At 40.0% G+C, this 64,911-nt stretch overlaps 3 protein-coding genes across 5 annotated transcripts; 1 reads left to right on the top strand and 2 right to left on the bottom strand.

The window, feature by feature from the left end:
- Positions 1–202: 202 nt before the first annotated feature.
- LOC108673285 (tetratricopeptide repeat protein 30A) lies at positions 203–10,564 on the bottom strand. Its single transcript, XM_018161085.2, has 15 exons — positions 10,288–10,564; positions 9,761–9,826; positions 9,317–9,460; positions 7,921–8,112; positions 7,546–7,681; positions 7,173–7,337; positions 6,465–6,544; positions 6,114–6,302; positions 5,186–5,382; positions 4,418–4,478; positions 3,530–3,679; positions 2,713–2,888; positions 2,320–2,415; positions 1,110–1,222; positions 203–794 (listed from the first exon to the last, which is right to left on the bottom strand). The coding sequence occupies exons 1-15, from the start codon at positions 10,363–10,365 to the stop codon at positions 664–666; spliced, it is 1,974 nt and encodes a 657-aa protein (XP_018016574.1). The 5' UTR covers positions 10,366–10,564; the 3' UTR covers positions 203–663.
- Positions 10,565–10,754: 190 nt separating this feature from the next.
- On the top strand, positions 10,755–19,038 carry LOC108673286 (cholinesterase 1). The gene is made up of 12 exons (XM_018161086.2): positions 10,755–11,102; positions 11,343–11,465; positions 11,915–12,068; positions 12,721–12,835; positions 13,178–13,248; positions 13,537–13,633; positions 14,768–14,861; positions 15,495–15,645; positions 16,241–16,413; positions 16,911–17,070; positions 17,452–17,572; positions 18,777–19,038. Exons 1-12 carry the CDS (start codon positions 10,806–10,808, stop codon positions 18,964–18,966), a joined length of 1,746 nt encoding a protein of 581 aa, XP_018016575.1. The 5' UTR covers positions 10,755–10,805; the 3' UTR covers positions 18,967–19,038.
- A 9,720-nt stretch (positions 19,039–28,758) lies between these two features.
- On the bottom strand, positions 28,759–59,594 carry LOC108673294 (polyamine-transporting ATPase 13A3). 3 transcript variants are annotated; one of them, XM_047882990.1, is made up of 26 exons: positions 59,565–59,594; positions 50,814–50,937; positions 47,551–47,659; positions 44,685–44,852; positions 44,171–44,349; positions 43,793–43,940; positions 43,245–43,379; positions 42,738–42,804; positions 42,009–42,163; positions 40,912–41,047; positions 40,261–40,418; positions 39,597–39,791; positions 39,122–39,352; positions 38,622–38,862; positions 38,359–38,456; positions 37,982–38,123; positions 37,443–37,528; positions 36,089–36,154; positions 35,262–35,446; positions 34,672–34,921; positions 33,966–34,189; positions 33,313–33,464; positions 32,669–32,841; positions 32,225–32,360; positions 30,087–30,415; positions 28,759–29,606 (listed from the first exon to the last, which is right to left on the bottom strand). In XM_047882990.1, exons 3-26 carry the CDS (start codon positions 47,626–47,628, stop codon positions 29,454–29,456), a joined length of 3,885 nt encoding a protein of 1,294 aa, XP_047738946.1. In that variant the 5' UTR covers positions 47,629–47,659; positions 50,814–50,937; positions 59,565–59,594; the 3' UTR covers positions 28,759–29,453. The 3 variants fall into 3 exon arrangements, with proteins under 3 accessions (XP_047738946.1, XP_018016584.1, XP_018016585.1); XM_018161095.2 differs by lacking the exons at positions 50,814–50,937; positions 59,565–59,594 and adding an exon at positions 48,196–48,325; XM_018161096.2 differs by lacking the exons at positions 28,759–29,606; positions 30,087–30,415; positions 32,225–32,360; ... (2 more) ...; positions 50,814–50,937; positions 59,565–59,594 and adding exons at positions 33,585–33,656; positions 48,196–48,325.
- Positions 59,595–64,911: the final 5,317 nt, after the last annotated feature.

Raw genomic sequence — 64,911 nt, 5'->3', positions numbered from 1 at the left:
GAGCTAGACAAGTTTGAACAGAAAAAATATGCTCATACAAGGCTGTTCTGGAACGACAGAGCGTATCCAACAATGGCATGGTAAAGCCTATGGGCGCTGCACGCGCGTGGGTCGCTCCGCTCCGTGCCCCCGAACCAGATATGATGACACTAAAAAATCAAAGGAATTTACCATGTACAAGGATAATAAATAGATGGGACTGTGAATATATCCCACTAATTGTTTTATTACAGTAGTCCAGATATGAAGTTATGCGAAATAAACTAACGAAACAAATCGTCGCTGGCAAAATCACACAAAAAGTAGGGATACTGAACTATGCAATGCGGACGCAAGAAATGCTCAATTGTACGGAAATATTAGTGGGAAATTTCTAAATTGAACAAGTATGCACTTAAGCGTACTTTCCCTTTCAAGCAGGACGCCTCATTTATCCATTTTAATTCATGCTAACTTTATGGTGCATTGATTTTGTCTTTGAAGCCCTCAAGGCGATTAAAAATCTCGATTATGCAAAATATTATTAACAAATTCCTCTAATATATGTTAAACTAATTTTCATGTACATATCTTAGCTTTTAAGGTAGTGTTACCCCAATTAACGCATTCGACTCAAGGCCTTATATTGGATATAAATAATAAATAACGGTTTAATTGCCTGAATTAAATTCTATCAAGCTGCAAGAGAAGTGCCTTCAGCATGCGTGCCTCGTAGGTGACAGTGTTGCGTCCAGGATGCGGAGACGTCTCCTCCAGGGGCTGCTCGATCTGAGTCTTCACGTCACGGCCGTACGCTGAGAAAAAAAGTTTCAAGGAATATTAACAGAGTATGAATAGGAGAATAAAATAAGTAATATAAGTTGGAATAATTCCCTAGAAAAAAAGTAAAATTAGGAACATTATACATTCTCAATTACCTCCCACAGCAAAGACAGTGACTTGAATTTTATTTTCGTAATCTTCAGAAAATTTACGGTATTTATTAATATTGAAAATTTGGCATCATTACAGCAGTGAGAGTAAATCATAATTATGAATAGAAACAAGTTAGTATATTTTGCGACAGTAATTAAAATAAAAATAAGTCATTCTTCAATCGTTATTCTTACCTTCACAGTGTTCGAGGAACTGCTTACAATCCTGCAGAACTGAATCCTTGACGGTGATCATTTGCTTGCACAAATTCTCGATGAGCGATAAGAAGCAGCGCTTAGCGTAGTACCTGAAGAAAAAAAAGTATTACTCAGTACTCACAGCAGTGAGTGACAGAGAGCTCATTTTCTCGTCGACCAAAACTTGAGGTCACGGACGGACGGACAGGCGGACGGACAGACAGACGGACGGACAGACAGATGGACGGACAGACAGACGGACATGGCGAGCACAATAGTGCATTTTTTCCGTAAATGAGAAAATGCGCTAAAAAGTATTGTACTCATTTGGACGAAGTATTATTGTACGACGAAGTGCGTGCTCGTCGAGCACCGGGCTCCACCTACCTACTACAGCTACCTACACCTAGGTACCTTGTGTCTATACCTAATTTTACTCGGACCGTCATCACCCTGACCACCCAGTGTAACCTTTCCCTTGATGTACTCCTAATTTTACTAAGACCGCCATCACCCTGACTTCCACCGCGTAAACTTTCTCCTGAAGTACACAAGATTTGATAAGCACATCTTTAATTCAATGGACTTTAATTCAATTCCTCTGCAACGACGGTGTCTGGTCTGACAACCCTCCAGCTCGGCAGCATCTTTTCGTCCGTATAGTTCAATGAAGTTGATAATATGTTAAGCAAGATGAATCGAACACTATATGCTCTCAAAATGCCGATAGTCGTAATGAAACGATCCAATAACTACCAATAAAAATGTTTCTGCATATTAGCCTCTCAAGTTACATTGAACTGCAACGGAAGACGCTTCTTTGTCGCCTTGCCCGCGAGCTTTGATGACAGACCAAGTGTAACCGTCGAGCAGAAGAGGAGGGGACCGCTGGTGCGAAAAGTTTAACATTCAGTGTTGGAATAAGTGCTCGATTGCTTTTTCCGTACAACGAATGACATTTTTGTAATGGAAGTCAATTTCTTTTTCGGTGTCAAAAATATTGTACAACATATAACTGTTTCAATTTCTTCGTGAACGTTACAATTGTAACGCCAAAAAGATTGTACAACAACTATTTCAACTTCTTCTTGATTGTTACAATGATTGAGCGCAGTAAAACAATACATAGGTAAAACAATTGAGCACATTAATCATTGTACACGTATACGAGATATTATTTTAAGTGCGATATTTAGGCTTTACTTACCATGTATCAGGACCAAGCTTCTTATTGTACGGTTCTAGGCTTTTGATAACCCTGGATATGCCAAATTCATAGTTGCCTTTCGCGCAATACAATGTCCTGCAAGAGAGATCAAACAAGGTGTCAAAGCGACGCAATTCTTTGGGACTGGGCATTTAAACGCGGTAATTAAGAAAATGTTGTGTATTAACCTATTATCATACCAACACTTGAAGTTCACTCTTCTATTATAGTTTGTACCTATATAGCTGCAAGTAGTGAAACTGTCAGTTGAATAAGAGAATAAAAAAAAAGAAACTTCTGATCATCAAGGCCATTTACAAGGTGTTCCCCCATTCAATTTCCGCGACAATTTCCCCCTATTTTTGTACATGAGCTACAAGGATTGATGCTCACCCGATCACGAGGTTGACGATGCACAGATGGTAAATTTTCTTGTCCTGATCTTCATACGCGAGCTGCTCTTCTTCTTTCTCGATTTTGCGCATGAGTTCCTCGGCCTCCTCGTTCTGACTCGTCATGATGTACGACACGCACAAATTGGCCAGCACGATGGCGCTCACACTCAAGATCTGGCCCCACAACACACAAATTGCTGAACATTTATCAGTATCTGACACCTGGACACTTAACAATAACGTCAGAAGGATTGCGATCGATTTGTTCTCCAGAGAATTGAATTTCGATGTAAAATATTCAGAGGCGTGCTGAAAGTGTCGTATGATATTCTGGTATACGAAATATGAATTACTTTACATTCAATACAAATGCGGATTTTTGAGGTAGTTTTTAACCACGCACATTCGATTATACATTGCGCTAAATTTTTAATAGGAAATGCATAGCACCCTCTGCATGACTGTTTTAATAAGATTTAGTAGTAACTTGGAGCTGTATGGTTCAGCAATAACGCTGAGCGGTATCATTGAGCAGCAAGAATCTGCAGTCACATTGATCTATAAAAATCAGCAGTAACATAAAGCTATGACATTTAACAATTACATTGAGCAGTATCATTGAACCGCAACAATTAGCAGTAGCATCGAGCTGTAGCAATCAGTAGTAACATTGAGCTATGACATTTAGCAATAACATTGAGCTGTATCGTTGAGCCGCAACAATCAGCAGTAGCATTGAGCTATAACAATCAACAGTAACATTTAGCTATGACATTCATCAATAACATTAAGCTGTAACATGATCTATAACTCACGTTATCATAATGCTTCTTGACGATGGGTTCATAGAAGCCCGTGGCCTCCTTGAACTTGGTCTCCTGCATGAAGAGCACGTGTGCCACGTTCAGCTTCCACACGTCGCTCTCGTTGCAGAACTCCACGCTCTTGCGAAAAATTTTCTCAACCTTTAAAGGATATAAAATTGTTGTGGATTAGTGGTTTAGTGTACTAAAATTGGCGACAATGATAACTGACATTTGTAGGAAGAAGGTTTAATGTTAGAAAGGTAGGTAATCGGGGAAAAAGTTGGTCGAGGTCTCTGTCGAACGCAAGCTGCCGCTCACTAGCGGTCACGAACTTTAGTACCGAGCTAAAAAAAAAATGCAGCGTTGGCATTCATGCAAATGTTCATTTTTACGAAAGTGACAATCGAACATGCGGAGAGTCTATCATAACAGAGCATCTTCGAATGTCATTTAAGTTAAAATATAAAAAATCGTATAAGAGCCAATCCCTAATTGAATAGCCCGATGCCCAATTTTAATTATACTGATGTTCTAATGTAACAAAATCAACTGTCAGAAATCGGAAAATAGTTGTTGTAGATAGTTCTGAAAACTTTGCATATCAATGTGTCGAAGATATATATTGTTTTAGAGAAATTTGTTCGTAAAGAGGTAATTTTATAATTTTATTCGGATATCATTTAAAAGTGGCCTAATTGAATCACATTCGAGTTAAGAGAATAGTGGTAAATTCAATTAATTCTAAAATAGTAGCATCAAAACTATTCCCCATGATAGCAAAAATTTACAATCATTGACCAACTTAGAAATTGATCCTCATAAATCAGCAATAACAAACGTGAAGTGAACATTTTTGAGTTCCTCTACTGGAAAATAGGCCGCAACTCCAGCACGGACCTGAGGGTAGTTCTCCAGCTCCCAGTAGAGCCTCGCCTGAGCCATCAGCACCGGGATATACCTGCAAAATCAACAAAAAATACAAATTATTATGGTTTCATCTCACGCTAAACGAATGTCTGAAATAATTCTGGCGAATAAAGAATTGAGAATGCGGACTTATCAACTGCGAAAAGAAATGGAGCCAGAGGGGCTTCGTTTCTTAATTTAACTTTTTTTCTGCAGTGTATGTCTTTTAAGCACAATTAAGGATTGACCTGTCACATCACGAACCTATCAAGCACGGACCTGTCACACCACGAACTTGTCACACCACGAACCTGTCACACCACGAACTTGTCACACCACGAACCTGTCACATCACGAACCTGTCACACCACGAACCTGTCACATCACGAACCTGTCACACCACGAACCTGTCACACCACGAACTTGTCACACCACGAACCTGTCACACCACGAACCTGTCACACCACGAACATGTCACACCACAAACCTGTCACATCACGAACCTGTCACACCACGAACCTGTCACACCACGAACCTGTCACATCACGAACCTGTCATACCACGAACCTGTCACACCACGAACCCTTCACATCACGAACCTGTCACACCACGAACCTGTCACACCACTAACCTGTCAGACCACAAACCTGTCACACCACGAACCTGTCACTCCACGAACCTGTCACACGATGAACCTGCCACACCACGAACCTGTCACACCACGAACCTGTCACACCACGAACCTGTCACATCACGAACCTGTCCAGCACCTCCTCGTATTCGTTGACTGCGTTCTTGACCTGCTCGTCGTCGTGGTTCTGGCGCGCCTCCTGTACAGTTTTCGTGAGCTTCCTCAGCAGTTCGATGTGCCGGGACCCGAGCTCGTCGAACTTACGGTAGGCTTCCGGCGGCGACGTTTGTTGCGTTATCAGCGCGTCCAGGAAATCGAACAAATACTGTCACAAGAGGGAACAAATACAGAACTGTTGTTCTTCCTTTCATAATAACAAAATTTGAAACTTCTAAATTTGTGTATTTATCTCTCCCGTCTTCCACTTTTCAGTGGCTCGACTTTCACAAATAAAAATAAAATTTATTCACATTTAAGATCCCGAAACGAAAATCATCGTGGATAGACACGGGAAAAGTGCTTTTATATTTCTAGCGCTACGCTCTAAACAGTCCACTTTTATATTAATATTATATAATGCTGAAGTGCTTGCGTGGTTCGAAATAAATAAAGTAAGAATCAATAGATATGAAATGTGCCTACTGATTTCCTTCGACTTTGGTCTTCGGGAACATTTATTCGGCCCCGGGACTTATTTTCTTTATTGTACTTCTTGAAATTGTAGAATAACGTAAAGCAAGATGACATGTGGTTCACCTTGTCTATCTTATGACTGTGGCCTAACGACAGGCAGAAGGTCATGTGGTTCTAACGAATGATACACAATGAGTTTTTACACTATACTAACTAATTAGCAGGTCTAATCAGGAAAAAAATAGTCCAATTTGTGTTCGTGTTGCCACATACAGCGGTAATTACTTGCATCCAGAACTCAAAAGTTGCTTCAAACATGGCGAGCTTTTAGCTCATTGATAATCTGAGCTTCAAGTCTTTGTGCGTTCAAATTTCACTAATATGTACCCACAAGATGTTTTTAAGCTTGTACACAACACTCACGGGTGTCAAGTATTTGTAAGTGAGATGTGCGTTCTCAGCGAGCACATCAGCAGCGAGGTGGTAGTACTCGTACTTGCAGTACAACAGCAGCAGGTTACCAAACGTCTCAGGAGGAAAGGGATTCTGGCCCAGCAGGAATTGCAGCTTCTCGAAACCCTCAGTTGGTTTAGCATCCATGTTCATTAATGCCTACAAGAGAAAATAATAGCTTACACCAACATTTCTTACCTACTTAAAACGACACAAACAAGATTTTAAAAATAATTTTCGCTAATAATCGGAAAATAGTAGGTTAGAATATCAGCATTGATTATTTGGTAAGCTGTAAGATGAAGCTCACAATTCACGCACCTGATTGTGCAGAGTCACGGCGTCGAGTTCTTCTTCGGAACGCGGGGGCATATCAGTGAGGGCCTCACGGGCGGCATCCACTGCCAGACAACACATGTTGACAGTCATTACAATAATTGAATTGTCAGGAGTCAATACAATAGCACAACTGTCAAGAGACAATGCGATAAATAAATTATCAGGAGTCAATACAATAACTTAACTGTCAAGGGACAATACAGTAAATAAATTGTCAGGAGTCAATACAATAGCTCAACTGTCAAGGGACAATACAATTAGTAAATTTTCAGGAGTCAGTACAATAGCTCGATGGTCACGTAGCATTACAATAGCTAAACTATCCACAAATAGCGTGGAGAATTGTACAGCACTAGGTTTGAATGTTGATGTAATAAATTACAAGACATAGCAGAATTTGCCATGATAAAAATTGGCACAACCGTAAAGCTACTCACCACTGACAGTGGGTGTGGGTCCATCTTTGCAATTATTTGATCTTCTATGCACCATTGAGCTCATATAATTACAAATATGTTCTATTGCTCTCATACATAATGATCTGTTCTGTTTGAAAACGTCTTGAGTTTGATTAAATCGTGATTCAACTAAGTTTAATGATGTTGATCTTTACCGATGTTTAAAATGAATTCTCCCAGCTTGAACGCTGTATTTAATAGTTTTTAATAAAATTAAACATTTGGTCCTCACTGTTTTTGAGCTGATATTCGATGGCAGCCTTGAGGTTGAAGGCCTCGATGAGCGCGGTCTCGTGCAACGTCAGCGTGTTGCCCACACTCCGAACCTCGATCCCTTCCGTGGTCATGCCTACCCCCAGTTCAGGGTGGTCGCGGATGCCCTTCTCAATGATGTCCGCTGTACGAAGGAATATTTGTTTAGGCAAATTTGATTATGGTCTTCGTTCTTCAGTTGTCCAGAACCATATTAAAAATCGAATGCTTATAATGCTCTTTAGAAGATACGTTTCTCCAGACATTCAGGCACACACTTAATAAAAATATAACTTTAAACTGTAGGAAGAGAGAGGTTCAGAAGATTTTTTGGTAATTACTGAAAACTCTACCGATGTATTTGAGTGCCTGAGCGAACTGCTTGAGGCGGTAGTGGCACAAGGCAACGTTGTACGAGAGATGTGGGTGCCCAGTGACGACCTGGAGTGCAGCGCTGAACTTCTGACAGGCTTCATCGAAGCGACCTTCCTGCTCAGTGGTCGTTGCGAAAAATTATATATTTGGCATCGCTTTGATTAATAAATCATTTTTTTCGTTTTAATTTTTTTTGGTATCGATAACCAGAGTATTTGTGGCAGCAATCACTTGTTGATGAATTTGCTAAGGTCTTACTTTGCACGCACTCTGAGGTTGACGATTTTGTGACTCCAATCCAAACAAAATACTCGCTCACCGAAGAGTAATAGGAATGTCACGAGTTTGCTGACCTTGTACAACAGACAGGCTCTGTTGACCTCAGCATCTGGGTCGTCGTCAGGACTCTGGTCGACGAGGCTCTTGGCCCCTGGCAGGTCCTCCTCGCCGTACTTGATGGCGGCTTGCAGCTTCACGATGCTGCCCGCGTACTTCTCGCCCTCGATCTGGCATGTCACTTTCATCGCCTCTTCGTACAGACAGGCCTGGGTGATGATCAAAGTTTAGGTTATACATAAAACTTGAACAAAAATATCTTTGGCAATGCTCCTTTATCTTATGCGTTACATTACTTGGCTTGTCATAGCAGGTTATTAAGCCACGTATGCCTGATAATAAATGTATGGCAAAATTTCAAAATCTTCTTCCAATGTACACAAATTTCACATTAAGTTTATCTTTGCATCATTACTGAATTATTTTATAATTCGGAACCACGAGATTCGGAAGCTCCTGCAGACACCATATCCTCGCATCGTCTTCTCCGCTGAATGGATGCGCTTCGTTATAGTATTCCAGGTTAATAATTCATATCCATGTCAGTACTGAAATTTAACCTCAATCCGTTATAAAAATCTTCAACTTATTATGACGGAAATCTCCATTAAAGCAATGATGTTTAACATATGTCAGCTACTAGCTCCACTGGGCTGGATCAGTATAGTATAGTCGCTCATATTAGTCATGAAAGTGTTTGGCATCCGCAGTAATGTGACGCATGGACATCGCTTACAGGGAAAAGTCCTTCAGATCACAATAATTTTAGATAAATCATTACCAACACAACAAATGTTATCGCGAAGGAGATTGTCACATGTCATCAAGCATGGGAAGTAAAGGTCTGTTGCATACCAGCGAAAGTGATCTTTATCTGTACTTTTCACTGACGATGCCATCATCGCGGAGTAAGGGTGTCTTTGATTTTAATAATATAATTTAGTGTATATTTGATATTTGCCCCATCATTAATCCTGCTCAAACGAGGTTGTATGAATGATATGATTTTTTCGGAGCTGTTAAACAAAATTTGAATTTATAATGTTAATCAAGTTATTTATATATAGATGAGATGGCATCACTTGGAAGTTGGAACAAAGCTGGTGGTGAAACTTTTGTAGATAAATCGGTCAGTTAGACATTCTAATGCGAGATTCAAGCTGTGTTTTGTGCGTAAGCACGAATGAAGTAATTAAAATACCTAAAATACAGTTCTGGGATGTGGATATAAAATTATTCCAGTTATACGAATAGGGACCTACTAGAGCAACTAGGCACCGAATAGGGGCCTAGTCGAGCGACTGGGCACCGAATAGAGACCTAGTCGGGTGGCTGTACACCGAGTAGTGACCTGGTAGAGCGACTGTACAGCGAGTAATGACCTGGTAGACAGACTGTGCACATAGTAGTGACCTGGTAGAGCGACTGGGCGTAGTAGAGGTTGTAGTCCTCGACGTCGGGGTAGAGGAGGGTGAGCTGCTCGAAGCAGTCGGCAGCGTTAGCGAAGTCCTGCATGTAGAAGTAGGAGTACGCCAGCAGCGACAGCGCCGCCCGTGACTGCGGCAAAATTTAGTAAGCATTTATTTATCGTCATTAATTAAATAATTAAATGCAGGAACTCAACAGTTTGGTATGGATTGATGCAGGTTTATTAACGCTTGGTGTTGATATATGAAATTAAATGTTGTGAAAATGTGTGCACGTCACTATATTAAAGACGCTAAAGAGGAAAACTTTACCAAACTCTTACCCTAATGGTATTTTTTTAAATTTAAAGCTGAACGAAATAGCTACCTATTTTGAAACATAATAATCCGTGATAATTTTCAATACCGTTAAATATAGAGCGTATCTCACCGTCGGGTAAGATTCGAGAATGTGGTTCAGGACCTGAACACATTCGCTGTATTTCTGCTCCTTTATCTGGAACAAAACATTGAATAGTTATAAACAAATTTATTCGACATTATGTAGTTTTAATGTTGCCAATTTAAATATTTTCAACGCTTTGGTGAATAGAATCTTGAAGTCGTTCAACTTACTTACGCTTACTCATGAGTGGTACAGGAGTGATTTAAAAAACGATTTCTAAATTAGATAATTGACTGCAGGAACTATATACTTGTCAGCGCCGATTGAATGTTTAATAATAATAGTCATACTGACATTGTATTGCAAATTATTTCTTAACATCGTGTAAATAGCAAGCATTATTTTACTATCTTATATATATTTAACAAACTATTTCTTATCAACGTGTTGATAGTAAACTATGTCTTGTCAACGTGTAAATAATAAATTATGTTTTATCACCGTATAAAATATAAATTATTTAAAAATAATTTTATAATATTAAAAATTTGTAATATTAAACTGTTTCTTACCATTGTGTAAATAGTATTAGTATATTCGCCATCGCGTATTTGGATGTTCTGTAGCATAATCTTTGTTGAAGCGGACATCTTGATGTGTTTTTCGAACAATTTATTGATTGCAATTTTAGATTCAAAGCACTAATGTGCAATTCCAGAAGCTACAATAATGCGCTACTTCATGTAGCCTTCATCTAATATATCTTATTCGGGATATCACAACATTGACGGTGCGATTGCAAAAAAACTACTTGAAATATTGAGTCACATGTTCACGTACATGTCTTGAGGCCAGTGTGGAACTGGAGCCACAACAAATGGTTGCTATGGCGACGGTGAACCTTTCGTTAAAGGCTCACGACAAATCTGCGTGTCGTACGCATTCATCCCGGTTAGCGCAGGAAGACACCATGACAGCAAAAATAGAATGCCGCAGATTGGGTCTCTTTGATAATGACTTCTGTTTTTGGGCAGATAACCGTTTGGATAAAATTTGGAGGATTCATAGGAATTTTGCTTCAGTGAGTAAAATGGGCACTTCTGAATTTAACTTCCTGCCTCTGGCAATCTTGGTCCTTAGTTGTGTATTTGCTGCGGAGACTTCTGTAGTCCAATCAAGTGTACAATCACCGCATGATGGAAAAGCCTTGCCCACGGACCATACGACGAGATTGGGACTTCGAATGACAGTACGAGATTCAGAGCCCTTGGTCCAGACGACCCTTGGGCTTGTGCAGGGGGTTAAGGAAATCCAGGGAGAGGTCGCGGTGTTCGCTTTCAGAGGCATCCCTTTTGCTGAGGCGCCTCTTGACAAGCTCAGGTTCATGGTTAGTATTCTTGCTTCAAAAGTAATTGATTTTTGTTGGTCTAAAATTTAACTATAATATAACATTGTTGTGCCAGCTAGAAGGTGATGCGATGAAGTTTCACACGGTGCAACAAGATATTTGATTAATTTCATGTCACTTTCTATTCCAGCATCTTTTCCAATAACAAAATTTCTGTTATAACGTTCCAAAAATTCTTGAAAGTTTATTAATTAATTAATTATTTTTGTTGGAGCGCAGCCTCCAGTCCCAGCTTCGCCTTGGAACTCAACGCTGATAGCTAACGAATCGCGGAGCGAGTGCGTTCAATGGTTCGGCGCCGGGGAGGAAGATTGTCTCTTCCTCGACATCTATGTACCGCAGGTCCGTTGCTCTTCCTTGATATCTATGTACCGCAGGTCTGTTACTCTTCCTCGACATCTATGTACCACAGGTCTGTTACTCTTCCTCGACATCTATGTACCGCAGGTCTGTTACTCTTCCTCGACATCTATGTTCCGCAGGTCCGTTGCTCTTCCTTGATATCTTTAATTGTTCTGCAGAATTGTTACTTTACTTCCAAAAGCTGACTTTTGAGCCCAGGACGAAGTCCATTACTACGTAAATAGCAGTTGTTCCTGTCATGGGTTACTGCATCAAATTTTCACTAAAAAGTATACTTTTTATCAGAGTTTTGACAACCATTGATTGCGTATCAATCGAACGGAAGTGATTAATTACGAGTTTCAAGAATCTTAGAAGCTAAATTTGGTTTTAAAGTAGCGAAAAAATGCTTCATTTTCTGCGTTAAGAGAATAAAATACTTTTTTCAGACTGTGTTGGACGTAAACTCTTCGTTGGCCAGCATTGTGTTCATCCACGGCGGTGGCTTCATGTTCGGGAGCACCACGCCCTATGGGGAAGCATTTCCACTGCTGCGTCATGACGTCATCGTGGCCATGCCCCAGTACCGTCTGGGTGTTCTCGGTGAGTGCATCGGAATTAAACAATTCATTTGCAAAAGAGAATGATTTTCTAAGGGTATATTTCTGTCAGAATTCATTTGAAAGGAAGTCGTCATGGAACCCAATATTCAATCAAAGCTTTTATTCAATATGAAGGAACAGAACACTATATAGGCTCTTACATCGTGGAAATTCGAGTACTCGCATCAAGCCGTTAACACGTTGACTACGTATTGGTACATATGCGTACCACGAAATGTATTCTTCTAGAAGGTAGTGGTACATAATTCAGGTTGCCTAAAATCGGCCAAATCCGAGAACAAAAAAGGCCAAAAATGGTCGATAATTCAATGAATACTAGTTTATTTGTAGGTTCCGCTAAAAAAAATCCATTCATTTTCTTTTTGCAGTATTTAAAATTTAATTAGGAAGTACTCCTATCATAAATTTTAGCCGGCCAACGCAATTGAGAAAAACTAAATCACGGAATTTGTCCGGAAAAAAATGACCGTCTGGTAACCCTGCTTAAAAAAGTACAAAAAATGAAATAATAATACAAGATGAAGCAATCGTAGTCAACGTGTTAAATCAAATGCAGTAATTTTACGAATCCAGTCCACTATAAGAAATTGGAACCCGCTTAGCATCTTTTAATTTCCCTCATAAATGGCCAGGATTCTTTTCCACTGACGACGAAGTTGCGCCGGGCAACCAAGGTCTTCAGGACCAAACCCTCGCCCTCAAGTTCCTCCACGACAACATAGCAAATTTCGGGGGAGATCCGCAGCGGTGAGATCAAATTTAATTAATTATTCGAGGAAATATTCTGCAGCTGCGGGAACGTAAGATGGTATTTATAGGTAGGCCATCTGCCAGGCAAACCCTCATATATCGCATATAATTATTTCTTTTGACGAACCGTCTGTATATCAGCTTTTAACAGACGAATTATCAATGGAACAATAATTAAAACATAATTGAAAAAATCCGATCTGGAATGGGACTTCAAGATTATGATTATTTCCAGAATCTGTAAAAAAATCCTCCATGTTAAATTATTAGTTATACAATTTAATTTTTAAAAGTTTTTGGAGCTTTCAAAAGCTAATGCGTTTGTTTTTGACGTAACAGTGTCACTATCATGGGCTCCAGCGCCGGATCTGTTTCGGCTCATTTCCAAATGGTTACACCAGCAGCTCAAGGTGCATCAAATAGAGATCGTAAAAATTCTTTTAACATAAAGTTTGAAAAGAAATATTATCTATTATATATTTTTTTTCTTTATAGATTACCATGAATTAGGTAATTTCTCGACACCTGAAACAGCTCGCTATAATTTCAGCCATAATGACAATATTGATCAATTGACGAAGGTTCCATCGGTTCATAAAGCCCTCAGGACATCACACAACTTCACAATTTCCGTAAAATGCACACATTTGATCAAGCTTATTGTTTGAATTATTAATTACTTCATGTGTTTGGCGAAGGTCTGTTCAGCGGCGTGTTGCTGCACAGTGGCTCGATCACAGCGCCATGGGCCCTCGGCCGCGACTTCAACAAGAACGCCCACACCATAGCACGCGAGTAAGGCGAGACAATATATCATATATATTAATATATGTTAACTCAAACACGTCCCGCGTGATAACATTATAGGCCTTCTTGTGCGTTTTAAGAATAGGCATTAAAATTTGCGCGTTGACCTATCGTAATGTGTGTCATTCTTACATTATGAATATTACACGACGCGTGTACAATACAGCTTTTAGAAGCGCTTTTATCCGTCTTGAAAATTGTTAAATGACACCAGAATGCATTCACGCCCCAGCTTTCACATCAAAAAGTTCATCTAACCTAAATCACCAGCTAATGATTATACAGGTAGGAAGCGGTTACAAAATTTCTCTGGTATTATGTTGAATAATTTCTGAACAAAAAGTTAACCTCTCACGAAGAACAAATTGTTGTTCTGGCTAGAATTCCATGGGTCACTTAATGATAGCCAGGCACGAACAATTAAATCTTGCGAAATCTCTATTTAAATCTTCTTTATTTCAGGTTTGTTAAACTGCGGGACAGAAAACGCCGCAACTAAATAGAAAGTCAAATATATAAAAAAATATGTGTTTCAATTAATCATGGATTCAGGGTTAACTACAATTAAATCATAATGTTGCCAGATATATCACTATGAGTCGCTTATGACCGCAGGTTATTGAACTTACGGGAATGGCAGCCCTAGCCTGAATTGTAAATTAAGGTGGAATTTGGTTGCTTTACCCTAGCCCTGATAGATTGACAAATTACGTTTTACTGGTGATTAATTTACATACAGAGCATGACTCACTAAGAATTGAGATACAAGATCAACGGAAGAGATAAGATTCACAAATCACAATAAATTAACAAAACATGTATAACACTTATACTAATTCGCCTATGGAGTAGCGCAGGGTAGCGCTACTCCCAGCAGAAGCTATCAACAATGTGCGGGCGGGGCGGCCGTGAATTTGAATACTGTGACGTTCGCGCTCTTAAACAGCAGTAGATTATTCTACAGCATTAAAGTACTTGATAAAGCCAATATTAACATTCGAATAGTGTTCAATGCTTGATAATTTCTAAAGTGCCATTAAATGAGTATTATATTTCACAAAGTAGCAATGTCCTATGCGTCGTTTCTGGTAAGAAAAATAACATGAATTCTAAATTCGTCAGGTTTCAGTGCCGAGCAAACTCATCTGAGGAAATTGTGGACTGCCTGCAGCAAGTGAACGCCCACTTGCTCGAAGACACCCTCTACCTCACCATGGTGCGTTCAAATATAAATATATTTATTTTCTCTGGGGTAAGAGTTCAGAAGCATCAGTCCAAGGCTGCGCTGGAACGCTGCCTTTGTCTTTCACCGACCCCGCACCCAACCGAAGTCGCTCGGTCTTCTTCGCCGGCAAGACCGCGGGGCAGTGGACCGTTGCTACCACACATCTGCCCTAAGCTGGGCCAAAGCTGGGCCAGCTGATGCACTATACTGTTACTTGCTTCTTGCTAGTGGTAGAGGGGCAGAGGCGGACTAGAAAGAATGATGCTCATTGCCCATAGCAAAATATTTGACAAAGGAGGAAAAATTTGTATAAATATCGGTCAGTTGAATGACTTTTTAGATTCATTTATTTAATTAGTCAAAGCAAAACCATAGTAAAGAAAATCATTCCATTAAAGAACCAAGTGTGCCATTGCGAGCTAAACTCTGTAAAATTATATTTAAATCTAGATTGTCCAGTCTGCATAATAAATAGGAACATCTTTCGCATTGGAATGTGAATTTTCACGTGATATGTAGTACTTTTTTGTCCCTGCGAAGCATTTGCTTTTTGTTGCTTGAAATTCTTCGTATGTCGATTCTTCCATATACATACAGTATTATCAATGGTGATTTGCTTGTAAGGAATGGAACGGTCAGCCCTTCTGTTTCGCGCCGCGCGTCGACGGCCAGTATATTCCCGCTGAACCCGCCCGCCTGCTGCTGGACGGGGACTTTACTCACGTGCCTGTCATGATGGGCACCGTCAGGGACGAAGGCGCCATCGAGGCCACCGGTAACTCGCACAGATATTAGGCGATCGAGGTTTAAACATTAAAATTACTCAATATTACAATGCATTCAATTCCCTCGTATTTACGAAAGTTTTTTTTTGTGGTCTGAAGCAATGGTAACTTTTGAATACAAGCTTCTCAGTTTGTGCAGGCATCTAATCTGAATTTTCTTTTAGGCTTCATTCATGAATATTCCATAAGCGATATAATTTTTCCGAAGATCATCCACCTCTTAATAGAAACTAGTGAGACTTATCGGTAGAACAGTTATATAGGCTCGATTCTCTTTGAAATTTTCCAACGTCGGTTCTATTAAGAAAAATACTGGAATTTGCTTTTTCTGCAGTGACTACTTAGAATTTGGTGCAGTTTTTGTCTATCACAGGAAAAATAAAGACAGATGAGCCTCGTCACAGTAGGTTGAAATTTACTGATGGGATTTGAGGTTAAGTGTAGGCGGCAGGATTTTTCTATAAATTAAAAGCATAGAATCATCCGCAGAAGTATCGGACAAATGAGAGAGAGCAAGTCCATCTTAACGATTTATTCTTATTAAACTACCATAAATATTTCGATTCGGGACTTTTCGCTATACAGAATTGTTCTACCTGCCGCACTTTATCCAATCCCTGGAGGAAAACTTCGAGACGAACGGTCCTATCAGCCTGATGTTATATCCTGACGAAGATCCTGTCAACACTGCCTACACCGTTTATGACTACTACATTGATGGCAACATTACCAGCGACCAGGCTGATAACCTTACAAGGGTGAGAAAGATATCTTTTACATAGAAGCCGCAATTAACACCCATGCTTCTGGTTGGAGACGCTGCATAAGCGACTGAGGAATAATATATCTCCTTGCGCACTCGATTGAAATCAGCGAATGGTAAGAATCTTATTTCCAGCTTCAAACGACTAGTGTCTCGGGAGGATGAAAAAGATTGGCTTTACCTAGTCATACCGAGCATGAACCCTGACCAGCCTGGCAAATAAAAGTGATCAAACAAAAATCAACCAAGCATATGTCACCAACATTTAAATAAGTGTTTATTAGACACAAGTCTCACAAGTACTTATTAAAGTACGATTCATTTTCAGGTGTAAATTTTTTTCATAATGACCTCCAATTTATGTCAGGAGACCAATTAGCTCTCACAAATTTATAGCCTATGCTCTGATTTCGCAAGTCGATATTTGTCTGCCAACGTAGCACACACACTCCTTAATTGACTTATTATTTAAGATTTCATTTTGCCCAGCAGTTGTACACGGATTTGTTCTTCCACGTACCTCTCGATTGGGCGGTGGAGATGATGGCAGAACAGGTGCCCGTGTACCTACACGAGCTGCACCACAGGGGCGTTAACGGGTATACCAACTTCTACCTCGAACACGGCCTCAACCTGTCCCAAGCCGCGAACTGTGAGTCGTATCAACCTCGAAATTAATGGTCTAACTCGTTCCTAGCCACTGTCTTCGACTCATTTGGATTATAAATGTCGTAAATGACAGCAATCACATTAATCTAAAAGGACCATACCTTAGAGTGACAATATCTATATCCTAACATAAAACCGTACGCACAGAAAATAACTCTTTATGAAATCGAAATGCCAAGCTATCTCATTTTTTATCCCAAATAAAAATGCTACTCATACGAGTTCGTGGCAAGGCAGCACTGCAGTTCACCATTATATAGTCAGAAGATTTTTTTAATATTAATTTTTCAAATTTTTTTGCCAGTAAAAAAATATTTGCACTGTTAATTTTACAAATTTCACAATGTCGGATAATTCGACTCAGGGATTGCCCATGGCGACGATCTTCAATACATATTAAGGACGCCCAGCGAACTGACCACAGCTGACGACATCGCCGTGAGCGACCTCTACGGCGAACTGTGGGCCAACTTTGCCAAATATGGGTACGTTAAGAATGGGACCAATATGGGTACGTTAAGAATGGGACAAATATGGGTGCGTTAAGAATGGGACCAATATGGGTACGTTAAGAACGGGACCAATATGGGTACGTTAAGAACGGGACAAATATGGGTACGTTAAGAATGGGACCAATATGGGTACGTTAAGAATGGGACAAATATGGATACGCTGGGACAAATATGGCTAAGATTTGAATGGAATAAATATGGGTTCACTTTGAATGGAATAAATATTACGCTAAGAATGTAACATATATGGGTGCGCTAAGAATGGGACCAATATGAATACGCTAAGAATGGAATAAATATGGGTACGTTCTGAACGGAACAAATATGGGCCATCAGGGTTATGACAAATTGTATGTATATATACGATCGAAGGCTGCAGAGCCTAAACCGTTCAAATTTCGGGTACGCAATAACACCACACAACAAAACCGTTTGCACATGGGTAAAGTCACGTACCACAGATCAAAACTTGCTGAAACATCCAAGTGAGATCCGAGAAGGTAGATTTTTTACATTTTTTGAGCTTTGGACGAAGGCGGTTGACGAATATTTTTGTAACGAAGACATTTACTAAATGATGAATCCCAGTATGTGATCATCGAGTTGCATCGACAGCGGTGGGTGTGGGAAAGCTTTGTTAAGTATTAGACCACACATATTTTTGCTCGTATTCGAACAATTATAGCTAAAAAATCATCTCATTTATTTTGAAACTCTAGCATTAAATGTCTCTTATTCCTTATATTGGAAACACAATAGGTCAAAACTTTTTACTTCTATCCCACAGACGATAACTGCAAGCTGTTCCAAGTTTTGCAAGACCTGCTACTTACATTGCCTTATGAGTCTTATCAGAGAAAATCAATGTTTGCATCACTAATGTTACCACTTGTTGCAGCAACCCCATGTCTAACCTGCTACTTAATTAACTTACCAGATGAGTCTTCTAAGAGAACATCAATGTTTGCATCACTAATGTTGACACTTGCTGATGCAACCCATGTCTAACATGCTGCTTAAATTACCAAGCGAGTTTTCTCAGAGAACAGCAATGTTGACATCACTAATATATCTACATGTTGCAGCTGCGCCATGTCAGATCTGCTCCTTACATTGTCTTATGAGTCTTCCAAGAGAAGAGTAACGTTAACATCACTAATGTTGCTCCGTGTTGCAGTAACCCCACGCCCACGGCGGACAGTTCCTCGCTAGGCTTCGTGTGGCCGACCGCCACTGCGGACGACTCACGCCAGTTCCTTCGCGTGACTCCTGCGCCGGGCCTCTACCCCTACTACAGGAGCGCCTCCAGGGACTTCTGGGCCACGCTCCCTCTCAGGATTAATGCAATTATAGCTGGAGGCCGATGAATGTAGGTTCTTATGTTGAGCTCTAAATAATTCTTTGGAAAATAAATACAAAGAGTGCTGTGCAATTGTAATTCGTGAAAAAATTTGTTTTTCTTTCATTGCAAAGTTCATCAGTATATAAAATGAGAAAATGTAATTAGGTATCAAATGAATTCCAATAGTACGCGATTCGTATAGCTGAAACATTGGATTTTTAAGTACAACTGAAATTGATAATTTTACAGCATCAACTGATTGACGAGTTCAAAAACTTTCATTAAACGATTCAAAGAAATAGGATTCTAACAATAATTTCAGGCTTCAGCTGATCATTGAATTATAAAAATATTCCTGATGTTGTGGAAATTTTTTGTCCTTCATTTTACCAAAATGACGCAGTTATTCCAAGAATGCAATTCGCGATATAATGAGGGTTTGTTATTGCAACTTCGTCAGCGAAATCAGAATTTCTTCAATCTTTGATTAATTGGAATGACCGTGACTTCTGTGCCAAAAATGGCAGCGACCCACGTAGGTGCTGGAGCCAGGAGGTCCCTGTTCTTGAAAGTATTCACCACTGCTGTGCTCAGTAAATTGCTCCAATGGAAGTGCAAACTCTGCAGAGCACCCAACATCAGGATTGTTTTAGCAACTTTTATTAGAAGATTGGTTATCTTCTACTTTAGTGCCTGTTGGCATCCATCCTGGAAGATCGTGGCTTAAATGAGCTTCTTGCCCAGCTCATGCAGTGCCGGGTTTTGCTTCATCATCTAGACGCTTCCCAGGTCGTGAAAGGGGCAAGGCATGAGGGCTGCATGGTTACAGCAACTTGCAGGAACTTGCTTCAGAACGTTGCTTGAACTTTCTAGAATACCTGCCCAATCTGAATAGTTTTTCTAGCCACAACATTCCAGTTCACTTTGAGTTCTGTCAATGAAATTCATACTACGGTCGACGGTTAAATAATTATTTGTGTGATGAAGAAGTCCCTCGTTAGCCAATTTCTTTACATCAAAATCGGGGTTGTAGAAGCTGTAGCAAACGTAAAGAATCCACAAGGTGAGAGCGCCGTTTGCGTAAACCGTGTAAGGTGACAAGCATTTACTGAAGAAACCGAATACGGAAAATCGTTGATAATAACTGCCCACTTTTGCGTACAACCAAATAGCGTATAAATGGAAAGCGGCAACTATAAATGGCAGAGTCCGCACAATACGACTTGCTTGCCAACCATTCCCTGGTACATTTTAAACAATTTCACTTAATTCAAACTCCAGTTATCCAATCTCGTACCACAGAACGATGCAGACCAAAAGAATAGTTTTGGATGTGAAAACCGAATTGCGGCTAAGCATATACCGCCCAGGTTCGGAGACATTGACAACACCGAAAACCATCGTGAATAAATTTCATGAGTAGAGCTGCATTAATGCTTATTGCCAACACTCGTAACGGTGATACGGAACGCGTTCCAGAAAGAAAACAGCTCTCGTTTAAACCATTACAAAATTGACTCCAAACTTTTATTTATTATTTTTCTTTTGATAATTTAAACTTCATTCATGCGTTTGTCGTTTTTTTATTTTAAGGAATAAAAAGTAAGGAAAAAAAATTATTAAGGAATAAAAAAAAATAAACATCTTAAGGAATAAAATACTAATAAAGCTTCAATATATTTACTGGAATTTGATGCAAATATTTCTCAAAGTGAATAATATAGTAGATAATTGGATACCAGCATAAGTCATCGAATTAAATTATTATTACCTTTTATTACCGGATAAAAATATCTTGCTTTCAAAGCAGATTCGAGATTTTAGTTTTGCAAGAGTCGTGTGAAATAATTAGCTTACCAAGATTCCTCGCGTTCTTATTATTCATGCTTCATGATAAATTAAAATTCAATTCCCAAGGAGCAAGGACCATAAAATATATCTACTTATTAATACCTCCATTTTAACGGAATCGAGAATTCTAACAGCATAAACTGTTCTATACGGCGGATTGCACGGATATACGTCATTCTAGAATTGCAGCTTCACATCCGCGTAAATTATCCTCCTGTCCTTCATTGGTTTATCAAATTTTCAAGTTCTGGCGCGCTTCCGTGCAGTTAAATTCATCATGGGGAACTTGAGAGCAGTCATTTCTACGAAGAGAACAAGCGAGGCTACGACGTAGCCCAACACGAGGATGTAGAAAGAGGCTTGAAGATGACCGAGACCCAAGACTACGAGATCATTGCTAGCGCCCTGCGGGTCGTAAGAATTTGATGGAGAGAAGTTAAGAACCGACATCGAAATTAAGAGTATAGTGCAATACGAATTGCCCAGGGTAAAGCACTCTGTTTAAGCAAAGATACTGTCACATTATATTATGTACAGTTTAAGCGCTTCTCGATGAACTCGGTTGTTGTTATATGTATGTCATAATTAAAATTTATTACTTTACGTCTACCTTAAATTTATCCTTATTTCTGTCATAAAAAAGCAGATAAAATCAAAACACGGACTAATAACCAGTATCTTATTTATACGTCACAGAAACCAACATCATTTTCCGACGACTGGGAGCTACCATCATCCTTCGCTGGAGTCGCAATGCCGTTTTTTGCTCTGAGTTGAGTTAGGTCGTCGAGCCATTTCCTGATGAGGCCCGCCTCGACCAACCTCTGAATCCCGGTGTCCATCCGACGTCTGAAAGGTGCTCCGCGTCTGAGATGGAGCGACCATATGAGAAATAAGTAAGTAAAATTATACAATTATAATTCAATACTTAGTCTACTTTACAATCCTTTCGCGTATACATTCAGTGTGTAAAATAATGCAGAAATGTGAACGTAAAACGTTAAGTAAAAACTCAGCTGTAGGAAAAGTATAAACACAAGAATAAATTAGCTAATACTGAGCAACAATTATTCGTGTTGTACTAGCTAAGTTGTGTAGTGGATTGACCATCTGGTCATGCAAGAGCGCAATTAATGAAAGTGAATATAGATTATATATGATGCAATACACAAATTTCTTATAATTCCATACCGGAACCCCCATCCGTATCCGCCGAAGTTGTACTCTCGTTTCGACATATGGAAGGGAGTGTGGCCACGGCTGTCAGTGTACTTGTCCTGCAGTATCACGGATACGTAGTACTTCCACGTCAGAAACATGTGATTGCCCTTCAGCACGGCGGCTATGTTCTTCTCTAGGTCCATCACCTGTCGGCATCATGTGGGGGGTATATAAGGGTGATGAGTAATGTATGGGATCTATGCAGTTCGAAGGCTCGGTAACTGTTACAGCCTTTTCGATGTGGTGAGTAGCAATGATTCATATGTGGTGAGTAGCAATGATCCATATGTGGGGAGTAGCAATGATCCATATGTGGTGAGTAGCAATGATCCATATGTGGTGAGTAGCAATGATCCATATGTGGTAAGTGGCAATGTTCATGCAATAAGAGTAAAACATATTTTTAAATTTATAAGATTACGTCTCGAAGTGACGGCTTTCATCAGTGATGTCGGAATTTTACTTTAAAATATTTGAGCTCGGTAATACCTGAGAGTAATATGGAATGCGGAAAATATATTAAATTTATAACTAATCGATTCTAAAACTATTTCGTTAATCATATCTATATCTTTTTACGATTAGGCACTCAATCTTTCCTTTCGTTACTATTACTACAATCACTCGTAATATTATTACAATATAACTAAAAAATACTGAATTAAATTTGTCGGGTTCATATATAATGACCAGAATTTATCGATTTACGTATCTCTTATCCACTTGAATTTATATTGTCTTATTTTAAAAACGAATTTTTGCTATGCTATAACTGAGCCGACCTTGACTTTGGCTGCTGCTCTCATTATTTCAGGATTTTTGTTCTGCGTGAGCCACCACCAGCCAGACTCGGAGGTGGTCTCGTATCCTAGCGTCCAGCTGTCGGCCAGTCCAACCTGCTCGAGGGTGTCGATGGGGCGGTCCGCACCTGGCACCGACAAGTGGGCGATCAAGGATGACTTGTACGCGATGGTCACCAGCAGGCTGAACAGCCACCACGACAACACAAGAATCTGTTGAATTGAGGCAGAGAAAACATCCACTTTCAATGACTCTCAATGTCCCCATATTTGTGGATGTTTCATGATGATCCCTAAGATTACGCGTTACCTTAATGAAGAATGTCATAAACTGATAACCATACATTAAACCGAAAAATAATGTCAAACGCTTCAGATGAAGAAATGTTATTGGATGCACATTAATATGAATGCAGATTTCGACGAATTAAAAAGTAAGGTTAGTGTGAGAAGAAACAGGCAAATCGTTGCATATCTGCACCCTGATGGTGGTGTTCCTAGGACGGAGGGTTATGTTCACTTGGAAGAACATCTGCCACGATATTAGTGTCGCTGTTGCCAGAGTCTGTAGAGTTTCTTGGTCTGAAGCCGAGCAAGATGCAAGAGTTCGGTAGGCGAGGTACAGGACGAGGCCGAAAAGGAAAACACTTGGGACCACCAAAAGCCAAAGCGTACCTTAGAAAATGGATAAATGTACATTTCACTATATGATCCAGCGTTGCAATGCATGGTTCAGAACTCATTTGTTTCCCATTCAGTGAAGTTTATTGGATCAAAATATATTGATGAGCTATTACATTTTTCTTATCAATCCATAACATGAATCTGTTTGATATTCCCATAATCTCGGTTATAGCACAGCGTTACCTGAAAAGGGTCGAGATAAAGACATGATCTCAGGTAGGACCTGAGCTTTGAGCGTGATGGTCACTAAAGGCTCCGTGACGTAAACCCTCGTGAAGTCGACGACCTCGAACCTCTCCCGCAGCCACGTCAGCAGCATGGAGAAGTCCGCCGCGTCGTGCTGCAGAGTGCCCATAGTACCCGTCCAGTTGCCAGATGCCTCCATGATGCCCCAGGTCAGGTCCCATGGAGTTCGCATCACGTAACTGCAGCAACAGATATGCTTATTTATTTAAATCTTAATGTCCTCTTGATTTGACGCATTACTTTGGGGCAAAGACCGCCGAGCCAAGAACTGCTGAGACTTCTATGCTGAACACTTCGACATAAAATTTTGGAGTTTGAATTCATTATTTTATTTTAAATCATATGTGAAATTTATAGGTAATACTATTTATTTTTGAGTTTCACCTTGCTGTTGTCATTAATATTTCTCCATGAATTACACTGTTGGTTGGACTTTGTCTCGAATTAGCATAATATTTTCCGTCAGTGGCTTTTTTCAAAGAAAAGTGACATACATCCAGAGACAGAATGCGAATATTGGTTCGAAATCAAAAGAAGATACAGCAAGTTTAATTTTAACGCTTTGCTTTCCGTTTCGAGTGTGAATGTGTTGATCTGAAAAGGAACACATCATTAAATTTGGTTCACGTATATTCATTTTAATTTTGCGATGTTCGTGAAGAATGATCAATGTTGTCGCTAAGTGCATGCATGCATGAAGAGGTTTATTTGGTGCTGACTCCAGTGCAAGTGACAGGCTTTTATATTAGGTCCTGCATCCTGGCCTACATGCGAGGAGACAGGTTTGTATAATACCGGCCGCAACGAGTTAGATTAGTCATGTTGTTAGCGATACTGCTCGTATGCTCGTAAATTCCGAATTCACTTGAGCCGATATCAGGAAAAATATAGAAAAAATTCAATCAAAAAAGGCTTTTAGAAAGAATTTAAGAAAAAGGACGAAATTACTATCAGAATTCTCTGTTTTAGATACGAGTGTTGAAGATGTTCCCAAATCCAATATTTCTTTGGATGTTCAAGCCACTGGTCAAGCTTGCCAAAAACTTTACTTGGAGCTCCGGTGACCCTTCAAAACACGAGCCTCAACTAAACTAGAAAATTATTGCACAAAATCTCACGTAAAGTTGAAGTTGCGGGCGAAGAGAGTGAGAATCCTGTAGTCGAGAGAGTCGTCGGGCGTCACCACGGCCCCGGGAACTTTGGAGGAGTTTTTCGTGAAGGTTATCAGCGGGAACCAGTCCATGGTGACGATGTTGAACTGGTGGCCGCGGAAATTCTTTGTCTCATCTGAGCGTAAGAACGGTAGTACGTAGATTTGATGCTAAAGAAAATGTCGCTTTGCAATTGTGGCCGTGAATCAGGACCCAAGAATAATTTAGATGTTAATGAAGTTCAGGAAATGATCAGAAAGTGAGAACGAGAAGTGAGAGTCTACATGCAATTGTTGTTACTTTATGCGGATCAAAAAATTAATCATACATGTAAAGATGCATAGTAGTTGAACTTATCTAAATACACAAATAATGATGTTGAATTATTCAAGGACTTTTTATTGAAATTTCTGCATTCAAGGACAAAAGAACTTCCTCGAAAGCCTGCTGGAAATACTGGATTTTGAACATGATTGAACTCGATCATTGTAAGGTCCGTTGAAGAAAGTAGATTTATTTCTGATTGAACTTTTTGATCGATCATAACACAGAAAAAGATGGAAGATCGCAGAACAATGTTATTGTCAGTGACTTCGTGAATTTAATTAAACTATTACGTTACTACTTCCAATAATTCAGGTCCTAGGCTGTGCGGGATACTTTCCCTCCTTGAGAGTGTTGTTATCATGAGCATTAATATCAGATATTTTGATTAGCAGTCTAATGTGATTAGCACAACTTTGTGAGTTGTGAATGCATTTCTCACCGGGAAAAATGTCAGCATGCTGCTGTAGTTTGCCGTGCTGGAAGACTCCAACCATGAGCACATCGCGCCCAGCTCTGCAGTAGTGGCAGAGGCGGTACACTGACGCTTCAGTTACTGGTCCAACATCACTTGAGTTTGTCCCCGCTGAATTTCAGAGCATCACTTCAGACGTTATGACTTTAAAAAAGTGAAATTCTTACCAAAGTAGCAATAAAATATATATCAAAATTGTTTTCGTCAAAATAGAGAGTATAAAGAACTTCACATTACTGAGAGATACAAGTATGAGCTCGACGTAGACTCACCGCAGTACAGAGCATGAATGGTGTTGCCCAGGATCGGAATCATTAAGAAGTTTCGAGCTCGGCTTGCGCTTCCACCGAAGGCGATGACTACCAGCTCAGGGTGGCGAAAAACATTTTCTTTCTCCAATATGCTGGTCAAAACACGAACTAACTCGTAAAACACGTAAAAATATAAAGATAAAAATTGCTTGTTCTGACGGTTAAAGCTTGAATTACATGGAAATTTTTCTCTTTGTTGGATTCGAAACCACTAACTGATGGCATACAAAAATCTCGAATTAAATTCCTAAAGAAATAAAGTTTTGAATCCTTACGTGTCCATAGAGCCAAGTAAATAAATTCCAAGTTCCCCCTTTTGTAGTACTTTGCTTACAAATTAGAGGGCTAAAATGAACAATGTGGTAATTAAATTACCATCCTGTATAAAGTCTACAACGGTAATCAAGTTTAAAATCGTTATACCTGAGAGCGAGCAGCTCGAGCGCGACAGTCGAAGCGTCCACGAGCAGGACGCGGCACACGTGATGCTCGGTGTAGGACCTGACGCTGGATGTCGCTGCCGACCTCAACAATATGTATGGTACCTCGCCTTGTAGCTCACTGTTATGGTATATTACTTTGGTTAGTAGTTGTTTTAACAAGAATTTAAATGCTCATTGATAGAACGATTTTTTAAAATAGTTTTTAACAACTTTTTCGACGGAGATTTAAACTTTTTGAAGTTATAGATATCGTGAGTCATTAGCATTAGTTTATATTGGTTACCATCGACGCGGCAAAGTTTTTGGGTGGACAATTTATACAAGTCATACATCATGTTTTTCCAAGAAGCATTTTACTGATCTATGTGTAATTTTCAAACCATATATACGTAGCTATGACTTGGGTCAATCTATTTAAATTTACATGTTTCACCGAAGCTTCGAGCTTAATCCCTTTAAACCTCAAACTATTTCAACTATCTACTCTTATTTAAAAGCTTTAAAGCGAAAAACTATCTTGAAATATTTTAATTACAGCCCTCCTTTGCCTTATGATCGGCGATGGGTCCCGCCCAGCGTCCACGACAGTCAAGACGCAGTGAGATCTGCTGCCGGCCACCAAGATGGCGTCCAGCACCAGCCTCCACCCTGGCGTTGGCCGCTTTTCTTTCGTATTTTGAAGCTCTTGTCTCGGCAAATTTCGTGTTAGGAGAGGCAAGGCGAATTCTTCTTCTGATGCTCTATGATTCGTCAACGTGTCGCTTGCGGATTTATCCAACGATGCAAGGAGTTTGGATGGATGTCTTAAGCTCAAAGTGAAGTATGAAAAGTTGCTGGAATTTTTGTGGAGTTGAATTCTTGAAGACCAACTAGACTTTGAAAAGAATAAAAATAAGTAGACAATACTCAAACATGTTGCAATTTTTGTTGGCGTCATTATCGCTCATGAGAGAACGCGTTGAATCGAACAAGGGTCACTAGTATCCACCGCTGTGTTCTACGTTCACCCATTAATTCTGTTTTCTCAGATTTGACCACAAAATTAATATTGTGATAACCACAATATTACGAACGCAAGTAGCGATGGCCGTCAATTACATGGACTATAGCTAGAAACAGAAAGAGGAACCCAAACATTAAAAGTTGTTATTTTATTGCGCTATGTCCGCCATATTTTTCCAGTAAACGTCAAAAATTACTCGTGGCATCTCGGTATTTCATTCCGTGCAAGGCTTCGTGTTCCTCCAAAGAGGCCGTGACGATGACTTGAGAATTTGGCGTTCTGAACCATTTCTTTTGTATAAATTTTGTGAAAAAATAATTTAGAGCCTATAAGTAACATACCAGGCTCGGAAATAGCTAATGCACGCATCATTGCTTGATTCATGCCGACCTTACAATCTCTACATTTTGCATTAGGAGGTTGAACGTCTTAATCTCGACTTTTTTAGTTTTATCTGGTTAGTTGGAAGTCGTAATGCGATATATAGCGGAGAAAGAACTCGGTTTCTTATAAATAATATGAGCTTTCAAAGGTTAATTTTAAAAGTTGAGCGATAAGCCGATAACTGTGATTCTTACGATCAGAAGGTGTGTGATAAATGTTCTCTGGGTAAGAAGTGCTAGCTGGGTGTCTAAAATACGCGGTGGCACGATTAAAAATTTACGTGACCGCCGGAGATGTAAAATCTTTCTGATGCGATAGACTATTCCACTATTGCACTATGATACGCTAATGCATTCTCTGCTGAGATCTCCAAGAACTCAATTCTTTAAGAAATAAATTGAATATTAAGACATGTCTTACTTATTTACAACCTGTCTTTATTCAGACCGCAGCGAACCAAAAAGCGTTGAGAAAACTGCGCACAAATGTTTAGTTCGTCGATGAATTCTTATTCAAATGTTCAGAAAAGTGCTGTATTATATGAGCGCCGGAAAGGCAGCAGATTAAATAAATGCTTTCGTATTTTTGTTCGCAATTCATTTCAACGTTTCCTTTTTCGACGAAGTTGGAACTGTGTTTAACATCTTATTATTTGAGAACGTCAACTACATTCTTGGACCAAGAGTGTGTAAGAGTTGCTAATATAGTTATAGTATGATCAACTGTGGTACTGTTACCAAGTTTTGGCACTGCCAAGCTGTGGTACTGCCGCTTATTTGTGGTAATGGCTGAGGTCAAGCTAGGTTACGTCAAGAGTCTTTTAGTTTCGTTCAACTACGAACTTACGGTCCAAGCTCTCATTGAAGCGATAAATTTATCGTCATTTGAGAAGAACTTCAAAGGATTAAATACAATGAAACTAGGTTTAAAAATACAGAAAAATTTCTTTGGAATCATGACGGAGAGTACTCACAACGATAAATGAGTGGTATTTTCAAATGTTGAAACGTTGATAGATTCTTTATTACTATACACTTTTATGTGAGTAGGATATTTGGAGACAAACATATAATTGATCAAAAATCATTCATGAAAATTAAAAAAAGTACATTTAATGTCAATGTGCACTATTGAAATGTGAATAAATTTTACTACTTTTCAATTCTTAAATGCTTTAACGCGTATGCTCTTTTCCAGTTAGCAAATGAGGAGTTTACACCAATGACTGATGAGCCTAACAAAACTGTCCTTCTAAGTTGTCCTTCAAACATTCATTGGTTCAGACGTGGGGTACAAAAAATGCATTGAGCTGAAGAAAAAAAACACACTCCAAAAGCTTAACAATTATGTTCAGACATAATTACCTAGCAGGAAAATAAAGAAATAAATCCCTCGGGAAATGTATCGGCCATGTTTCGGGACCGATTTAGTGAGTGGAAATTGGATTGAAACCAATTGGGCAGTTACTCAACATTGTCGTGTTGAATTAAAAATGAATTTCTTTAAATACATTTTCGATTCGTAAAATTTCGAAAAATGAATTTTTTTCGATTAAAGCATATCTAAAAGGCACATATTGACTTCGAATATGACAATAATCGTCAGTGAAGTGGCAAAAGTTAGGCCTGTTGGTCGGGATCGATGGTGACATAGTGGCTCTCAGGAGGAGGACGAGCGGCAGCGACCGCTGCAGGCTTGGGGGAGAAGTCGAGCGTCTGGTAGCCTCCGTCAGCCTCTGAGGTGGGGACGGCCGGGTATGGGGCACTGGCACCCTGAAGGGAGGGTCCAATAGGAAATAATCAATGACTTCAGCGAGGAAACGTTTATAGCGTCCTGTGTGGGGTCAAATAGGAAATAATCAATGACTTCTGTGAATAAATGCTTCAGTTTTGAAAGAAATTTATGATTTTTTTGTGCCTAAGTCAAGTCGAAAAATAATTTGGCAGATGAGAGGTTACAGATTAATGCGTGTCCGTCGAGGAGAATAATTTGTCACAGTTTGCTGTAATTAATGCTGTGAAACTTAAGCAAACCTGAGTAATTTAATCCCTAGATTGGTCAAAGAGTGCCTAATGCGAGAAATTGTAGCATGATTTAATAATAACTCATGTTTTGGAGCGTTGCTTGTCTCTTCCCTGTGAAGTTTCAATAACCAGTTGTTATGGTTTTATTTAAATCCTCCAAAATATAAAAGTATAACTGGATGATATTTTTTTGCTGATTTCTTTAATGTCGATTATTTGTTCATTCACCTGGTAATTCTGTGGCGAAAAAGTACTCTTCGGCAGCTCTTGGTCTCCGGCCCGTGCGCCGTTTTCTGTACGAGACAGCGGAACAGAAAACGAAGATACGACGTCGCTGCCTTTCCTTCCCAGCAGGGGATAGTCGACGGAATCTTGCATCTGCAGTCGTGGCCCTTTCAATTGTGTATAGTGGTCTTCTGGAGCTGGCTGGCAGTCTGTGGTGAAGTCTCGAGTTGTGTCGAGTTTTTTCATCATAAGCACCTGGTTGTTGCTTTCATTGTCTTCTTGGTACAACGCGAGGGGCTGGATAAGACTTAACACAGCTTCTCGTTTCGTGTCTGAAATGAAAAGTAATTTAATATATTTTTAAAATTTTATTTTTTATAGCCGTGTTGCAAAATGCAGGAAATATAGCATTTAGAAAATTAAATATATAAGCGAAAGAACGAGCACCTTCAATGTTCTGATCAAGATTTCACATGCTATGATGAGTCGCATCATATTTTAGCGTTTTCTTTTAGTCTAACAGCTTATTATTAAGATAGATTCACCACAATAAGCATGAATCTGAAAAAAACAAACGGATAATAAGGTATTAAGGCCAAGAAGGTCTTTATTGTCGACTTCGCTGGCTTCAATTAAGACGGCACGACGGCTGCAACTGAGATCTTTATTATGCAACATTAGAGCCGAGTGATTAATTGCATTGGAAACAATGATAAATAAACATGCGCGAGTGTTCCAGTGCCCTAAGTAGATTTAGAGACGCAAAGCTGTTCAAGTTTGTTTGTTTTGCATTTTAGACAGAAAATGTTTACTTTTTTATGAAATACATTGACATTCAGACTCTAAAACACATTACCTACCTGGAGGATTTACCAAACTAAAAACAAAATGTCAGTTCTTTTTATGATTTTCGGAATTTTAGAATGTCAAAGTGATCAGGGAGAAACCTACAGTGAATTTTCAAGTCAAATGGTTCCCAAAAAAGTCAATTTAGCCGTATCATAGTTATGACAATGCTGAAGATTCGGCCAGGACCGGGAATAATCTTCATCTAATGCTAATAGCCAGCTGGAGTTCTACCCCGCTACTCAATTTTGATGTTCTTATACATTCCGCAATCTTGTCGATGTTGAACAGTAGATATATAAGATCTTTACAGCTAGCTGGAGCTCGAACTGGCTACTCGCTGCTCTTCATTGGTGCTTTTACCGAAACTCACAGAAGCTTTTAACGTGATTCCGGCTGCAGCTTCTTAGTTTAATGTAAGCTATCACGAATAAAAATACTTTAATGATACTTTGAACAGTTACGAGATTTCCCAGTGTCCGAACACGTTCAAGTAACAGCATCTTCTGTGTCATGTTTATACTGATTATGTCTCAGAAAAAACGTCGAATAATTAACCGCAAATGCACATTTCTCTGAGAGTTTAAGAAGAGAAAAATCATCCAGCTGCTGCATTTTCAGATGATGTTTTGAGTTTTGATGTTTTGGCCTAGCGAATAATTATAGTTCTAAAGAAGCAATATTAATGTTATGTGAACTGCTGAAATGATTGCATGACACAAAAATTATCAAAGAGGCACTCATAACTGATCAAAGTCTCACATCAAGCTACTAGTTACAAATTGTTCTGTTACTCTTTACTTCCATTTCACTTTGATTCAGTTGAAATTAATAACATTTGTTTTAAGCCTAGGGTCATCCTCAATGAAGCTGTTAATTCTTGCGCTCGGCGTGCGACGTTCTTAGCGTTTTTTATTATCTTGAACAACTAGACAAAAGAGGCAGTGCGTTTGCAAGCCTCAATCAATAGACACGAATATAGTCTAGGTCCGTTTATAGGTGCTTAGTTGTTTCTTCTTAGTGTTTAGAGTTATATAATATAATTGACTTTCAACTTTGCCGTGTATTTTCGAATTTATTGTTTTTTTTTCTCACATCACCTGCATTAGAAATTTATCGACAACAAATACAATGGCTTTCGCTATCTTGATTCGAATATCGAGTATGCATTTCTTGTATTTGTCTCTTAAATAATATAGACGAAGGTTTGGAAGGTAATGACCATCTATCAATGCATATATCATTTCAGCTTAATTTAGCAAATTATTTTAATTATTTCATAAGCAAGCACTGACTTGGATCAGTTATAACTGGCCAGGTGTTGTCGCTCTGTATTTTTTTCTCGAGTTTTTGGTAGGGAAGTCGCGGTGGCAGGACGCGGTCCAGCCACGGCATCAGGCCCTCAGCGATAGCGCCGTACAAGAACAGCCTCTGATTTGCAATTTGTATTAGTGCTTAAAAAATACAGATTTCCTGCTCAAATTTGTGGTAAATCTGAGGTCAAAATGGGTTATTTGGCGCCAGCGAGTTCTGTCCCATTATCAATGAAGTCGAAAATTACAAAAGTATGAATCGGTCGGTAAAACATTTCTTCTATTCACTTTAACGAAAGAGTACAGGTAAAAAATGGTATAACGTTTCAAGTTCCATAGCATTCCTGGTAAAGTAAACCTTCAAATTACATGCATGACATTTTCTGTTATTAAATGAAGAGAATCAACTTCAAGTTGCACCCTCACCTCCCATACAAGGCACACAAGCAGGTTTATCAGCGCGCCCAGGAAGAGCACCCATCTGAAGCCAGCGTCGGGGATGTCGATGAAGTTCATAAACTTGAGGAAATTTTCACCCGAAAAGAAGGTGAAGAAAATCACGGTCGAGGTTGCCAGCAGCAGATAGGCAGTTAGAATGTCTACAAACGGGGGATTAGGGGCAATTTAATACAATAATAATAAAAAACGCAGAAAATATACCCATTCCGTTGAAGGTTGCATTTCATGGCATGAATTTCAACCTTGGTCTGATCTACCGTCAATGACACACGAGTCTCCATTCGACAGAAATTGTACCTACCTCGCCGTTCGTCACTAAAAATCGCAAATATAATATTGTCAGAACTACGATTTGTTGTGTTCGATAATCACATAATGTCTACGAAGCTTTTTTGATCGCATCGGAAAGATGTGGTTGAGTTTTGTTTATGAAATATATCGCTTCCATTGAAGGACGGCGACTTGAGTGCTGTGGCAACGTTAACAACATTGATGAAAAACTGTTTAGAGTGCCTGAAGTTTTTAGCATACGGCATTCTATATTTCAAAAAATATAGATTTTTTCTCGTTTTTTTTCATTATATTTGTATTAGAAGGAAAGAATGACTCACGGTTCGTGTAGAATGATTTTCGGTATGGCGAGGAATGCGAGAAACAGACGGCACCGTTGATGAAGGTGTAGAAGGAGTAGATGACAAGTGCCGTGCCCTCGAAACTCGGACTGTGCGGATGTTGACCCGGCACGAATACGAACTCCTCGAACCTACGAAACAACAACACGAATGCGGGCCTAACAATATTCGAGCACGAATACGAACTCCTCGAACTTACGAAACAACAACACGAATGCGGGCTTAACAATATTCGATCATGAAAACGAACTCCGTGAACCTACAAAACAACAACACGAATGCGGGCTTAACAATATTCGAGCACGAATACGAACTCCTCGAACCTATGAAACAACAACACTAATGCGATCGAAACGTTTTTCACATGGCGCTCCTAAAAAACAGGATCTAGAAAAAGCCAAATTTTCACGAATATTACGCATAGCTTATTGCTTAAAAAAATGTAATATTATACATGTAATGTTATCTTTGCGTTACTGGCACTCGGTATGAGTGTTTAACATTAGACATAGATAATTCCAATGATAATTGATGATGATTCCCTGTTAAATATGAATCCAAGCTCTGATTTATATTTATTATATTCGATTACCAAGTTTCTTGCAGCAATTTTTGCATACGAGATCACCTACCACGGCTGCTGCATCGTGAACCAGAAACAGAGCCAGAAGGCGCCCGCTTGTATGAGCAGGAAGGACAGGATGCTCGAGATGTGCAGAGGATGCAAGATCCTGCGCGTCGGCCGCTCGACGCCCAGCAGTTGTGGGGCGGCTGTGTTACCGAGCACCAGAGACGGGACGGTGATCAGCACCAGGTCCATTATCAGGTACTGAGCGTCTGAAGGTTCTGTCCGGATCTAGAATTGCAGCAGAAATTTTGGAGAAGTTAATTGAATTTGTTCAAATTTGGAAGATAATGACTTGATTTAGAAGTATAAGAGACTTAGGTACATGATTAAAAATTAAAAAGTGTGTTTAAATTGAAAATACTTCTGGAGTGGCCTTGAGACTTATAATTTATACGCTCTTAAATTGCCTTAAGCTTGGGGTGGCCGAGTGGTTATATAAGATCAGCAAGAGATTGGAGCAAGATTGGAGCAGCGAGTTGGGGGGTTCGAGGACATGGCTTAAATCAGAGCTTACACCAATTTCTATTATGCTCACACTTTTAAATATTATACTGTGACTAACGCAATAACATGATAGCCTGATAACGTTTCAAGTTGTAATTCGACGTCTCATTCATACGTTGGACTTTCATAATAATGAGTATAATTATTACTTGATTACCAAGTTTCCTGTAGCAACTTTTGCACGTCTAAAGATGAGACCGCCTCACCGAGTACAGGATCATGACAACGATGAGCGAAGCGAAGCCGTAGCTGATGTTGTACTTGAAGGATGCGTATGTGGACACAAGCGTCGCCCGACCCTCCCTGATGAGCAGGTCCATGCACTTGATGCTGGGGTCCTTGCTGGTGAAGGGCGCCGCTACTGAGGCCTCAGTCGCTGCTAGCGACACCCCCACGTGCGCCGCCTTCAGGGCACCGCAGTCGTTGCAGCCATCGCCACACATGGCCACGTGACGTCTGCGTGCGAGATATGAAAATAGATGTGCATTAGTTCGCTGGTTCTTAAAGTTTATGTGGTTAAATTTTACTTAAAATATATGTGGTGTGAAATTAGTATATTTTACATGATTATCACCTCCATATGACTTCATGTGAGTGGGTGTGCGTCTCTTCTAGCACTACATTAACACCGCTAAGATAATTGCAGTTGTGAACGGGCGATGAAATCATGTTCTTTAGTCTGTATTTATTCAGATTTTTCATTTAATTTTTATGGGCTGGATTATGCGACATGGGTTGGAAACTAATTTACACATTTAACAATTTTGTGCAAATTAGTAAACTTTAATCCTCTCACCCGAGGTCCCGCAGTTCTTCGATGATTTGAACTTTTTGGTCAGGCTTCATGCGGGCGAACACACGGCCTCTCAACGCCAGTTTGGCGAGCAGTTTTCTGTCATGTCTCCTGATGTCGTCCCAGGTGTGACCGTCCATTACAAACACCAAGCCGTCCTTCTCCGCTATCTCAATCTTGTCGTCGTCCTGGCAGGAAAAGCACGTAATTATGAACAAGAATATGTCGTACTGGTAGAAATAGCACGTATTTATAAACAAAAATAAGTCGTCCCGGTTCGAATAGCACGTATTTAAAAACAAAAATAAGTCGTCCCGGTAGGAATAGCATGTATATACAAACAAAAATAAGTCGTCCCGGTAGAAATAGCACGTATTTATAATCAATACTTTGGGATGCGCACTATGCCTCACTTTAGCAGGCAGTTTCGCTGAGGAATGACGAAGCTTGTTTCCGAAAACTTTTTTAAAAACTTCATCATTTGTGTTCAACTTGCACATTTTTTTCTTAAAATATAAAAACATCCTCATCTTTACGGAAAATGCAGTCTGAACGATGAATTAAAGAATTCCGGTCACCACACATACACCTAAATTAGGAGCATTTCATTTGACAATACATTTAGTGTATGAGTATGACGTGTTAGGCAAGGAAAAATTGTAAATAATCTACGGAGAATGTTCAGAGCATTTAATTTACTTTCTAAGCAAAATACACGTGTTGCAACGTAAACTAACAAAAGCCAAAATTCGACTCCAAACAACGAAGAATTTGTCAAAAAATTACAGTTTTACACTCGAATGAGCTTCAAAATAGAATTTTGTAAATACCTTTGCGGAAGCTGTGAACGCCACGTTGTAGGACACTTCCAACCGCCTGACTGATGACCCCGTCGACTGTAAATGTGAGGAATCGCTTCGATTTATTTTCTTAAAGTAACTGTTGTCTGAAAACTAAAATCGAAAACACGAACGGTAAACGTATCTTATTCTACCTGAGCATTTCGGAGACTAGCTCCAACGTCAATTCAATAAATTTAGTCCATCGTTAAAATAAACACCCAAATTATACTAAATGCAAATCAAAGTGATGTATACTTTACTTTATGTATACAATTATACTCAATACAAAAGAGATAAAATTAAAATTTTATGTCAAAAAATAACCCGCAATGATAAGTTATAAATATATTATTTCATTAATTCAAATATATTTCTTATGAAATATATTGATTATTAATTAACTTTTTTTCAGCTCCTGCAGGCCTAGACTACATAACCTATAGCAATGGAATGTCTCGTTTTTATGCTACTTAATTAGCATATCGAAGCGTTTGGCATGAATGCGCATTACAGAGAGGAATGGATTGCTGCAATGTATTAATAATAATTTTTTACGTCAAACAAATATACATATACAAGACTAAAGTATAATAGTAAGCTGTGAAGCAATGCATATGATGAGGAAGAGTGTTAGTACATTCAAGTATCTATCTTCGATCATTTGTTTGAAGTAACGCAAAAATATTAGACGGTAGGAAATTAGTGAAATTCTTTTAGCATTGTTTTAGATGTGAAACCAAATTAAGGCAGTAGAAATTCATAACTTGACCACAATCAGTAGCAACTATCATTTCAGGAACATTTTAAGCAGCAGTAGCTGAGCATTTTGGCAGAGTCGTCTTGAAATTTCTAAGTTTGAGTAGCTAAACATCTCCGCTGATTTATTTCAAAATTCATATTAGTTTAAACGCACGTAAACAAATGAATTCTTTGTGAACAGGAAATGTATATTTTCAAGCATTTCAAATTGTATTACTGACTGTGAAAATATGTTAACTAAGTCATTATAGGACCAAATAAGTATAATATGACTTTATGTGATTTCAATTCAGTATTTATAAAGTTTAAAGTTTAAAATTCTTCATATTAAACATTACTGATACCTGCACAAGTACTATTTTTATTCCCTGAACTAGCTGACCAAATTATATCATTAATTATTATAATCAAATTATATCTGTCTTCAAATTTTTTTAACAAACGACAAGAAGCCGAGATTCCAGAGCCTCGTTAAAAAAATAGCATTACAGTTTTAGGAAATTTAGAAGTTACCAGAGGAATCCCCAAGATTATCTGTTATATTTATATTCGCAATACCAATCTATCGAAGACAAGTTCTCACGTTTGTCCTCACGATGACCATTTGCTCGTGAGTCTTGACGAGGCCACAGCTGCGCGCTACGCTGATGGCTGTAGCAAGGCTGTCACCTGACAAAAGCAAACATTTACTACCAACATCGTTCCGAAGTTGAACATTCAAATGAAAATTAGTCTCTACAGTCTACACTACACTTAAAGTTTTTACATTTTTCCCTCTATTGAATAATGACACGGAAAATTTTGTTGGTTTAGAAATTGATGACGAAGAAAGCAACTTCTCGTGTAAGAAGGGTGATTAAACATAATTAAATTTGGAAACGGATGCATGCTGATAATTGGTATGATAATGGACTGGGTTCTATTCAACCATTTATTTATTCTTGTTCATAAAGGCGCCATACGAAACTCTAAATTATACGCACCAATTCAAAATTCCGTAATTTTTTGTCTCGAAAAAACTTATTCCAAATAATAACATCTCTCTGGAAATGCTTTCGCTTTGCCAAACAATGGGTAATGCTGAAGGAGTCGATTAACATAAAATTAAATGAACTGCGTTACCTGTGATCATGACGGTGTCGATGTGCGCGTGGTGAAGGATGCTGAGGCACAAGGGGGTCTCCCTCTTGGTGGGGTTGACGAAGAGAACAAGACCGAGCAGGCGAGCCTCGGACTCCAACTGCACTCTCTGCTTGCTCTCAACCTTCAATATGGAATGAGATTACCAGCACACGCAGGTTCAAACTAGACAATGATATTATTCTACTAGAATAAGGTGCGAATTAATTGTGAAATGGTAACTGAATGAGCTTTCTAGTTCGCTAGAAGTATTCATGACCGGAAAAATCGAAAGGAATAATTAGCTGTCCAGCAAAATACACATGAATATCAAAGTATTTTATTGTACGGCAAGAGTATATTTCAAAATAAGGTCTCACTTCATGCCAGGTGGCACTCCAGCTTCTCACAGCCAATGCCACCACTCGCAGCCCTTGCAGCGAGTACCACGTCAGGACTTCGTCGAAATTGCCTGGGACTGAAAATTTTAATAGAATTTTACCTCGAAACAAGAAAAGATGTCGGGCATTTGTTAGCTTTTAATCTGAATCACAGCCTCCTAACATCGATAATAATCCAACGAGTAGGAATCGTTAAAAAATTATCTTTTATACATGTAAAATAAGAATGCAATATCACGAACTTTTCGAAGGGTGGCAGATTTGCTTCAAAGTTTCGCCAGCGCCTTTAATGAAGACGTGAAACTCCCTGGAGCCTTTGATTTGAGCGACGACGGTCATCCTTTGGTCGTTGGCGTCGAAAGGAAAGGTCTTGATCTGCGCCACCTCGAGGCTGCTGCGCTGCTCCTCACTGGGCCTCAGCAGCACAGGAGTCAGGATGCCGTAGTCGGGGTTGATGCAGCCGTCCTTTCGTTCTTCTAATTCCTGATAACAAGTGTCAACTCATATAATATTAGCTTTTATCTAGTCTAATGTACAACTATTATCTCTAATATTATTTACGAGATCTATGAAAAAATAATGATCAAATTAACATTTCTTTAAATATCAGTGAAATAACTCATCGTATTCAATTAAGAAAACTGAAATAACCCGTTATCTGTATTAAACTTTGCGTCTTTGAAGTTGAATCACTTATAAAGCCTCCAGAAAATTAAATATTATCAGAAATAAACTTTCCTACCCAATCTAGGCTCTCAAAAATCCTCAGTTCCATTGGATGGCCGATGAGGTTGTGTGGTGCCGCCCCACTGGTGTAGTGGGTGAGAGTGTGGCAAGAACCCAAGCCTATTCTGAGCAGATCCTGCTCAGCGGAAATGTCCCGTAGATTGCGACATTCTTTTTCGAAAAATCCATCCTCTGAACATGGCACCACGCATGCAAGTTCCAAATCATCTTCTGTTAATGTCCCCGTCTGTGGAGAAAAAAAACATTCGACCATTTTATAGCGCCAGTTTTGCGGTCAACACGACTTTATATAACCACTTGAGAGTGAACGACTACAGTCATGTAGCTGTACACACAAATTATATCCTATCAATTACGTTATCTATGAGGTGATTGAAAAATACGCAATGAGAATAAAATGTTCTTATATTGTACGCTTGTGGAGTAGGCACTATCATACGGTAGTTTGATATCCAGTGTAATAACCTAACCTTATCAAAGCAAACAACATCGACAGGGCCAGCCAAAGAGATGTAGTTAGAGGACACGCAATAGATGTTGTTCTTCTTGAGCCTTCTCTGGGCCCACACGTTGATGGCTGTCATGGTGGCCGGCAAGATGGGCGGGATCACGAAAGTCAGGAGGTCCAAGGAGTTAAAAATGACTTCTTGCAACGTGGCAGGCGGCTGAAAAAAAATAATCATTTATACAACAAGCATTATAAGAAGTGTTAAGAGATGTAAACGATTAATTTGAACTAAATTTTTAGCTTGGTTTTATTTAAAATATTGCGAAATTAGAAAAATTTTCAGAATTTAACAAATTTTAAAATGTTAAGTATTACAACAACTTTAGTTGTTTAGAGTTACAACTTTATGCACTGTTATGGAGTGTTAGGGTGAAATATTCAATACGCATTTAATCAATTGCGCACTAATTGATGTACAAATAATAATATTAGTACATCATAGTTGTACATTACAGTCACCGCACTTTCCACAAACTTGTAAAAAAACGAACATCTGTGGAGCATTACATTCCTTAATGTACGAGGACCAATTTAAGAAATGTATTAAGGCGCTGTTTTTGAAACAATAATCAGTTTGATTTTTTGTGATGTACGATAGATCTCAAAATAAATTGAAATATTTTCACCTCGGTGTGAAGCCACATGTAGATGCTGCCAGCCATTGCCCCGAAGCCGAGAACCACGAAGCAGCCCAGCATCTTCATGAAGTCCGAGTAGAGGTGGAAGGCGATCGGCTTGGGGAATAAAATAGACCGCACCAACTCCCCGCGACATGTGCTGAACCCTTAACACATAGTGTTAAGCATACACGTTGAAACGCACTTACGATCAATTAAAAAATTTTGATCAGTACTCATTGCAGTGAGTGACACTGTGACAGAGAGCGCATTTTCTGGTCCGTCCGTCTGTGAAGTCACGGACGGACGGACGGACATGACTAGCACAGTAGCGCCTTTCATTTCCGGGAATGAGTAAATGCGCTAAAAAGGGTTTAAACTAAAGTCCTGGTAAAGAGCAAGAATTGTGCAGTATATTTTAATAGCAGAGCAAGTATACGAGAAAGCATCCATGTACACTGCCTACGTAGGCTGAGAGAAGAGAGCTGATTTGAGTAAAATTATGACATACCACAGGGCGAATTCGACGATTAACGGTAATTACGTCTACGAAGGCGAAATTAAATTAAACAGAGAAATAACTTTCCCATTATCGTTATGATGGATACTCATTAAAAGATTTTTCAATTACGTATTTATATAAATTACGCGGAAACCAACCAGTGTTGAGTACAACTCCAATTGCGCAAGTCGCAGCCCTGAGTTGTAGGATCTCAGAGCCGCTGTAAAGGATGTGCATCTTGTGGAGGCTGTCGTTGATAATCTGTTGAGGATTATCTGCCTGCGACAAGCCAACCTGACCGAATAAAGAGGCATTCTAGGAGCGTCTGTTTACTCTAATAAGAAGTCGTTGCAACGAGAGCTAAAAATCGAGAATCGATTGCTGTGCTTTTTCAAACATATTTCAATTTAGGAATAAAGTTGTCTTTAAAAATGAGTTTTTTCCTGAATTTTAATGCTTACCTAATTTCGAGGCATTCAAAAAATTATTCCAGTAATATTATAAAACAAGAGAAATAAGCAATAGAGTACAATAGAATATAAAATACAATGTAGGCAGTGACCATATCTGAATAGTTTAAACCCACCCAGAAAATTCATGCATCATCAACTGATACATGAATTTGCTTGAAAGTTTGTTCAGCAATTGGAAGACAAAGTGACAAAGAAACAAAATGACCAATTCCGAGTCAACCTCTCTAGTAAATTGCATTATTTATTGACAAACACCCTCACTTGCTGAACAAACTCGTATTATTTATTGACAAACACCCTCACTTGCTGAACAAACTCGTATTATTTATTGACAAACACCCTCACTTACTGAACAAACTCGTATTATTTATTGACAAACACCCTCACTTGCTGAACAAACTCGTATTATTTATTGACAAACACCCTCACTTGCTGAACAAACTCGTATTATTTATTGACAAACACCCTCACTTACTGAACAAACTCGTATTATTTATTGACAAACACCCTCACTTGCTGAACAAACTCGTATTATTTATTGACAAACACCCTCACTTGCTGAACAAACTCGTATTATTTATTGACAAACACCCTCACTTACCGAACAATCTCGCATTATTTCTTAACAAACACCACAATTACCGAACAAAGTAGCATTATTTATTACCAAACACCACATTTACCGAACAAGTTCGCATTATTTATTACCAAACACCACATTTACCGAACACGTTCGCATTATTTATTACCAAACACCACATTTACTGAACAAAACACCCCACCTTGATTATCGGAACAGACTCGCCAGTCAGGATGGCCTCATTCACGACAGCTGCTCCGTCTATGAGCGCCACGTCCACCTCGAGCGCCATGCCGTCCAGCAGTATCACCGTGTCCCCCGGCACCAGCTCCCGCGACGACATCACCGTCGGCCCTGCTGTAGTACAGACATTATCATAAACAATTGTAAAGACTCAATATATTATAAATAAATTATTTGTGACTATTTACCTTATTGCTTACAATTGAAAAACAGAAAGAAAAATAAAAAACATTCCATTTTTTAATATTTGTTAATATAAGCGTACTAAATCAAGCATTTAGATTCAACTAGTTTGTTTATCTAGGCAGATCGAGCGTGGGGGTTAAATCAAATCTGTCCACTTGTTTGAACTGTGGACTCTCGATCTTAATTGTTATGAGGCGATTTTGAGGGGTGGCTGTGAATGAAAGAAGTAATTGTGATGGGTGATTAAAATTGGGCGATTGTGAGGGTTTGATGCTGTGGGTGTAATTATGAGGGGGTTATTGTGAGGGTTTCATTGTGAATGCGTGATTGTGAAGGTCGTGATTGTGAGGGGTGATTGTGAAGGGGGTGTTTGTGAGGGTTTCATTGTGAAGGGGTGATTGTGAGGGGATGATTATAAGGGGGTGATTATGAGGGCATGATTATGAGGAGGTGATTGTGAGGGGGTGACTGTGCGGAGGTGCTTGTGAGAGAGTGAGCTTACTTCCGTTCCTGCGTATGACGGTCATCTCGCACTGAGACGTCATCGCTTCCCTCAGAATGGAACTTTGCTGCAAATAAATAAATATTAGGTCATCAATTCTGAGCATAAGCATCACTTAAAAATTATCCTCCATAAAGCGAGGAATATGAAAATAGAAGCTAAACTGGAAACTAAATTTAACAATTAACTAACTAAATATGTACAAAAATCTTACAATTTACAGAAACCTCTCATTGCCTAGAATCCAGGTAAAAATGTAATAATGAGTTCACAGCGAAATAAAATGATACAATTTTGTGAATGAGTAACAGAGTGGTATTGATTGAGGAAAATCCTAAATAAATTCCTTAATTTTCTAAAAGACTGCATCACGTATGCGCCGTCTTTCGGGCATCACTCACATCACACCAAATATAGAACAGTGATATATTATGTTGAACAGCACAAATATTGAACATTCATATATTATATTTAACAGTAAAATGTTTAACTGTAATATAGACTCACCCTGCGTGTCTCCCAGACGCTCGAGGCAATGGACAAGACAGAAAGCATGCCGATGCAGATGGCGTAGATGTAGTAGAATTGTAAGCACCACAAGATTATTGTGTAAACTTGGAACACGTAGAATGGATTTTTGATCTGTAGGAGAGAATCCCATTACTGATATTACTGTAGCTATACTTACTTAAGATATGATATACACTATATGTCATTTACAAGATATTAGCAAATGTATAACCGAAAAGAAAATGATTTAATATCAAGAGATTTAAATTATGATACAATACGTTTCAAATTAGGAAATTTAAAGCACAGAATTAAAGTTTGAATTCATGCAGGGCATTAGTATATTTTATGTTCATATATCCATAATAAGCCTTTTAACTATAATAAATAAACCGTCAGTGCTGCGGGAAACATGTTACACTCACGTAACACTTGAACGCATCACAACGCAGACATAAACGCAACATTTTGTTTTTGCTTGGCCTGAAGTATATTTGGAAGCAACTCTGGAAATTTGTGCTCAAGAAACTCAAAATGGAACTCACTTGCTGCCATAGGAGTTGAGGGATTGACAAGACTTCGATTTTTATCAAATTTTCACCAAATAACTTTTTTCGACGATCTACTTCTTCGCTGATAAGTCCGTGTCTGTTATTGTAGATGCCTTGCAGGCTTTGGGTCGACTCGTATGATCTGAGTAATAAAAATAATAACACTTTAGTACTTATTTTTTACCGTATTTTCTGGAGCATTGAAAATCATAAATAAATATCTAAGGCAAAAAATATAACAGTATTGATCCACACAAACGCTTAAACTTTTAAAGCAGTGTCAACAAAAAAGAATCAAATTTGAAGAAACCAAATATTTTCGATGAGTAAACGACCGATATTATTATTATGTGAGCTATTAACTGCATCCACCTGAGTCTGATGAACATCTGCGCTGAGTTGTCCCACACATATTTGATTTTCTTGTTGACGAAGAAGCGGACCGCTGGCTGCTCGGGCGGTGCCCTGAAAACCTTGCCGTCCTTAGTGATTTCCGAAGACGAAGCAACGTCTGAAGCCACGTCTTCCTCCCACTCTTGGCCGTAGATATCCTGTACATGTAGAACAATTTCAGGACACATTTGCCAACAATATTTCCAGGCGTTAAAATAACAAAAATTTCGTTAAAAAAACCTTGTATCAACGTTATTTCAACTAAATCCACTTGTAATCTACGTTGTTTCAACGAAATCCGCTTGTAATCTAACTTTTTTCAACGAAATCAAATTGCATCAATGTTTTTATACCGAAGTCAACTTATAAGCAAGGTTGTTTCAACGGAATCAAATTGCACCAACGTTGCTCCAACGGAGTAAACTTGTAAGCAACGTTGTTTCAACGACATTATGGGAGAAGGAAACTAGTTTACTGTACATATTGTACCTACCGTACAGAGTATCTTCGTAGCAACATCCAGCGTGCTGGGCCGGTGAGTGCACCACAACCTGAAGGAGGCTCGCCACGTGAGCACCAGCAGCAGTAGCCCTCCGGTCGCCACGCACGCCAGCGTCGTCACAGCCACCCGCCCCCAGTCCTTCACGAAGCCTTGGATCGCCTGAATTGTTTTGAATGCAGTTCACATTTTACTGTATAAAACACTGCATGGCTACTGGAGAATTTTTACATGCATGTTCATTCCGCCGTCGGAAGTGGACTGTACAAATTTGTGTAAGCTATACATTTTTGCATGATAGGAATTATTTGCACTTTACTTTAGCATGTATATAATAAGAAAACTGTCTTTTGATTTAACATCGAATTCTATTTGTCACTTCTACGTCGCTCGTACATCATGCACTTGTTCGTCACTCATGTTCCGCAAAACGTCTTCAAAGATTACGCGGACGTGAATTCTGTCCATAATAGTTTTTACGGTTTCTTGACGCGCCATTAACATGAATGAATGAAAATTCAATTGACCAACAAAAAAGTAAAACCTTGAGGTGAAAAAAAAGGAATTGCGTGCTGCCTTTTTGCAGTTAGCTTGGCTGAAGTGAAATACCAAGAACTTACCTTTCACTTTATTTTAGCATTTTATTCATTGAAAGATTTGCTGTCGTCATAGTTATTCGTAGCAAAGGCTGGATAATTAGAGTTACACTCAGTTGGCCAAGTATTAACCTAATTCCCTCGAATGCCACTGAAAACAGAATTTGTTCAAAGTAAGCGCCATTAAATACTCGTATCAAAAGCTGGTTTATCAAAATGAGGTCTATTATTGGTTTTGGATCACAAATTGTCGTAGCTGGGTCTGTAACTAATGTATTCCTTAGTCCCGCAGAAGTGCTAAAAATTCTTTGTTAAGAGAATGCGGTAGCTCCACGCGACATACGGCGCACAAGATACAGTATGTTGGTGTACCGCATGGTGTTAAGGAAAAACAACAGTTAATCGCATCACTTTGTTTGAAACGTTTTTCAGACATGCTTAGGTTATCTAGAAACAGATATTGACAGAAAATAATTTCCCTTAAATCCCTGGCAAAGGGATTGCGGTGTACTTAAGATTGAAGATATATAACGGAAATTTGATTGAATTAACAACTGAGACCATTAAGACCATTGAAGCGTGATGTTCGCACTCAAAGCGTTGGGAGTTGATGCACGCAGCGCCAGATTTATTCTCAAGGTACAGTTGACGTTATTCACTTAATTCATTCACTGGTACAGTTGATGTTATATATTTATTTATTCGCTGGTACAGTTGACGTTAGATCGGCGAACGTGTTTGTCTGCGGTTATACTCATCATCATGTTTTTGTGTCAGTAGTATTGTGCATAACGCAAACTTATTTTGCGTTATTTATAATGACAGATAGGATTGGAATTCTAAATCCTAAGCCTGTGTCGAACTACCTGATGGGCGTTTCGTGCATTCATACCCTGTGTTCATCTTGCATTAATTTTTCCGCTGCTCCTTATTTTTCATGTAAAGCGCACTCACAATTCCATGCATTATTTGTAAAAAAATTTAACTTATATTATGAGATAAAATAGGGCATATATCTCTCTCTAACAGTATTTGTAAGAAAAATCTATTTCCTGGAAGAAACGTTAGTTGCGCTATCGCTATTTTGATTAGCTCGGAGCCGAGCGTTAATCTGTACGATAACGGTGCGATTCAAGAGCTTTGGTCGTCCAAGTCGACCAATTTGACAGTCAGGCTTGCCAAGTTCACCAATTTGACTGTCAAGCTCGCAAAGTTGACCAGTTTGAGTCAGGCTTGCCAAGTCGGCCAATTAAAGTCAGGCTTGTACACTCGGCTATTATTACTAGTCTTGTCGAGTCGACCAATTAGTTATCCGCTTACCAAGATTAGTTACCCGCTTACCGCTTACCAAGTTACCGCTTCTTCACGGAACAAAACTCTGACATCACAGTTTCTGTGAATTTCATGCTAAAAATATTTACTTGTTATCGCTATTGATATGGCGAATATATCCAGCATATGTTAAAGTAAATGTAGCTATCTATTGTAACTATCTATTAAGTTCAAAAATCCCACAGCTAAATCTAGACAAGCGTCTTTATCTCGCAAACTTTATTAGGAAATTTTGTTGGCCGCCAGACAGATTTTTTTACTTCCTTCTATGATTCAGTAATTTTTGACTTAGTCATGCATTCCCGAATCTTTTTGATAACTCACGATTTAATCGTCGATGGTAGTCTTTTCCATGTGGATGATCACTTTTGCAGCTAAAAAAAGAGTAGATTTAAATATGGCGTGGGAGCAAATGACAGCTCCCTTTAGGTCCTTTTGATTTCATCGTTGGTGGCTTGATCTAGTATTTTTTGGCTCGCTTTAATTACTCACGATTTCTATCTTTAGTAAGTTGGTCGAGCATTTTCAACCTTTCTTAATTACTCACGATCCCTTTCTTTAGTGAGTTGGTCGAGCATTTTCAACCCTTTTTAATTACTCACGATCCCTTTCTCTAGTGAGTTAGTCGAGCATTTTTAACCCTTTTTAATTACTCACGATTCCTTTCTTTAGTGAGTTGGTCGAGCATTTTCAACCCTTTTCAGTTACTCACGATCCCTTTCTCTAGTGAGTTAGTCGAGCATTTTCAACCCTTTTTAATTACTCACGATTCCTTTCTTTAGTGAGTTGGTCGAGCATTTTCAACCCTTTTCAGTTACTAACGATCCCTTTCTTTAGTGAGTTGGTCGAGCATTTTCAACCCTTTTTAATTGCTCACGATTCCTTTCTTTAGTGAGTTGGTCGAGCATTTTCAACCCTTTTTAATTACTCACGATTTCGTCGTTGGTGCCGCGGTTAAGCTTTTCCGGCTCTTGTTCATTCCCGCAGCAGTTCAGCCCCAGCCACGCCATGGTCAACAGCTGTTGCAGGAACACTTGCTCCCTGCCATCAACGACCGCAAAATTTAATCGTGGAATTCTTCGCTTGCATCAAAATAAAAGAAACCGATTATTTCTCTAACTTCTTCTTTCCTCTGCATAGATTAGAAGTATGGAACAGAAACTTAAATGATAAAGCATGAGCAATACATTTGTATAAGCTAAGACAAGTTCTGAACGCGCGTTACGTGTAATACAAAAGAGACCGAAATCTCATAACGGAAAAGAACCGAAACTAATAAATTTATTGAATATCCTTCATTGACAAAAATCCTGTTAGTTTTCATGGAGCAATATCCCTGTCAACGTATGCGAAAAATATTAAACGAGATTATTTGCGCGAAAGCATTTTGAAATATACAAAATTCCTGTAAACCGAATATCAATATGTGTGAAAGAAAAAAAGTGATACTGCGGAAAGAAACTACGAGGGATTTGTAAGCTGGGAGATGAAAAGATCCTCCCCCTTTCGCAGTATTGTGCCGCTTTGATTTGTAGGTGAAAGCTTGAATCCTTTTTGCGCTATTCTTTGCAACTGACCTCAATGAATGATAAACTCAAATTTGATTATGTCAGCGTCGACATCACCATAATTGATTGTTTACTGATACAAAATGACTTCATCAAACGTGATAATGAATTTGGTTGTGTCACCTGAACTAAACCACTATAGAGAAGAGACTACATCAACTGCAGAGGCTTCGTTTATCTAGTCAAGCTGATAAGAGTATTATCGTAACATCAGCCACTGATAAGAAATATCTCGACATGATAGAGATGAGCACCGCTGATCTGCAAGCAGCAGATATCGTATATAAATATTTATAAATATATATGTTAGTATTAGAGGGCAGAATTTTCCTGCTAAAACACGTATTATAATTTACCAGAGAATGCATTATAACTGATTTAGCATTATTTGTGATTTTCGCATTATCTTTTACTGTGGTCATTAATCGCCACGATGGCGATTAATGACCAGACAATTCATCGATTTAAATTATCAGAGTTAAGCAATTCTGCAAATGGCGTTGATAGATCGAATGACATGTTACTGGAATTCTTTTATATATGTGTACTCATATATATAATAGATTTGTCCCTATTTCGTTTTAAGGAATACACTTGGTTATAGTTTATATTTAATTGTTTATAATAGGATGTATTACAGTTTTAGAGTCGGAGTGATCCCTCCTTTTACAGTGTAAACAATTCAAGTGTCAATAATGTCGTTACCAATTGTAAATTCTATTCTTAAATTTCTTATCATTGAAATCATGCCACAGTTCAATAATTATTATTTTCTGATAAATTTCAATTTTACTACTTGGCTTTCATTCAAGTATTTTTTAATTTTAGGGATTATTTTCGTCTAAAGCTTGTATAAATGATCATGAAGTGCACTGCAGTTCGCCATGTCACGTTATCATGATTTATTAAGTAAAAGCAAATAAGATTAAATTTACGAAAAAGTATTAGTAAATGAGATCAAAATAATTCATAGCGTAAGTTTTTCTGTGCATTATAGTGTCTGTTTTGGCAGAATGTTAGTTTTCATTAATTTATAAATTATCTTCGAAGGCTAGCATTATTTACCACTACTTCGTCGAGTGATCCGTGATTTAACGTTCAATATAAAGTTCAGATACCAATATTGGCGCAGAGAGGCGCGGGTTCGATCCCAGCTCTGTGCGCCAGTTCCTGGTCAGAGTCGGCAAGGAGGCCGGGCTTTTAAGCACAGCAGAATTGGAGCAATGAGTTGCGCGTTAGAGGCCGCGACAAGCTGTAAATATTCTGCGATGTTAAGAATCGGCGACAGGCCTACTGCCTAATATACGCTGAAAGCGCTATTATTATAATCATTATTAATAACTTCACTCATGGTTTGACCAGAGAGCACTACAGTTTCTGCTTCATTGCACAGCTGGCATCCAGTGCAATTGCAGGTGGGGGTGTTGGAGGTTTAGTCTAATAATGGTGTAAGTTGTAAGGATTTAGTCATTTATACTACAAAATAGCGGTTATCCCGACATTACGGATGTAACTTTATTGCGGACCGGAACTTACTAGGGACGAGTTATTTTAGATATTAAGGTTGTTGACTTTACAATCTCATCCTCGTCGGAAGTCTCCTTCTGATCCATGTTATATTTGTACATACTGATTGCTGCTGTAATAAAGATAATGTGGGAACTCGTGATCTATCTCCTGTGATGTGCCAAAGCTGATGTAGAGAACCCAAGCGAATTATTACGAATGGTGGTCAGTATGCGTGTCAGCTGTGGTTGGTGAAATTAAATCTGGATCACGTGACTTAGGTGTTGCACTTTGCCCCTAACAATGAGTGAATCTCAGTTCATTGAAGATGGTCGCAGCCTTGGTTATAGTGGAGCCGCATTACAGAAGTATGTTTCAGAAAGGATCAGACGGGAAGAGGAACGCTCTGCGAAAGAGGAAGAACGTTGTGCTAAAGAAGAGAGGAGGAGACAAGAAGACTTGGATAGAGAGTCCAGGTTACAGAGTCGGGAAGAGAAGAAGCGAGAGCATGAAATCAAGATGACAGAATTGGAACTGGAAAAATTAAGATTGGAAGCCAGTGCACCTCAAAGTTCATCCTTGTCTTCATCTACCAATTCCTTAATTAAGCTTAATCCATACAAGGAAGGTGAAGACGTGGCAGTTTATTTGCGAACATTCCACAAGGTGAAGGAAGCCAATAATTGGCCCGAACATATTGCGATACCAGCTCTATAATGAATGGATTCACTAGTATTAAGGTCGGCATATTCCTAGATACATTACCAGCCGATCTCACGTATTCACAAGTGAAGGATCTCATTATTCGTAGTTTTGGCTTCACCATTTATGACTACCAACGAAGATTTCACCAAGCAAGACAATCAGAAGAGTCATTCTCACAATTTGTTCCATTCCTAAAGGAGAATTTATCGAAAATGGAATCTTTGGCTAATGTGGGGACATCATTCGAGAACTTGAGGCATATGATCGTGAAAGATCAGATATTACATTGCGTGGAAAAGCCTCTGGCGGAATATCTGAAGGAAAGTAATATTTTTGTTCTGCCTCTGGATGAAGTCATTACGCTGGCAGATAAATACCAAGCAATTCATGGAAAATCAACGGGAAGATCTACTAACCTTTCATTGTGTCAATCCTCATGTGCTGCCAAATCGTCAGTTGAGAGATCCTGATATGTATGTGGCAAGTCTGGCCACATAGCAAAAATGTGTCGTTTTGGAGTGAGCAGCCTGGCGATGGATTCTGCCGGAAGGAAAAACACTGATGCAAAGCTCGATAAGTCTACCAGTTGTTATAAATGTGGTGGTAGAGGAAACTACGCGAAACATTGTTGGTCTAAAAAAAATAATTAATTTTTTTATAATTTTTGTGACAATTTACCGCTTATGCTTTGCTTTTGCAATGGGAAGGATGTCCGTGTTCTAAGAGACACAGGGTCCACATCTGTGCGTATACGTACTGAGCTTGTGGATAAAGATAAGATAGATAACTTGAACAAAGTATGTTTGAAATTTGCTGATGGTAGAAAAGTTTTTGCACACAAGGCTAAAATATTTGAAGTCGGTCTTCTTGTCAGGACGTGTAGATGCCATTTGCCTGCCCAACTTGCCATTTGATGTTTTGGCAGGAAACGTGAAAGGAGCCAAATGTGCTTGTGGAGACGAATGGTTAGCAAATGAACGAAGCTCGGGCAGGGTAAACAATACTGAATACGCGTGTCATGTTCAGACGAGAGGTCAAAAGCATAGGGAGGCAGAACCTACAAGTGCTACTTGGGTTGCCTGCCGATGACCACCACTGCCCTGGATGTAATGGACCATCATGATTCCTGCCTTCCGGAACGTAGCCTTCAACACTTCAAGCCGTCCGTATCTAGCCCGTGGGTCGAACCAGCCCTCGGTCGAACGTCCACTTGTCGAAGGACGATAAATTTTGAAACATAACTATGCTATCTGAAACCTAACCTCAGAGGGACGACTGAAATAACCCAGCATTGCCGAACACCAGAATAATTGTCATACTTCACCCAGTGCGCAAGCATGCTGCAGAGCAAATTAGCCAACATGATTACTTGCTGAAAGCCACAGGGACCAAACCCCTTCATGGATGTAAACCAGCGAGCCAATGAGCTGCAAGCCTACCTCAGATGCGGTGAACGTAAATTTACGTAATTTAACGATGCCCGGAAGTCAGATTCGATCCGCGGCCTGGTGGTGCACGGCAGGTTCTATGCGAGGCCGGAGGAAGACAAAGCCGAGTGGTTCACGGCTGATTGGGGGATGTCCGGAGAGATCCAAGGCGTTCGATTCAGGGCTTATTGGTGCACAAAATTGGTGGTGCACGGCTGCGCTCCCGTGCTACTTGGCAGAACAGCAGGCCCGTTCAAATTGATGTTCATAATATTAGTACAACTGAGATGATACGCATGCAGAAGAGTGATCCAAAGTTAAAAGGTTGTTTCCAGAAGGCCGCAAAACCCAACATTAGTTATCCGAGATTTGAGTTTCAGAATGAAGTTTTGGTGAGGCCTGAACAGGAAAGGTAGGAATTTGAATGATGTAGTTAAGCAAGTTGTATTACCGTCATGCCTTGTGCTGTAATTAAGATGATGTGGGAACTCGTCATCTATTTCCTGTGATGTGCCAAAGCTGATGTAGAAAACCCAAGCGAATTATTACATAAGTAAAGAGTTGCAATAAATTATAGACTCCTGCGTTTGGTATTTTTTTTAATCCGAGACGAGACGAGACGAGACAACAGGCTCTGTCCCGGTTCGCAATAAAAACCGGGACAATTTTCAGCCTTCCGTTGGAATTCCGGGACGATACCGAGACGCTGTCTCTTATACACATCTAGATGTGTATAAGAGACAGGAGTAACGACTAATGTGCTAGGGTATGTGGAACTAAAATTGACGATTTCCGATAAAAATTTTCCTCATGCAGTACCATTTGCGATTGTAAAGAGCTCAGAATTGCCGTATTGTTGTATTTTAGGATCTAATTTCTTGATTTTAAACAAGGTGACTGTTGATTTCAGGACATTTTGCTTAAGTGTTAGAACCGATTTGACTTCATTTGATGTAGACTGTAAACAAATTGTAGATCTAATTTCATGTTCTCGTTGTATTCATGCGATGACAGTGTGTTTTGCTGGTGTTTTAGACGTAAGGTCTGATAATTCTGATTCAGATGACCTGTCAGAGACCGATTCATGTATCGAGTGTGTGCCATTCTTTTCGGGCATTTCGACAACTAGATTGATAGCTATGCAGAATGAAGATAGGGTAATATCTAATCTTAAAAGTAAGATAGTTGAACAAATACCGTGTAGATTATGTGANGTCTCGTCCCGGTTCATAATTTACCGGGACACAAGTTTTAAAGTCCGGGACAGAAGTCTTGTCTCGGTTCATACGTTTATTCCGGGACAAATTTTACCCTCTGTCCCGTTATTTTTTTCCCGGAATTTTCTCGTCTCGTTTCGTCTGTCCCGGTTCATTTCGAGAAAATTATTTCGAGACGCAGGAGTCTAAAAATTATTATTGGGATTTTAAAATACAACCGACATTCCAATAAGTGCAAGTAGACAGACTATGATGAATATAGTGCTTGACGACTGAAGTAGTTTATATAGTGTTTAGTAAATAATGGTAGGGAGTAGGGAGCAGAGAACGGTTAGCATTGAACAAGAAACGAGTTGTACATTACTAACATTTGAATAGTGCCCGAGTCTTGCACTTGACAAGGAAACGTACGTTTTTTTTGCCGTATGAAGCTCCTGCCGTACCCTGACATTATCCGAGTTAACCACCTTTCCGATTCATCATTAGAGGTCCTCGAGTGGGAGAAAGGTGAGGTGTGCATGTTTGGTCAGCCCTTGACGGCTTCAACGTATGCGTACGGGCCATCCGGGTCGGTAAAGACCTTTACCACGGAGGGGGGAGCGTGGATGACGCCGGCATCATCCCACGAACCGTGAAGGTTATTTTCGACGAGATACGAAGGCTGGCAGAGCAGATGACTTTTGTAATTTTGTTGCCAAAATTCTAGGTCTGTGCGTATGATTATCTGCATCACATTATCGAATTTGCGCTTATTGCACACGAGTCGAGCAGCATCGTTCATTACGGATTGTACTTTGTTAAATTCCGTGGTCGGAAGTTCAATAAAGTATGGCATTACCTTAGTCTAATCTGGTCAGAACGAGCGCCACCGCGAGGGCCTCGAATGGAAGAATTCCCAGGGTGTTAACTGCGGCCGCAGGCCTTACGAACTCGTTGCACACGCGAACATGGTTAGCCGGAAGCTGATGCTGGCGCCGAGCAGTCGCAAACCAAATAATGTCTGTTTTTGAGGCATTTAACTGGAGTCGGTTGGAACGCATCCAGTCTGAGACGGCGCCCAAGCAGACAGACATTCGTTCCTGCAACGCTCCGACGTCAGCCGGTGCACGGTAGCCATGAATTTGGGTGTCGTCGGTGAGCATATGTGGATGCAAACTATGTGAATCGATTACATGCAATACGTCGACAGTATATAACAGGAAGAGGATCAGGCCGAGAACTGATCCCTGTGGTACGCCGCACGTGACCATTGACCAACGATGGCGTAGAAGAGGAATTCCCGCATCTAAAGGCCCGTTCACACTAGGGGCAACACACGAGAGTCAAGTGCCTCAAAGCGCATGCAGAGGCGCTTTGCAGCCTCTGCATGCGCTTCTTGACCGATTGACGAGCTAGCGATTGACAGGGGCCATGCCTCGTGAAACACAAGAGCGGCACTTAGTAGATAGCTATTAAAGAATTGATATCACTTGTATGCTTAAATCGCAAATTAACTAAGAATTTAAATTGAATTAAAAATTTAAATAAAATTAAAAATCTATATATTAATTAAAGAAATTCAATTCGTTCTATGGTTTCAATGTATCAATTTATGATTCTAGATTCTACGAACTGACTATGGAGCTGGTCTCCGAAACGTTTTCTACAAAGATATGAATTTTGTGGACTATTATTTTCTTTGAAATTCTTAGTTAGTAGATAGATGTCTGTGGTCTAGTAAGGTTGATAGTGTACGCTGGTCCGGCACTCCAAATGTCGACTAACACCACTCTCGTTTGGAGTCACTCTCTAGTAGAGAGCCTAATTCAGTGGTTCCCAAACTTTTTCAGGCTGGCGCCCCCTTTGGCTCCCTAGTGAATTTCTATCGCCCCCCACAGACATACGCCTCTTTCTTGAAATTTAGTACGCTGCATTTCTAAAAGAGAAAGGCTAAACACAAAGGTGTATTTCACAAGTAGAACCCCATTTAGTGAACCAATGTGTTTTTCAGTTGTTTTAACTGTTTCAGCACTAGAAACCTAGGACGTCTCGGGCGAATTTACGCCGGACTTGTAGCCGGTCTCACGACCAATCTCCAAATTCAATTATCAAGTAAGATCTCCCAAACTAATGAACGCAGCTCTATGAAACTTGGAACACGTATTCATCAAAACCAAACGGTGATGTTAGCTCGTAACTTTTTTTTTTAATTTCACCTTCATTCGTGAGTTACGCGTATATTGCGAAACTTGCCGAAATTCGCAGTGATCAAAGAATTTCTTCCAAATATTGAACAGATTTGAACGAAATTTTGAATATACATGCATAACTACCAAACGGTATATAATTTTTAGCTTATAAAAGTTTTTTCGATTTTACCTTAGTTTGCGAGTTTTTTTTTATTTCACCGTCATTCTTGATTTCACACTTCCTTATATTCGGCCCGTATCGCCGGGTAATTTATCACTTAAATTCGCGGCGATCAAGAAATTTCTTCTAAACTACTGAACAGATTTCATGGAAACTTTGTATATAATTACCTAACCTCTCTCTCAACTCTGATGTTTAGCTGGTGACAATTTTTATTTTGCTTTCGTTCGCGAGTTATACAGATATAGGAGGAACGACCGGCTTTTCTACAGGCCGGTCTTTCTACAGGTATAGCCGTAGAACTCGCTAACAAAGGCAAAACGAAAAAACTTTAACGAGCTAAACATCACCGTAGCTGAGGTTAAGTATTTAAATACTAAATTTCGCTCAAATCTGTTCAGCAGTTTGGAAAAATTTATTGATTACTGTGAATTTAAACACGTATTGCTGTTTGAATCACTAATGAAAGGGAAATGAAAAAAAAAAACTCGCAACGAAGGCACAATCGAAAAAATTTTCAGGAGCTAAACATTACCGTTCGGTAGTTAGGACTGCAAATTCAAAATTTCGTTCGAATCTGTTCAGTAGTTTTGAAGAAATTACTTGATAACTGTGAATTTAGGCCCGTATTGCCATATAACTCAGGCAAAAACAAACGATGGCAAAATTCAAACAATTTTCACGAGCTACCCGGTAAACATTATCGCCAGGTCCCAATGAATACGTGTAGGTACTAAGTTTCATCGAGTTAAGTTCACTAGTTTGAGAGATATTCCTTGATCATCGAATTTGGAAATTGGTCGTGAGACCGGCCGTTAATTTGTCTGAGACGTAAACACAGGAGAGGTTAAAAAACAGATCTGGGTGACAAAACCATCGCTGGGAGTCATATGCTGCGTTCGTCATATGCTCAAACAAACGTTCGAAATTCTGACTTCGACTTCGGACTATCGCCCCCTTATCGCCCCCCTACCGCCTTCTTCTTCCTTACCGCCCCCCAAAATCTTTCCACCGCCCCTAGGGGGGCGATATCGCCCACTTTGGGAACCACTGGCCTAATTGATCTTTATAGAGAGCATGAATGCCTATGTAGTGTTCGGTCAAAGGAGTACAAAAATCGCAATACAAATGATAAGTTATTTTTACATGACGTGTTTGGTTTATGTGATTTTAGCAACTCCTGACAATTTATGAATACCGTTTAGCGATTTCAAGGGATGATGTAATATCGGTACGAATATTGGAGCTTTTTATTTAAGAATAGACTATATTTTTTATAAACTGTATCTTTTTGAATGTGCTACTTCTCTAATTATGATGCCTATGCTAAGTTCTCAATTACAACTGGCATAGTGCGAAGAATGACGGACCGCAGCCCACCCGACAACAATGGCCCACAGCTCAAATTCGGTAACACCATCCTCATTGACGTCTAGGAGGCAACTAGTGTTCAAAGCGCGCGGTCTCGAACTACCGTGTACAAAAGTTGTGTGAACGGTTGTGCGCGGTGAGGCACTGCAGCAAACAACTCAAAGCGCATGTCGTTGCCACTATTGTAAACGGGCCTTTACGCGTTGGAATCTTTTGCCTAGATAGGACTCGAACCACATTAGCACTGTGCCGCGCAGGCCGATTGATACGTCAAGTCGACGCAATAAAGTGGCGTGGTCGACCGTGTCACACGCGGCCGACAGGTCGCGTGAAGGTAATGCCACAATGTCGCCGCGGTCTACTGCTCGCCCTCAAGATGTCTGGAAGCGCCTTTAGCACAGCGCTTTCCGTCGAGTGGAGATAACGGTATGCTGACTGAGGCGAGGAACGAAACCGGACTGCTGAAGATGGCTGTTCAGCTGTCGGGCCACAACGCGTTCCAGAAGCATCAACAAAATCGACAGGTCGATCGGAAGCGTCAAGGTCGATCGGAAGCGTCAACATCGATCGGAACTGTATGTGGAACTCCACTTACGACATATCCGAGCAGGCGTACAGTTACGTTACGTAGGTTCCCGCGCCAATGTTTTGATAATACCACCTCTAGAGTTACGTCAAGTCAGCACTTACGCCTCTCATAAGACGATTTTGCGTTCTTACGAACTTTTGATAATACGGCCCCAGAACTGATAATTAGGTGAAGTCTACTCAAACTTACCGCCTCCAGCGATGAATCTTGTATCGACGTCCTACTTACCGCCTCTAGCAATGAACTATCAGCTACAGAATCCCAAGCAAATAATGAGCTTAGTGAGCAAACTTCCCGTGAAACTTAGAGAACGTTGGAGACGGAAAACCTTTCATATCATCAGAGTGAGGAACCTCGTTCGGAAATCGGATACACCAAACAATGACTTTGTTTCCAAGAGAATTCATATGCCTATACAGCTGTTTCCAATTGCACTAACAAAAGATTGTTATCTATGAAACGCTTAGATGCCACCTCTTTGATTCAGTTTGAGGCCAACATGATTATTTTGACCCTTTAGCAACGTGAAAGATTTCAATATTCCCTTCGTAAGAAAGAATTGTTCACTAAATCATAAATCGCAGATAACTGGGTTGTGATTAGAGATCAGATGGTCAAAATAGGGCGGAGTTTGTGACAGAAACTGGTCTCTAATTAGTTCCAGGAGTCGGTCGAGGATCGTCCTATGCCTACTCTGGAAGGCATATATTGGATGTCTGTTCCCTACTCGGGCATTCAAGCTTACGTATGTGCCTTGTGCGCATCGGTAGCTCTCGAGGTGAGATCGTGTTCCAACTCACGACGTTGGTTAAAAAAAGTGTTACACACACTTGGACAAGACCTCCTGCATTTGTGTTCCTATCTACGAAGTGTAACACTTGGAAAACGAAATGGTGAGATATCGGCTAACTGTAATGGCCGTGGAACCGGTGGGGTGCCGACTGGTCGTGTGTCTCTTGAAGCCACGGCAGGTCGTGGTGGGGAATCCTCGTCCGGTCCCCGTGGGGGCGCTCGTCCTAAATCCTACACTACGAACCACAAAAACGCTAGCAATCGCCATACAACTTTACGCCGTACCAGTACATAACAGCTCAACGAACCATGTACGAGAAAACAATGGTGATGGAAACGTCGTTAATTAACTGAATATAATTGGAATATATAAAAAATACTGTAGGTTAGCCGACATTATTTTTTTTAGGGTTCTTGATAGGATGATTAGGAATTAGGAAAAGAGAATAATATAAGAGGGTAGGAGTATAGAATTCAAATTTAGGGTGAGGAGCTGAGCAGTTTGGTACGCGTGCGCGATACCGGCGGCGGATATAAGAGCAGAGCAGTCAGTGCGAGGAGGCTAGTCTAGGAAGCGGGCGGCCCGAAGCGCTGTCAGAATCAATCAAGTTCAGTGCTGGAGGTTGAGGCATCCGGCCGTAGTGGTGTGACCAAGCTGATGGTCGGTGCAGTAATTCGAGGACTAGCCACTACGGTATAGATTTTTTCCCTTGTTCCAGGAGCGAACGTCATGCACAGAAGAGACTTATTTCCTATTCGTGTTTATCGGCGAACTTCCTGCCCAGAAGAGACTTGACTTATTTCCTATTAGTGTTTATCGATGAACGTCCTGCACAGAAAAGACTTATTTCCTATTCATGTTCATCGACGAACGTCCAGCACAGAAGACTATTTCATCCTCGTGTTTATCGACGAACGTCCTGCTCAGAAGAGACTTATTTCCTATTCGTGCTCAGCGACGAACGTCCTGCACAGAAGAGACTTATTTCATCCTCGTGTTTTCGACGACTGCCGAAGCAACGATTGCGTAGAAGAATTCACGTAGCATCCTCGACTCTGTGAAGTGTACTGCAACCAACGGCAACAGCCAGACCGCCCTCAGCTTCGCCTAGGACTCTATCATCTCCACTAGCCCGGGTGACGTACCACTGAGAAAATTGAGATACTAGCTGTTCCGTGTAGCCACCTTTGTTTACTCTCGCTACGTTAGTCTAAATTAGCAATTACGGGCCTGTATTAATTGTGTCTAGCTCTTTAGTCTTCGGTAGCTCGGTTTGTGCCCATGCTGTATGTCTTGCCTGATGAGGTTTGGCCATAAGCCAATATCGTGACATTGGAGAAAAATCCATAGTAAAAAAGTAACAAATGAAAAATGGACAAAGAATGAATTTATTACAAGAACGCAATCAATGAATGACTTACCTCAACAAATGAGCATTTGACCAGATACTGGTATTCATCCTCCCGTGGCACGGCTGAGGGAGGAAAACGGCAAATTGAAGCTGGCGCTTCAGGACGTTCCAGACTTCCAGTGAGTTCAATTTAAATTCTCTTTTGAAAATCAATTTAAATGCTTTCAATGTTTTTTTTTCAGCAACGTTAAGTCGGAGACAATGGATGAATCAATTGACAAAGTAAATAATTTTATTTCCAATCCAGGGATGGAAATATTGATACTAATCATATGGAATTTTATGTTATAAGGAAGGATGACGATGGTATAAAGGATGACGATAGTATCGTCCAGAGAGTCGTGCTTAAGATTCGCTTCAATGACTAACCGATGACGCCAGATGTACAGTGAGTAACGTGAAATAATTGCATTTGCTTATGTCTCTTACTTGCAGACGGCCACGACGTGCAGCCCGGTCTCGGTCTCCGCCAGTATACAAATGTACATACTGTGCCTACACCTCGGGCAAGTCACATTTTGAAGAGCACGTAAATGCGTCGCACACGAAGTTCATCATATATATCTGCGCCGACGGCTTTTCAAGCTATCGACGCAGCAAGTATTTGGCTCGTATAAAAACTTGTAAATATGCCTAAATTAAATTGAGGAGTGTAATTTGATTGGGGTTGCCCGGCTAAATTTGAATATCATAAGTTCTTTTGCTTGTCAATGATGTATGCAAGTAATGCCAACGTCAAATCACAGGTGGATTGGTTTTTATTAATGTACAAATGCGGCTTAAGTTTGAAGCACTTAATTAGTTATTATTCCTTATCTCTACAGATCTTCTGAGCGAAAATATTTATTTTCCACTGCTATTAGTAGGTTATCATTATATTAAATGCTTAACTAACTAACCCTTACTTTAGAAAATATTTATTCAGATTGAATATAATTTAGATTAGATTTATTATTGACAGTTTTGTGTGAACAGTTTCTATTGTCGAGACAGATCTGCAAATGAATGAAAATTGTAATCTAGTTATGATTTTCCGTATGCACAAGTAATGCAGATCACCACACTGTGATAACCAAAGGTTCCAGGTCGTGCATCAGAGTGAGGAGCCTCGGCAATAGTGGATAAATAGTGAAATGACGGCAAACGGTAATGGTCGTGGAACCCATGGGGTGCCGACTGGTCGTGGGTCTTGTGAGGCCACGGCAGGTTGGGGAGGGGGATCCTCGTCCGGTCCCCGAGGGGGCGCTCGTCCTAAAACCTACTCTACGAACCACCAAAACGCTAGCAGTCGCCATACCAATTTACGCCGTACCTGTACATAACAGCTCAACGAACCGTGTACGAGAAAACAATGGTGATGGAAACAACGTTGATCAACAAGCAGGATCTTGTCATTCCCATGCGTGGAATTTCTGGAAGCATAAACGTTGCAAATCAGGCCAGCAGAAATTAAGCAGGCTGGTCGTATAATAGCGTAGCGCGTTCTGCTAGTTGTTCATCAATACCCGCAGAAAATAAATTCATGCAACAACAGTCCAGCTACCATGGCCCCAGACGCAATAAAGCGTCTCGATATTCCAGTCACCTGAACATTCAGGTGAGTAGCTTCGAGCCTGTGAGTGTGATGTTCTCGACACGCGGTCATCAACGCGTCGTCAACCAATTCTCAAACATGTCTCATAAGAGCGAACCGGGAACCTAATTGCCCCTTGGCGGGCCGGCTGCAGCGCCTGTTCCGTCGCTCGCTATTCCTCTAAAGTACAAATTATCTACCACCCCCCTATCTAGTGTCTCAAGACGGACCCACGCGTTTCTCGGTCTCATCACCTATTCGATTCCCAGGGATTCCAATAGGGATGAAGAACACCGCCTACCATAATGGTAGGGCGTCGACTATGCCTCCTCACCCTCTATATTCTACTACCAGCATCAGGGCTCCTAGCGACGGCCCTTCACCTCCACACTTCCACGCTCTTCTCCCGTCCAGTACCTGCCAGCATACTCGAGTGCTGCTGCTCCTGTGCCAAGTTTAGCACCAGATAACTAGTCAACTAATGCAGTGGTCCCCAACCTTTTTGTCGCCGCGGACTGGTCAGCGTTTGATAATTTCACCGCGGCCCACCTAGGTTATAGGTTGGGGGGGAGGGTGACATTGATTGTAGCTTTTTTATTTTAACTGAATGATAAATCAATGAGAACCCTGAGCTTGTTTTATTTCAACGAGATGGTTCCATCTGTGGACCATAGGAGATAGTGACACCCGAAGTGATTGCTGATGTCAAGTTTGTTTCGTTTTGGTAGCTGTCACTGCAGAAAACCCCGCTTCACACAGGATGAAGGAAATGGCAATAGGAATTTTATTGCTGTGGTGGCAATCTCAGGGTACTCCGCCATAACTTTGATCCAGAACACCGGCAGAGTTGTATTCTCGAACATAGTTTTAAGGCTGCCGTCATTTGCAATATCCAGCAATTAGTCTTCTTCTTTCACAGGCATGCTAGATTTGCCAGGTTTATTGCAAAATGGGTTCCGGGTCCATTCTTTACCAGTCTGTGGTAATAAAGGATGTATTATATGCGAGTTTTGTTCATCTTAAGCCCGGTCCACACGCTCAGTTTTCACAACGATTTGTCTGCGCAGTTTTAAGTCGGAATGAAATCGTTGCAATTTTTAGAGCGTCCACACGGTACCGATTTTATCTGCAACGATTAGAACTGCGCAGACAAATCGTTGTGTAAAACTGAGCGTGTGGACCGGGCTTTAAGATGAAGACCAGACGTTAGCTTCCTGGCGTCTCGCACCGTGCCAGTGTCCACGTTTCTGTCAAACTGTACGGTCTTAACTACTTCCGTGATGTAATGTAAGTTCTCCGCCATGTATATAGCTAACTTTGATTACGCTGTAATATTGCTTCTATTGTTCGTTATATTTCGTTGTGTGTTAATCATCAGTGTTTCATGTCTGTTATTCTAATTTCAGGTAACTCGACATTTGTTTGAATAATGCTTGGATTACCAAGTCGTCTTATTCTACAACAATTTATTCAAACAAATTATTCCAATGGAGAAACTACTGAAGCCATCAAGGCTCGACTTGGACCCAAACACTCCAACGGCTGCTAAGGAGTGGAAACACTGGAAGCGAACCTTTCAGAATTTCATTGTCGAGTGTGGGGAGAACGCCCCAGATAAATTAAGAACATTGATCAACTACGTATCACACACGGTTTACGATTAGATTGAGGCCTGCACAACTTACGAAGATGCTATGCTAATTCTGGAGGCTTCTTATGTGAAGGCACCTAACGAAATTTTTGCAAGACATCTCCTCGCTAGTCGCCAGCAACTACCGACAGAATCATTGGATGAATTTCTAAGGAAGCTGAAAAGACTGTCCAAGGATTGTAAGTTTAAAAATGTAACTGCCGAACTTTATCGCCAAGAAATGATAAGGGACTCCTTCATTAAAGGTTTAATTTCCCCTAATATCCGCAAACGACTCTCTGGATTTCCAGGCCGCGTATGATCAGGCTTACTCACTGCAATTGGCACAACAAAATGCCGAATCTTACGCACGACCCTCTGTTCCTACAGCTGCAGTTCCTAACTCAGTCGAACTGATAGCGGACAGAGAAGAGAATTCGGCTTCGTCTGCAGCTGCCATGTCAACGGTTAAGGGGAGCGTCTACCCTAAAATTGAAAATTTTCACTTATTCGGTTTTTATACTCATTTTAAAGCTGACATTCTGCCCTATCCAACGGTACCACTGCCATATCTGTACGTTGATTTATGATTTCACGACATTTCATGAAAGGGGGGCGGGTGGGGGAGTTCTTTAAGTAATTAGATCGGAACTAATTAGCTGCTGAGCTCTTTAAATATAGTGTCTACTTGAGTTGTGCTGCAGTTACGTGTTTAGTCTCATCTTAAAGCTGACATTCTGGCCTATCCAACGGTACCATTACCATCTCTGTACGTTGATTTGTACGTTCACGACACTTCATGAAAGGGGGGCGGGGGGAGAGTTCTTTCAGTAATTACATAGGAGCTAATTCGCTGCCCAGCACTACAAATACAGTGTTTCTATGAGGTGTAGCTCAGTGTGCCTCCGGGCTTTGTAGGGAGAGGTGCGCATGTAGTCGCTCCCACCATCCTTGAGTGGAATCAAGCTCCAGAAACGTTTAGTTTGGTATCTATGCTACATTGAGCGCCTATTGCAGTGGGCTCGGGACTTTTTTGCGCTCTCCTCAACATTCACACTTATTGTCACGGAAAACCTATCTCCTCCTAGAGTTTTGAAGCTACAACAATGAGACATATATCATTCAATTTGTAAATAAACTATCTACAAAATGTTCATCCCGGTTTTTCTAGTTTCATTATAGTTTGAATTTTATTCTGCAAAAAGAGGGGGCGGCGGGGGGAAAATCGAAAAATTTCCGAACATTTTGGAAAAATGCCCCCCACTTCCACAAAAATTGAAATTTCGAAAAAAAAGGGATGAACATTTTGTAGATGAAGACCTCACGCATCGAATGATATGTGTCTCGATGTTGTAGCTTGGAAATCCTAGGACTAGATCCATTTCTACAGTACCCCCTTTTATAGCCGTTTTCTAAGAATTTCACGTTTTCTTTCATTTTTTTCGAAAAATTCACACGAACAAAATGAGAGTTTTTTTCCATTTTACATATTTGTACCAAGTTTCAGAGTGATCCGACTGTAAATAGCCGAGATAATTTTTAGGGTAGACGCTCCTCTTAAAAAGAAGGGTTTCTTTTGTGGAAATCAATATCATCCTAGGAATGCCTGCCCTGCCAAGGACGCCGCTTGCAATTCCTGTGGACACTTCTCCAAAGTCTGCAAAAGTACGAGTCAAAGTAATAATACAACGCGTCAAATAACTCAAATTTATCAGCGATGCTTGCAGCTTGCTCGTGCCCGCCAAGCCTTCTATAATGCAACGACAAAAGCTCGAATCAACGGCAATGTGGTGAGAGCCCTGGTTGATAATAGTAGTTCCGAAAGCTTTGTAAGTGCCAGCATTGCTCGAAAACTTAAATTGAACATTAACGCTTCCAGTAAGCTTATAACTATGGCAGCAACATCACTGAACATGACGTCAATCGGCACGACGACTGTTGACTTGGAAATCAAGAACGTTCTGTACCCAGCCACGTCGCTTGGAGTACTGGAGAATCTTTGCTGCGATTTGTTGCTTGGCCAAGAGTCCATCGTCAACACAAGAGTCTCATCTTTACATACGGCGGCGCAAAGCCGAGTTTTTGTGTAGGAAGAGAGTGCGTGACTGCCCTTTCATCGGCGAAGGTTGAGGAACCATCGCTCTTCCCTAACCT

This window comes from Hyalella azteca, unplaced genomic scaffold (assembly GCF_000764305.2).
Source record: "Hyalella azteca isolate HAZT.00-mixed unplaced genomic scaffold, Hazt_2.0.2 contig11760, whole genome shotgun sequence".
NCBI lineage: Eukaryota > Metazoa > Arthropoda > Malacostraca > Amphipoda > Hyalellidae > Hyalella > Hyalella azteca.
The sequence above is the reverse complement of the archived record's forward strand: the minus strand, read 5'-3'. Positions and strand labels throughout refer to the sequence as shown.

Excerpts from the sequence above, each read along its gene's own strand:
- LOC108673285 (XM_018161085.2), bottom strand. The coding sequence starts at position 10,365 with ATGTCCGCTTCAACAAAGATTATGCTACAGAACATCCAAATACGCGAT. Across the intron at positions 5,383-6,113 it reads CTTACAAATACTTGACACCC|TATTTGTTCGATTTCCTGGA; the intron begins GTGAGTGTTGTG and ends CTCTTGTGACAG. Across the intron at positions 2,416-2,712 it reads ATCGTCAACCTCGTGATCGG|GACATTGTATTGCGCGAAAG; the intron begins GTGAGCATCAAT and ends TCTCTCTTGCAG.
- LOC108673286 (XM_018161086.2), top strand. The coding sequence starts at position 10,806 with ATGGGCACTTCTGAATTTAACTTCCTGCCTCTGGCAATCTTGGTCCTT. Across the intron at positions 13,249-13,536 it reads GGTTACACCAGCAGCTCAAG|GTCTGTTCAGCGGCGTGTTG; the intron begins GTGCATCAAATA and ends TGTTTGGCGAAG. Across the intron at positions 15,646-16,240 it reads AGGCGCCATCGAGGCCACCG|AATTGTTCTACCTGCCGCAC; the intron begins GTAACTCGCACA and ends TTCGCTATACAG.
- LOC108673294 (XM_047882990.1), bottom strand. The coding sequence starts at position 47,628 with ATGGCGTGGCTGGGGCTGAACTGCTGCGGGAATGAACAAGAGCCGGAA. Across the intron at positions 44,853-47,550 it reads GCGGCACCAACGACGAAATC|GCGATCCAAGGCTTCGTGAA; the intron begins GTGAGTAATTAA and ends AAAACAATTCAG. Across the intron at positions 42,164-42,737 it reads CGTCATACGCAGGAACGGAA|CAGGGCCGACGGTGATGTCG; the intron begins GTAAGCTCACTC and ends TCTGTACTACAG.